The following is a 62,290-nucleotide window of genomic DNA, read 5'->3' as shown; positions in this document are numbered from 1 at the left end:
TCTGTTGGAAAAGCAGAGTTATAGAGAAAGGGAGATTTTCCATCTGCTGGTTCACTCCCCAAATGGCCACAACCGCCGGGCCTGGGATATCCTCTACTGCTTTCCCAAGTCATTAGGAAGCTGGATCAGAAGGAACACCTGGGACTTGAACAGGTGCCCATAAGGGATACCTGCCTAACTAGCTGCACCACAGCACAACCCCCAGTTCCAGGCTTCATGCCAGTGCCATGAGGCCTTTGAAAGGGAAGTTACCATAGAAAGGGCAAATGCTAGTGAAGGGGGAGGCAAAAGTAAGGGCTGGTGTCACACTACCACTACACAGGACCACAGGGAACACACTTGCACACCTCAGTGGCTGTCCTGCAAACCTCAGCTCCTTCAGGCAGGGCCTGAGTGGAGTGGGAAAGTCTGTGTGAGGCAGTTTCTATGACAAAAACTACATTGTTGCCCTATCCGGATCAGGGTGGGGCAATGAAGACAACGGGTGTGGACGCACCTTTCCCCTTCCCAGGCCTGGCAGTGAAGGCTGGTGCAACAGTGACCCCTAATGGTTGCCAAGGGACCTGCAGCTAAGGAAGCAAAGAGCCAGGGAGATGGCTCTCCCTCTCCTTGAGTTCTGGTCCCCAGAGTGCTCCAAGGGCCTGGAAGGGAGCAGATGCCACACAAAACCCTGGTTCTGAGACCTCACATGCACACAGAGAACGCAGGCACACCTGAACTTGCATGTGCCTTTTGGGCAGCAATGGGGTCACTCCAGAGTGGAGACAGACAAGCCTGAGAATTGCATGTACACCACCCACTTTGCTGTTACCCCATGGCCTTGCAACAGGTCCTCCACCTGGGCAAAGGAGTGCTGGAGCTCTGGGTTTCATGTTCTATCCCTTCTAAGCCCAAGGAACCAGTGAGATCCTTTTGTGCGGAGGGGAACCCAGAGAAAGACCCCAAGCCCCAGGGCAAGGGGTAGGGTCTGTACTAATTGAGTTCTTCCACCAAGCCAGGCCTTGGTGGAGGCAGGATGAGGAGGGACAGCCACAGCACCTCTTCCAAGAGACTGTGGTCCTGGAGCAGTGGGGCAGCTGAACTGGCTTCTGGGCATCACCTTTGGATGAAAGCATCAGGTAAAAGATTATGGCGAATTGACATCCTGCCCCTGCTCATGGCTGGGTCTCCTTTCTCACCCCATGACACTGTGCCATGCCCCCTCCATGCCCCAGGAAGCTTGGTTGGTGGGGCAGTAGATCTTAGATGCCCAGCCAGGGGGCGAATCCTGGAACAGACACTGCAGGCTGCCCTGACCTAGCGTCAGTATGCTGCAGGAGCTCTCTGGACCCAGGAACTGCTTAGCGACCCAAGGACCCGGATCACCTAAGCAAAGTCCCTGTTGCACAACACTGCTTACCCAACCTGGTGACACTGGCAGGTGGGGTGTTGAAACCCTCTGCCTAGAAGCCAGAACACCTGAGTCCTCTCCTGGTTACTTGTCATGACATCCAGCACATTTGGGTTACTCATCCTCTAGGGAGCTGACACTCAGGTGGTACTGTCCACCATGAGGGAGGGTTGGGGAAGTAGCATTGAATACAGGCCAGAGCAGGAATTCTGGCAGGAGGGACTGGAAATCAGTTTGGAGCAGAGGGTACCCAGCGAGCCCCAGGTGCACAGTGTAAGCTGAGGTGCCCAGGTACAGTGTTAAGGCTAAAATCACATCCTCACCTACACCCTGATGTCCAACTGCAGCCAAGTTCTTCAAAGCAGCCACATGGCTCACAGCTTTGATGTCCTAGCAAGAGGCAGGAAAGGCTCAGGCACTCAGAATGGGTGTGGCAGGAGCGAGTGACTCTGGACCTAGAATCGGGAACCCCTCACTCCAGTATATGTGCCCTATGTGAAAGCCAGGAGGTGCAGCTCCTGCCCAAAGTCATGGCTGAGCCAGAAGGTAGCTCTCATAGCCTCAGCCAGACGTGCACCTCATTCTTCCCCACGCTCTGGGGATGAATGCCTGGCCCAATAGGCTGGGAGTCGCTTCCACCATTGCAGAGAAGACTGTAGGGGCAGAAGGAAGATGCTCACCTGCACGACAAAGATAGGGACCCAAGTCCTAGAACCAATAGGGGCCCATGACCTTCCTTGCTACCTCCCCTCCCCAAGGTAGACAGCCCTGAAGCAGAGGAGTGAGGGGGACAGGGAGGGGCAGGACACGGAGCAACAGGGAGATCCAGATATGAGAGCCTCAGAAGCTTTGGAGATGCCCAACACTGCTCCTCACCCTGGGATGGGGATGGCTCTGGCCCCCCACTTCCTGCCTGTAAGCCACCACAGGGACACTCTGCTTGGTCATTTCTGTGGGGGGAGACAAAAGGCCCCATCCCAAATGAGTGTCCCACTTGGGACCCCAAGTTCTTGGTTAAGCCAAGCTAGATCTTGGTACAGATCCGGTTGGGAAGAGGAAGATGAGGGTAGTATGGGTTATGTAGAGAAGCCTGGGCAGCTGCAGGAAACAGACTGTGGAGCAGGGGTGGAGGGGCTCAGGAAAAGCAGATGAAGAGGACAGAGGTGGACAGCCTGATCAGGCTCAGGTGGAGCTGGAGGAGGGGCCCCACGGGCACTCACAGCCTGGGTGGACCTGGCCAGAGGCTGCTGAGGCACGAGGAGTAACAACACGGGGGGATTGGAGAGAGTTCTGGGGGAAGGGAGCTCGAGGGGGAAGTACAGGTGTAGAGCAGGCATGGTGGTCTCTTTTGGAAGCAGAGTTTCCCCAGGGAGAGAGACCTCCACTTGGGAAGGTCAAGGGCTGAAATAAGATAATGGATGCCAAGTGCACTACGCACATTATGGCTGCTGTTATCCAATTGTGCTATCATCGCCAAAAAGGCCGCAGCTGTGTGCTGAGTGGTCTGGGAAGGCGGCTGCGGGCAGTAGCCGAGGGCAAAAGGGGTGGGCTGCAGAGAGTGCTAAAGATGCCCTGCATCCCACGTCTGCCACGTGCAAACTCAGGAAAACCATCCAGGAGATGGGAGTGGTAATGATTTATAGCTTCTTTTTGCTTACCTGCACTCTGCATTTTTTTTTTTTTACAGAGCATACATGATTTACATAGTGAAAAACAAGCAGTTTGCTTTGAAAAGGACTGCTGTTCCTGTGTGTAGTACTGAGCTAAGATGCTCAAGATGGCTGAGGCCTGGCTGGCAGGGGCCCCTGCTTCTGCCAGTTCTTCCTGGGGTTTGTCCCCACCTCCACATTTATCTTGTGGCAGGGCAGGAGTTGGGGATTACCGAGTCCATTCTCTTGACTTGGGAGTTGGCATCCTGTGCTTGTAGGCCTCCCCCCCAGTGCTCTCCTGCCTGGGGGATACCACAGAGGAAGTCAGCAAGAGCACATACTCCCCAGAGACCCCTGAGCACTTAGGGCTCACCAAGGACACCCCCAGCTCAGTGAGGTGTGTGTGGTGACACCATCTCTTACCCAACTCTCCCACTACCCAGCCTGGTTTCCTTTCCCATCCTTCTCCATGCCCTCTGCCCAACCCTGCCCTCCAACCTGACAGTGGATCACCACCCCCGTGTAGGCACCCCTCAAATTCTTTGCCTGTAAGCTCCCACCTTCCTCTCTCTCCAGTTTGGAAACAACTCTTTGAGCCACTCCCTGTTCCTCAGAAGAGTCCCTCACGTCAGTACTCCCTGACAGGAGCTTTGCTGAAACTTCCAACTTCCAAACAGAAAGCAACCATCATTATCAACAACAAGAGTAATAATACCTGTTTCCAAGAGGATAGCATCCATAATCTGAGAGGCAAAATGACTTGCCAGAGCACATGAGGGTGCAACTCTCTCCCAGCAACACAGAGGGCAGTGTGGGCCTCCCTGTACCTTCAAGCTCTGGCTTTACCTCTCATTTGCCTCTTTCCTTCCCCTCAGACCCTGGCATTTCCCCCTCACTTCTGGCTGCATCTTCCTGTCCTGCCCCTGCCCAACACAAATCCCACAGTTCAACCAACCCTGACTCTCCCCTTATTGTCCATGGCCAGGCCAGGGTCTTAGGTCTTCTGGGACACACTCTCCTCCACACCCGTGTCCACCCCCTATCCCTCCTGATCTCTGTGCCTGTCTGCCAGGCACAGCCGTGATGTTGTCAGGAGCTCCTCCAAGAAACTACCAGGTATTTCTGCAAAGCAGACTTTCCATGTGTAGGCAGGTTGAGAAGCTGAATGAGAACACCAAGTAACCAAGAGACAAAAGCAGGAAGCAGCTGTGTGAGGTTGTAATCATTGGAATCCAGAGATTCATACTTCCATGAACCCAAGAGGTGGGACCCTGCAGGGGCTGGAGAAACACTGGTGCAAGCAAACTAGGGACTAGGTGAGCTTCCCCTCTCTGACACCTGGGTCTCCCTCTAGTGGCAGAGCCTGATGTGGAGAGGCCTGGGGAATGTAGCTTTCAGCCTCAACCAGCCAGGGCAGAGTACATACAGGAAGACCAAGAGCAGAGGGTTGGGAGCACCCACAGTGCTCAATCCTTGCTGCTATTTTATGTAACTTACCTTGACCTGGGGCTGCCAAGGTTGAGTCTACACTTGACATCTGCTTTAACACATGAAGCGCAATGGTGGATTTTCACACTGTTCCTGCCATTTCACAGGTGAGGAAAACAAGACTGAAGGTGATACAGAGACCCATAGCCAGGGAAGGGCAGAATTAGGATTCGCCATCAGGTCTAGCCACACTTTGTGTGCTGCATTGTGCTGCGGACACAGCGTCTCCTGTTGGGTCTGTCAGGCCCCAGCACCAAGCCGAGTCTAGCATGGGCTGCTGCACTGAAAGCCTCCCCTTCGGAGGTCCTGCAGCATGTGGCACAGTTGCCGTGATGGGCAGAGTCCTGCCAGCACTGTGGGACTCACTGACTGAGGTGCCTGCATTACATCAGAGCTGAGTGTGAGGAGCCCTGTGCGTGAAGGAGTGAGGGTAACAAAACTAAGATTCAACACTACTTTGCTGAAAACACTTCCAGGGCTCCCCAGAGGGCTGAAGATGAAGCTCGCAGGCAAGCAACCTCTTCCACCCCTCTCAAACCTCCTGCTCCTTCAAACCCACCCAGCACGCACCCCCTTCCCTGTGGACACCTTGGCAGCCCCAGGCCTCCACACCCTGGCTCACCTTCTGCTGCCACCCACAACCTCCTGTCTTTCCTCCCTTACCCTATGACACCTGCTCCCATTCCACACACCACCTTTTTTTTTTTTTTAGATTTATTTATTTTTATTACAAAGTCGGATATACAGAGAGGAGGAGAGAAAGAGGGGAAGATCTTCCGTCCAATGATTCACTCTCCATGTGACCGCAATGGCCGGTGCTGTGCCGATCCGAAGCCGGGAACCAGGAACCTCTTCCATGTCTCCCACACTGGTGAAGAGTCCCAATGCTTTGGGCCGTCCTCGACTGCTTTCCCAGGCCACAAGCAGGGAGCTGGATGGGAAGTGGAGCTGCCAGGACTAGAACCGGCGCCCATATGGGATCCAGGGGCATTCAAGGCGAGGACTTTAGCCGCTAGGCCACGCCGCCGGGCCCTCCACACACCATCTTTTAAAAAAAGGATTTTCTTATTTACTTATTTGAAAGGCAGAATGACACAGAGGGTAAGAGAGAGGGAAATAAAAGGGAAAAAAAGAGAAAGAGCTCTTCCATCCACTAGTTCATGCCCAGTGGCTACAATGGCCAGCACTGGGATAGGCTGAAGCCAGGAGCCAGGAGCTTCATCCAGGTCTCCCATATGTATGCAGGGACCCAAGCACTTGGGCCACTTTCGTTCCTCTCCTAGACATGTTAGCAAGGAGCTAGACTGGAAGTGGAGCAGCTAAGACTTGAAATAGCCCCATATAGGATGCCAGTGTCACAGGTGGTGGCTTAACACACTGTGCCACAATACTTACCCCCTCATTTGTCTTTGTATCCTTTGAAAATCACACATTCCAGCACATGACACACATTCCACAGCTGCTCAGCGAGTTAATAACAAACCAGCTAAAGACAGTGAGTGCAGAAAGGAGAAAACATCACTTTGTGCTGAACTAAGCAGGTGACTAACTTCTCCAATCCCCAACTGAACTCATCTGTGAAATGGGATGGTAGCCAGGCCTCTGGCAGCATAATGCCTGACACCGAACAGACAGCAGCAAGGCCACCAGACTTCTTTTTGGGGCTGGGAGAGGGTTGACCCTCAGACTCCCTCCCCTCCCCAGGGAGGACCTCATCTCCGAGACTGCAGCAGAAGGTGTGGCCACTGGGACTTCCCGGCCCTGGTTCATGCCTTGTAACTCCCTGGAGGTAAGAAAATGGGTACCCTTCACCCAGCTCCTGGCCCCATCCCCCGACCTATGACAACCTGAATCCTTCCCAAATCCTTGCCCTTTCCTGTCCCCCACCCCCAGCCGCTGAGTCCTTTTATACCCTCAGAGCCACAGGTTTCTTGGGGCATCCGGAGAATTTTGGAGGCTCCCAGGGTCCCTCCTTTTTCCAGGGTCCCTTAAGTGTCCAGGATCTTTGACTTTCTCAGTTAATCTCCCTTCCCCATCACTTTCCAGTAGTCCTGACTGAGGTCACCAAGAACCTTCCTCCCAGCCTCTCCCAGCCCCCAGGACCCCTCATTCTCTTTGCCGTCCCTTCCCCCCTCCAAGCACTGCCAGCTCCAGCCCTGGCACCATCTGGACACACAGCTGCCTGGCTCTGGGACTCTAGCTGCAGCAGAAATGCCCCCTGCCTGCTCCTGTCGCTGCCGCCTTCCCAGTTCTTTCTTCTGATGCTTTGCAATTTGCTGTAATAGCAAATTCAGCCCTGGCAGCAAAGTAGCCACAGTAGGGGAGAGGAGAGAAGTGAGGAGGATGAGCCAATCTGACCCCGTGTGCTCTGCCCACAGCTGCCCACTATCACTCTACTTCGAGTCACTGCCCAGGTCACTCCTACACCAGGACACCCTCTCTACTCTCTCTTTAAAAGCATTTTTACTGACTTTTTAAATTTGAAAGAACAAGAAAGAGAGAGAGAGAGAGAGTCCATCCACTGTTTCACTCCCCAGTCCTGCAACAGCCAGGACTGGATCCAACAAAGCCAGGAACCTGGAGCTCCATCTCTCATGGTCTCCCACCTGGGTGGCAGGGACCCAAATATTTGAGCCATCATTTGTCATCTCCCAAGATACACATTAGCTGGAAGCTAGAATTGGAAGCAGAGCCAGGACTCTTGATATATGAGACTCTGATGTCTCCATTTAGCCAAACTCCCAGCCCTTCCTGACTGATCTCCACGGTGCTGGGAGCTGGTGGGAAGGAAGGGGATCAAACACAGACTTCTCCCTCACAGCAGACACTTGGCCTCTGGCATCCAAGTGCAGCCACTTCTAAAGTTCTGTCCTGCCACACTTCCAGACAGACAGTGGGAGCTGGATTGCTCAGAGAAGTCACCCTGGTTCACCTGGGTATAGTGGGGGAGGAGATGGAGATGGAATAAGGTGAGAGCCACAGCCTCAGGGTGCCCTGCGTCTCCAAGTGCCATCTTTCGAGCAAGGATGCAGGTGCAAGCGGGGATTCCAGGAAGATTTTGGTTGGTGGAGCAGCATTCCTGGAGCAAGCTGTTGGCGGGAGACCAGGTTTCCGCGCTGAGGGAGGGAATGATTCCTTTTTAAAAGGTGAAAAAATGCTTCCATTTGCAATTATCACACAGGATTATCACACTGGGCACCCTTTCCAGAAGGGGGCTGTGCAAAGCCTCGTAGGAGCCACACAGAGGCAGAACCGACCGGGGCCCCTGGGGCTTATCAGATTGCTTTCTGGCACCCCCTCCTCATCCCACTCTCCTCCACATCTGTGTTTAACGGCAAGTTCTGGAGAACACGTCCATGAGGAATTTGAGGACTAGTGAGCCGACATGCTGTCTTCTTGTGGCTACTTTCAAATGGAGGAGAGACTGACCTAAAGGGGGGAAGGAAGAGGGGTGGATCCCTAAACTATGCTCCTGAGAGAGTTCCCTGAGCCCAGGCTGGAGGGCATGGAGCTTAGCTGCCATCCCTTGGGACCTCCTTGTCCAGAAGCCAAATCCTGAGCTAGGAGGTCCGGGAATCTGGAACTCTGCAAATTTCTGGGCTGGAGGGAACCCTAGACCCTCTCCTGCCCCTCCCTCTGTCTTCCCCAGCCCTGCTCTGCCTGCCCCCAGGCCTGGTCCAGCGCCAGGAAGCTGCAAGCAGACAATCTTCTGTGGCTGACTCAGACACACGGACACCTCTGAGAAACCCCTGGGCGTGACTTGCAGGCTGAGCTTTGCAGCTAGCCAGAGGGCAGGCAGTTGCTTTGGATGCTAGAAGAGGGGTCAGTGCAGGGAGCCTGTGACAGTGAGCTACTACACTCCAGGCAGTGATGCCCACCATTTCTTGGTTGGATGTTTCCTAAGACTGGTCATCTTCTCGCTTTCCAAAGGCAATACCTGTTCCAACTTCCTGAGCCACTGATCATCTCTGTACTTGTATCTTAACCAGAACTGGTATTCTTTTTCATTTATATTTCATTTTGTCTGAAAGGTAGATGCCAAGAGAGTCAAAGAAGGCTCACCCCCTCACTGGTCACTCCCCAGATCCAACAAATAGAACAGGACCAGGCCAAATCCAGGAGCTTGGTACTCTGGGTTCTTTTCATGGTTGGGAGAGTACCAGATTCTAGAACCATCATCTGCTGCCTCCAGGGAACTGAACTGGAAGGAGAGGCCACTTGAACTAAGCACTTGGGGATGTGGGCTCCAGGTGTTCCAAGCAGTGACCCAACCCTGCATCAAACACCTGGCCCTAAAATCATCTTTCTTCTCTGCTGGCGAGTCCTGTCTCCCCCTCCAGAGCCAAGGCTGCCCGGAGCCAGTGCTGTGCCCCTCCTGTTGGCTGCTGCTCCCCCAGGTCTCAGCACTGCCCCAGCCTGGGACGACTCAGCTCTCTCCAATGAGCCGATGATATGACCTCCATTTCTCTGACTCTGCAATAATCAATCTGATGATGACAATATCCAGCCTGAATGCAGCTGCCTTCCACAGTTGACAAAACGTTGTGCTGACTCATTGCCCACTACAATGACTTAGTCTGGGTTATTCTCATTTTATTCCTACAGGATTTACCCCAGGTCCCAGGGCCTTACTGGTTGGGGCACACAGGCTCCAACAGATCCTGATTCCTAATCTCTTTCCAGAGCCTCTAAGGCGTTTGGATGGTGGAGACAGGGCAGCCCCCTGCCTGTCACCCTCTTCTGTGCAGGTGTTTGTGCAGGCACAGGTGTGTGTGAGGAGTGGGGGTTAAGCCTCTGCCACAACAAAGAGGCTGTGAGGCACGAGTGTGAGCAGGTGCACATGCAAGGCACAAGAGGGCTGTGGGAGTCACTGCTGACCCTCCTCAGTGCAGAAAGGGGTTGCTATGCTCTAAAACCCCCTTGCCTTCTTTTCTTTTCATCTTCAAAATGTCAGGGTATAACTGCTGGGGCTAGCTCCTGAGCCAAGCAGTGGAAATTCAACATCAGTGAAAGTCTTTAGCTTTAACTGGAAAGAAATAGAGGGGAAAAAACTCAGGAACATTGCTTCTGCTGTTGATTGATGGTCTGTGCAAGCACAGCAGCTGATCTTTGAGACCCCATAATTAATTTAAAAATCAAGCAAGTAGGGGCCGGTATCATGGTGTACTAGGTTAAGCCTCTGCTCATGTTGTCATCATCCCATATGAGCTCCAGGTTCCTGGCATTGGACTAGCTCAGCTTCAGCCATTGCAGGCATTTGGGAAATGAACCAGTGGATGAAAGATTCTCTCTCTTTCTCTTTCTCTCTCTCTCTCTCTCTTTCTCTAACTATATATCTGGTATTGAAATAAAATAAATAAATCTTAAAAAAATAAATGATTTAGCTTATCAACATCAACATTAAATGATATTGACCCATGACCTTATAATTTTCCCCAAATGGATGGATGGATGCTTATACTCTAAATTATTTTATAAAGGAGTTCTTACTTATACCCTTATAAAAACAAGGGCTCATTTCTCGAGGCCTGGTTAATAGAAATTCATGCACGAATCCCATAATAAAGCTGTGATACAGAAACATAATCAGGCCCTGGCATGGGGGCCTAGTGGCTAAAGTCCTCACCTTGCATGTGCCAGGATCCCATATGGGTGCCGGTTCTAATCCCAGCAGTTACACTTCCCATCCTGCTCCTGCTTGTGGCCTGGGAAAACAGTCGAGGACGGCCCAAAGCCTTGGGACCCTGCACCCACGTGGGAGACCTGGAGGAGGTTCCTAGCTCCTGACTTCAGATTGGCACAACCCCTGCCGTTAATGTCACTTGGAGAGTGAATCATCAGACAGATCTTCCTCTCTGTTTCTCCTCTGTGTCTCTCCTCCTCTCTGTATGTCAGACTTTTCAATAAAAAGAAAGAAAGAAAGAAAGAAAGAAAGAAAGAAAGAAAGAAAGAAAGAAAGAAAGAAAGAAAGAAAGAAATATTTTAAAAAAAGGAAACACAACCAGACATGCACAGATTCAGAGGGGAAAGGAGCTACTGAAGTCCAGCCTGAGGGGCTGGAGTGATGGCTCAACTGGTTGATCATCTGCTTGCAAGCACCGACATCCCATATGGGTGCCAGTTCAAAACCCAACTGCTCCACTTCTGAACCAGCTCCCTGTTTATGATTTGGGAAAGCAGCGGAGGATGGTTCAAAAGCCTTGGGACCCTGCACCCATGTGGGAAACTTGGAAGAAGCTCCTGGCTCCTTGCTTTGGATTGGCTCAGTTCTGGCTATTGTAGCCACTTGGGCAATGATCCAGCAGATGGAAGATCTTACTCTCTCTGTCTCTCCTTCTCTCTGTAAACCTGCCTTTCCAATAAAAATAAACACACAAATCTTTTAAAAGAAAAAAATTGTAACTGCACCTCTGTAGAGGAAAGAAATGGTTTCTGGATGAGCCACCGAAAAGGCAGAAGTATTCCGTCTGGATGGTGGGCAAGACAGGGTCCCCTGACTTGGAAGTGAACTGAAACCAGGAGGTCTTAGTTGAGCTCACCTTTGCTACCTGACAGTTTTCAATAAGAAAGCAGGGGCATAGAAGCTTCAAGAGCCGTGGGTATACTGGATCTCTCTTTGCACCTTGGTGTGAGTTCTCAAAGGGGTAGGTTGTGAGGTCCCCATACCTGCACACCCCCTAGCATGGTTGCATGCCACAGGCACAGGGTCCCTGTGGAGTGAGCAGATGGAGAAGAGTCATTCTCCACGAACAAGAGCGAATGTCGGCCTGGCGCTGTGGCTTAGCACCTGAATTCCTCGCCTTGAACGCACCAGGATCCAATGTGGGTGCTGGTTCTAATTCTGGCGGCCCCACTTCCCATCCAGCTCCCTGCTTTTGGCTTGGAAAAGCAGTCAAGGACGGCCCAACACCTTGGGACCCTGCACCCACGTGGGAGACCTGGAGGAGGTTCCTGGCTCCTGACTTCGGATTGGCACAGCTCCAACCGTTGTGGTCACTTGGGGAGTAAACCATCAGATGGAAGATCTTCCTCTCCGTCTCTCCTCCTCTCCTCCTCTCTGTATATCTGACTTAATAAATAAATAAATCTTTTAAAATAAATGAATTAAATAAATAAATCTTAAAAAAAAAGAGTGAATGTCTAAAGCTGTTCAGAGAAGAGGTCTACGTGTATTCCACATGATCACACGTCTTCCGCCAGGGGGTATGTCATGGCTGTTTGCCACCAGCTCCCTTTTCTCCCGTGTCCACAAAGCACATTTAGACAGGTGGCTCCATGTGGAGATGCTGGGGCTCTGCCAGTTTGGGCCAGTGGTGAGAAAAGTGTCCTGAATTCTGATTTTCTTCTCTCTCTCTCTGTGATTTTTTTTTTTTTTTTTTGCGTGAAATGCAGAGTTACACAGAGAGGGATACAGAGACAGATCTTTCAACCACTGATCCATTCCCTCAGTGGCCACGATGCCTGAGGTTGGGTCAGGCCAAAACCAGGAGCCAAGAACTTCTTCTGGATCTTTCATATGGGTGTAGGGTCCCAAACACTTAGGCCATTTTCTGCTGCTTTCCCAAGCCCATTAATAGGGAATTGGATAGGAAGTGGAGCAACTGATACCCAAACTAAGGCCCATAGGGGATGCCAGCGCCGCAAGTGGTGGTTTAACTTACTATGTCACAGTTCTGTCCTGATTCTGGTTTTCATAAAAACTGACACTGGCCTTCCCAGGGAAAGTCACCCCGGACTCCAGTGATAGTGAAGGTTCTGGAAGCCTGTTAATGGAGTCCGATACAGAGGACAAGATGTTGCTCCCCATCATTCCTAGCATTAAGAAAGCAACATGTCATTTCGGAGGCAAAGAATGCTCACCTGAGAATAGCGCTTCACTTCATTTTCTGATGACCCAGAGGCTGCCCCTGTTAGTGAGTCTCAGAGCAGGAATCAGGTCCGGGCTGTACTGCAAGGTATTCTGCCCCCTGGGCTAGCACATCCGGTGATGCTAGAAATACCAGTGGTGGATCAGGGTGCAGTCTGGTTTTGTAAGCTCCAATGTGGTTGCAACATACACCCTAGGGATCCGGAACAAGGTCACAATCTCCCTGATGGAGATACACTCCGAAAAATAGCCACTGACGTGGAGGTGGACCCTAAAAGAGATTGAGTGTCTGACTGATGGGCACTAAGTGCCCTTCAGCCCAAGCTGCCTGGCAGAAGCTGGAAACCATCCGAGGCACCTAGTCCCAAAGTTGGACATGCAGAATGATGATTCCTTCTTGCTGGAAGTGATGCTTAGCAGTAGGCTGCCTCTGGCCCAACATAGAAGTTCACACGAGCAAGAGGTAGCACCTACCTCTGGTTCAGCCCTGCTTCTTACGTTCACATCCATGATCTCATGGCAGGGGGACTGTCCAAGCCATCAATGGGTGGATGTGCCGGTGGGGTATGCTGGCACCAGCAGCAGTATAGCCCCACTCAGGGGTGTCTGAAGGACAGTGACCCAGGCAAGTCTTACCAGGAATCATCCACCAGGTGACAGGAGTAAGATTAGGTGACAGTCCCGGCTGTGCTGGGACTATTGGGAAGTAGCAAGTGGTTGGCAAGTTGGTAAGGGCCATGAAAGGAATAAAATGCAAATGCTGGTGAAAAGAAGGCCTGGGAAGGAGCTCAACACATGACAGGCTTCGTCTGCCTGATCCAAGAATGGCATCTCCATAACATTAGTCCCCTGGGCACCTCACCTGCCTCACCTAATCCCAGCCCTGGCAGATAAAGCCATGCAAACATTGCCGATCCTTGGACCTCACATTGATGCCCATCACAAGCACTCATCACGAAGTGGGCAGTGAACAGCTGGTTGGTCAAGATGACTCACCCAGGGATATCAACCAGGTCCTGTGTTCAGCCAGCAGTAATCCCAGCGCTGGCACAACAAGCCGATACACGTGGTGGACTTGATGGCAAGATGCAGGCCTTGTATGGGCAGGAGGGCGTAGTCGTGTGCATGCTGAGGTGGAGAACTACTGTGGCCGTAAGCTGACCCACAGTCCTGCACTCAGACTACTCCTTAGTGAGGCCAGCACACACCCACCCTTATGGTGGCCAGGTGTAGTGCACCACAGACTCCTTTCTGTTCAAAGAGGTAGTGACCTGTTCCCCCCAGAGTCATTTCAGACCCCAGCAGGATGACCCTCACGCTTCCAGAACAACCAAAGGGGAACAAGGGACTTGTAACCCAGGACCAGTCAGCTTGATAGAATGAGAGGACTCAGGGTGTCCTGTGCAGGGAACAATCCTGTGTGGTGTGCAATCCCTGCCCCGCAGGAACACACACCTCCAACCAATGACGCCTGTGTGGCACTGCATCCCTTTCAACTAGGATACACAGATCTGGGTGCTGAGCCCTGGAATGAAGATAAGCCCCACTCACCATCACACCCAGTGATGTCTTCCCTGAGTGCACACTTCCCTGCATCCCAGCACTGGCATCTTCCAGACTGGAAGCCCTAGTAAGCAGTGGCTGACAAAGTAATAACTCCACTAAGCCATAACTGAGAGGATCGCCTGCCCACACAGGTAAAAGTAGAGGGAAGGCCCCACACTGGCAGAGATGGCTTACCCAGCAGGGACTGGGAGAAGAATGTCTTGTGCTCAGGGACCGTCTGGGGCACCTCTCAGTACCCTACTACCTCTGGATGACTGGTGACAGTCAAGGATGACTCGTCACCATAAACAGCATGGCTGCCGGGAGTCTGCAGCTTGAAGAACAGAGGTCTGCATCAGCCCATGATGGAAACGACCCAAGCCAGAGGAAGTCTACCTGACGGGGAGCACCTAGGGCCTTGTGCCTGCCTGAAAAACGACCTCGTTTGGAAGGGAGCAGCCAGCACTTGAACCTGCATCCATATGGGATACTGGTGCTGTAGGTGGAAACTTGGCTGATTATGTCACAGGGCCAGCCCCCTACTCTCTTGGCTCTTGACAAGAAGAGTGTATGGAGGCAGGCTTTGTGGCTTAAGCTGGCACTTGGGATGTGCATCCCATATTAGAATGCCAATTTGAGTCCAAGTGGTTTTGCTTCCATTCCAGCTTTCTGCTACTATGTCCAGGGAGACAGCAGGCGATGGCTCCAGTGGGCCCACAGCTACTATGTCCAGGGAGACAGCAGGCGATGGCTCCAGTGGCCCCACAGCTACTATGTCCAGGGAGACAGCAGGTGATGGCTCAAGTGGGCCCACAGCTACTATGTCCAGGGAGACAGCAGGTGATGGCTCAAGTGGGCCCACAGCTACTATGTCCAGGGAGACAGCAGGTGATGGCTCAAGTGGGCCCACAGCTACTATGTCCAGGGAGACAGCAGGTGATGGCTCAAGTGGGCCCACAGCTACTATGTCCAGGGAGACAGCAGGCGATGGCTCCAGTGGCCCCACAGCCCCTTCAGAGGGTGATCCAAGTTCCTGACTTCAGTCTAGGTAGGATCTGGCTGTTTGTATGGACAATCCAAATCTATCTGTCTGTCATTCTATCTATCTATTTATCATTATCTATCTCCATGTTTTTCAAGTAGATGAAAAAATGAATGCATAAACATTAAAAAAAGAGAAGGGCCAGCTTATTGGCTTATCCCATATGAACATTGGCTGAAGTTTAACCTGCTCCATTTCCAATACAGCTCTCTGCTAATGAGCTAGGAAAGTAGCTGAAAATGGCCCAAGCACTTGGGTCCCTGTCACCCACATGGGAGACCCAGATGGCTCTCTTCTGGCCTAGCCATTGCAACCATTTGGGGACTGAATTGTATTTCCATAACTTTGCCTTTCAAATAAAAATTATTATTAAGTCTTTTAAAAACAGAAAATAGTATGTGGGCCCTAGTTTTTGACCTAACTTATATGGGAAATTATTAGATTTATTTATGTATTTATTTACATTTTTTTTGTAAAAGCAGATTTACAGAGAGAAAGATCCTCCACCTGCTGACTCACTCCCCAAGTGGCTACAACAGCTGGAGCTGAGCCAATCTGAAACCAGGAGCCTCTTCCGCATCTCCCATGTGGGTGCAAGGTCCCAAACCTTTGGGCCATCCTCTACTGCTTTCCCAGGTCACATCCAGAGAGCTAGATTGGGAAGTGGAGCAGTCAAGACATGAACCAGCACCTGATGGGATACTGGTACTTGCAAAGTGAGCCCATCACGTTGGGCTCATATATGGGATATTATAAAAGGAAGCACAGCTTCTGTTCCCAGTTCTGCCACTGACTTCTGCAACACCAAAAGACCCTGACCAAGGTACTTAACTTTACCACATGTAAGTTTGCCTCTTGGGAAGTGGGAATGATGTTCCTGCTTCGCTCTCCAGTTTCTGAGGACAGATAAGAGACAAATTGGGTTGTCCTGTGGTGCAGCCGGGAGCATACAAGACCCCTGGAATTTTAAGACCAGAGACTGACCTAATCAACAACTGTGAGTGCTGCTGCTGCTGACATGACCTGCTGACTCCTCCAAGATCACCTGGTTTTGCCCTAATCCAGCACCATTATCTACCCAAGGAGGGAAGCCAAGCTTCCCCTTCTAGTTCTGGGGATGTGGCATAGTAGGTTAGATCTCTATTTGTGGTGCTGGCATCTCCTGTGGACACTGGTTTGAGTCCTGTTTGTTCCACTTCCACTTCAGCTTGCTGCTAACAGCCTAGAAAAGCAGCAGAAGATGGCCCAGGTCCTTGGAACCCTGCATCCATATGGGAGACACAGAAGAAGCTCCTGGCTCCTGGTTTTGGATCAGCCCAGTTCTGGCCATTGCCACCATTTGGGAAGTGAATCAGCAGATGGAAGATTTGTCTCTCTGTCTCTCCTTCTCTCTCTGTAGTTCTACCTTTCAAATAAAAATAAATAAGTTTTGGGCCCGGCAGCGTGGCCTAGCGGCTAAAGTCCTAGCCTTGAAAGCCCCGGGATCCCATATGGGCGCCGGTTCTAATCCCAGCAGCTCCACTTCCCATCTAGCTCCCTGCTTGTGGCCTGGGAAAGCAGCCGAGGACGGCCCAATGCTTTGAGACCCTGCAACCCGCATGGGAGACACAGAAGAGGTTCCTGGTTCCTGGCATCGGATCGGCGCGCATTGGCCCGTTGCGGCTCACTTGGGGAGTGAATCATCGGACGGAAGATCTTCCTCTCTGTCTCTCCTCCTCTCTGTATATCTGACTTTGTAATAAAAAATAAATAAATCTTTAAAAAAAAAAAGTCTTCTGATGCACATGCTGCAGGCCCTCTCTCCCCTGTCTCCCGGAAGCAAAGTCCTGAGCATCCCTCTCTGAGAAGCCCCTGGGGCACATGATGGCACAGGTAACATTCCCCATTCCCACTGCTTGGACCAGATCAAGAGCCGAGCTGAGAGCCGTCACAGGAAGAAAATTAGAAGTTGAGATGAAGAGAGAAAGAAAGGCAAAACAGCCCTCGTCTGGGCTGAGGGAGCCAGGGCAGAATGAGGAGGCGTGAAGCCCAACCTCCCCCGCCAGGACCTCCCAGCACGTCACCACCTAAGAGGTGACACACACAGCAGCCCCAGCAAGTCACCACACTACCCTCAGCAGCCCAGCTTCCGGGGGCGGGACACGTGTCTTTGGGCTTTCCGTGACGTGTGCCTTCTGCCAGGGCGCAGCCTGTGGGTGAGGCGACATTTCCTGTCCCGGGGGACGCGGGGTGGGGGCAGAGATGAGTTGCTGAGTATGCAACACCTCTGGCGAGCACAGACACAGGCCCTACTTGGGGGGCCCTTTGTAAGCTGACCCCATGGAGTTGCCCCTGGCCCAGATATGCCCCCCAGGTAAGTGTGAAGTTCAGGAATGGGGCTCACACGGGGCGGGTGAGGGGGGACATCAGCATCGCCATGGCCCTTGTTCTCTCTGCTTAGCCTGCACCCCCACCTCAGGGGGAAGGAAGCTTAGACAACAAGGAGGTAGAAGAGAACAGAACTCCAGTCTGGGCCAAGGGAACCAAGGCAGATCAAGAGGGGTGGGGGTTACAAGGATGTTCCCACTGGGCAGGTCCAGGCAAAGGCAGCAAGGTTTGCTGAATGCTTCTCAGATGCAAAAGGATGAGCTAGTAGACAAGGATACCAGGCCCACAGAGACTCCTTGCTGAGAAGGAGACTCCAGCCTTGTCCCCAGCCGCTCCCTCCAGGCACCCCACTTTCCCAGCGAACCCCTGTCAGTCCCTCAGGGCCCCCCTGGGTTTCTTACGCCTCATTGCTGAGAGAACCCCCTGCTGTCCCTCTTGCTTTTCTGCTGTCCCCACCCAGTCCCCGCCACTGTCCCTGTCCTCCAGACCCCTGGCTGGAGGTTGGTAGGGTTCCTCTGAGTGTGGGAGAGAGGTGTGGGAAGCAGGGAGAGAGACATAAGAGCCCCCCCCCTGTGCTCCATGTTCTCCCTGCTCTTTCCAAGCAGCTCCTTTTGTGTTCACAGAGCCTCATGAAAGTGCCCCTACCCCAGCATTCAGCACGTCCCAGACCATGGACTTGACCCACAGGAGCTGCCAGGGCCCGGGTTTGCTCCCCAGGCCCAGGCTCCAGGTTCCACTGGGTGAGGAAGTCCAGCCCAGCACCCCCAGAGTCCCAGCTATGCAGACAGAGGTGAGTGGGAACCTGCGGGTGGGCATGCAGCTCCCTCATCAGGCCCTACCCACCCACACTGAGCACTTGCAAACAGACAAGGTCACCTAGAGGGAAAGCTGGAGCAAAGCGTTGCTGCCAACAGGTAGAGAAAGAGAGGTAGTGCCCCCTTCCCCTGCCAGGCTGCCCTCTCAGCTCCTTGCTGCTTCTCTGCTTTCGGAGAAGCCTGGTCAAGCCCATGGGTGGCCCCATGCAGAGTCCTGGGTGGTTGGAGCAGGAGCGTGTGTTTCTGGATCAGCAGCCATCATGGCCAACATGGCCCTGAGGCCGCCGCAGCCCTGCCACCCACACAGTCCTTGGGACCCCTCCCTGCAATTAATAGGGTGTCCCTCCTTGTTGTAGTCCCTGGGATGACTTCCTGTTTTGAGTCCCTTGCTGCCTCTCACTCCTCTGGAGCTCACTGTTCCTAGTGCCCGGAGACACAGAGGGAAGGGAAGGGCGGGTGTCTGGGCAGAGGGCTGCTGCCGTGACGGGGGGTGGGGGGAGTAAGCTGATAGTCTCAGGGTGAGTGTGAGTGGGCTCCTGGACAATCACACATTCCACAATGCATGGTGGGGTAAGGGAGAGGGCAGCAGCTCGCTTGGGGGCAGGGAAGGTCCCTCCAGCATGGCTGTGTCTTCTCCTTGCTCCCTTCTGTCCAGGTATCGCCCCAGGCCCTGGGAGCTGCCTCCATGATGAGGCCAGCGGAGAGAGCCGAGGAGGTGCCTGGTGGGGAAGGAGGTCAGGCTCTGCAGGCTGAGATCCGGGCTTGGTTCCAGCGGACCCAGGCACCCTGGCTCCTGGAGGACGGGGTCGCCCCCGCCTGGTTCCACGGCTTCATCACGCGAAGGTGAGTCACAGAGAAGGAAACCCGCCCCAGAGAGGTACAGGCGCTGAACAGAGGCCCTGTTGGAGTCCTGTGACCAGGCATGGGTAAACTGAGGCTACCAACCCCTGGCTCTGGCTCTTGGGGTCTCCCAGCCTTCCACGGAGGCCTCTGTCCTGGGGAGATTACTGGAGAGGCTCAAGCCCAACCTTCTCCATGCCTCAGTTCCCACTTTCTAGGATCCATCATTCCCTATCTCTCCAGGCTGCCTTTGGAACATAAGGCCCCTGGTGGCTGCAGGGCAGGGAGACCCGGCCCCTACCCAGGCCCAGCAGTCCACATTGTCTTCCCTCCATCTGCACTTTCATTCCTTGCCTAGTGGTTTGTGTCTAGGACTTCTCGGAGGAGGGCCGGGGAGTGGAGGCACGAAGGCCTGTGAGTCACAGCAGGGTTCCACCCCCTCTCTCCCTCTCTGACACCCTCAGGGAGGCCGAGAGGCTGCTGGAGCCCAAGCCTCAAGGATGCTACCTGGTGCGCTTCAGCGAGAGCGCGGTGACCTTCGTGTTGACCTACAGGTGCTGAGGGCATGGAGGAGGGGGAGTGGACCCAGGCCTCATCCCTGGAAGGGGACGGAGCGAGGCGGTCAGAAACCCTAGCACTAGGCAGGGAGGTGCCAAAACTGAGAGGCACAAGGTCTGATCCCGAATGGCACCCCCCAGGAGCCGGACCTGCTGCCGTCACTTCCTGCTGGCCCAGCTCAGGGACGGGCGTCACGTGGTCCTGGGCGAGAACAGCGCTCACGCGCGGCTGCAGGACCTGCTACGGCACTACACGATCTGCCCACTCAGCCCCTATGGGGAGACCATCACCAAGCCCCTCGCCCGCCAGGTGCGCCCCCTCCTCTTCCTCCTGACCCAACACCCTGGGACCCAGACCTGAGAAAGTCTCCCTTCCCAGGGCCCAGGCTGCAGGCTCCAACCGTGCTTCCTCTCCCACCCTACACCTCCCCCACCGCCCTGGGAAGCCCTTGGAGAAAGCAGAACGCTGAGGAAGAGAGCTGGAGAGACCAGCCTGGCCACACAGGCAGGAGGGCTAGCGAGGGGTGGGCCAGCCTGGCACAGCACACACGATTTTTTAGGATCTGTTCCTTGAGTGTGGAGATGATGTCAGGTGCAGGTAGGCCCTGGGAGTAACAGTTTTCAAAAGCATAAAGCTTCCTCTCGGGAAGCAAAGTTATGATAGGTACCAAGTGTGAGGTGGGCCACCAGGGGTACCCTGAAGCCTGGCGGGGAGTGCCTCCTGAGACAAGTTCAGATGGCTACCATGTGCCCTGTATTGTTCTGGATTCCAGAAAGACAGCAGTGAGCAAGCAAAACTGACCAAAATATTCTTGTCTTCCAGTAGCTTCTCTTGGAGGAGACAGCGACAAAGCAGATACTCAATAGTACTCAGTGAGTGCAGTGGGGAGCCGAGAAGAGGGGGGTCAAGGTCCAGGCTGCTTCACACAGGTCTATCAAGGAGGGTCACTCCCAAGGGAACATCTGAACAGAGGCTTGAGTAGAGTGAGAGGAGCCATGGTGAGAACTGGAGGAACCACACTGTAGGTGGCAGTAAGAGCAGGTATACTGGCCCTGAGGTAGCAGGCGGCCTGATGTGCATGGAGAGTCACTAGCTGGGGAGGAACAGAAAAGCTGAGGGATTGCGAGATGGGAGACAGAGAGAGAACGGGAGGAGGCCCAGAGACTCGCATGGATTTGCAATGTGATGCCAAGCTAGAGAAGGTTCTGGAGAGTCGCAGGCTGAGGAGCAGCATGGGAGAGGCAAGGAGGAGACTGCTAGACGAGGGGCCAGAGTGCTGCAGTTCTGCCTCGCACATGGAGTTACCAGGACACTGGTAGGACTACATGGGGAGTGTGCAAAGACAGAGCTGTGGTTGGTAGAGCTGAGCAAAGCTGGAGAAGAGTGCCCCATAGGTGGCCAGTGGCTGGCAGCTAGCGGCCAGGAGGCTGGAGATAAATGCTGGACAGTTGTCAGCAGTGGGTAGACAGAGCCTCCAGGGCTGGGGTGCAAGCCCACTGAAATCAGTATTGATGGAGAAGAGAGGAAGACTCAACATCCAGAGCTCCCAGGAGGGAGAGGAACGTGCAGAGAGCCGAGGAAAGGGAGGAGGGAGAGACAGGAGGAAAATCAGGAGAGTGAACTGAGGGTGGGGTGGGGGGGTGGCGGTGAGGAGCTAGGCAGTCCAGCCTGAGAGAGGCGTGGAGCAAGAGCCAGTAGCAGGGTCTTCAGATTGGACCTGGCATCTAAAAGGGAAGGCCCAAAGGAATGAGTGGTTCCATGCAGCTTGACTGGAGCCAACTCAGGCAGAGTCTTTGATGGTGAAGAGTGGGTATAGAGAAGAACATCAGGTGGGGAAGGCAATGTAGGTCCAGGAAGGAACCAGACAGGTGTGGGATTGGAGGTGCAGGAGGTGGGTGGAGGGGCTGCTTTCCTCCCAGAAGGAATGGCTTGCAGGGGCAGGGAGGGAGTAGCAGAAGAGGAAAAGTTGATTTGGACTCATGGGCCCGCAGTACACCTCCCGATGGAGGCTGCTGGTTTGCAGGAGCCTGAGAACAGCCTTGTGGCTTCAGCTTACCAAGAAGCACCATGTCTGGGGCTAAGGCTGAGCACAACTCCTGGGGGAAGATGGGGGAAGCTCCTATTAATCCACATGCATTCTGCTCACATCTTCAGAAATAAACATGAGCTCAGCAGGCAGAAAGCTCAGTTCCCATGCTGATCATTTTTGAGAATAACAGCTGAGGCTGGGATAGACTGAAGCCGGAAACCAGAAGCTTCATCTGGGTCTCCCATGCAGGTGGCAAGTGGCCCAAGCACTTGGGCCATCTTCTGCTGCTTTCCCAGGTGCATTAGCAGGAAGCTGGATGCAAAGTGGAGCAGGCAGAATCGAAATTGGGCCCAATAGGGGATGCCAACCAGACCTTAACCTGCTACAAACCAACACCTGCCCCCTCTTATTGCTTCTTTTTTGTTAAGATTTTATTATTTATATTGGAAAGGCAGATTTATAGAAGGATCTTCCATCTACTGGTTCACTCCCCAGGTGGCCACAATGATCAGAGCTGAGCCAAACTGAAGCCAGGGACCTCTTCCAGGTCTCCCACGTGGTTGCAGGGTCCTAAGGCTTTGGGCTGTCCTCGACTGCTTTCCTAGGCCACAAGCAGGGAGCTGGATGGGATGTGGAGCAGCCAGGATACAAACTGGCATTCATATGGGATCTTGGCATGTGCAAGGCAAGGATTTTAGCCACTAAGGCATCATGCTGGGCCCTCTTATTGCATTTTTACAACCTCAAGCACAAGTGCAGACTGGGCTGGCCCCATGCTCCAGAAGAAATTTAATGACAGTTGTGGCTTGTGCCCAGAGTCTGCCCCTCCATGCAGCCCCTTTGCCTCTCCTATCACCTCCCCCAGGGAACCCAACTGAGGCCAAATTTTTGTATCCATTTCACTCTCCTCCATCCTCCACAAAGACGACCTTATGCTGCCCTCCTGGGTCACCTACCTGCCCTCCAGCTCACCACTGCTTCTGGCACCCTCCTTCCTCCCCAGCAGACTCCTGTGCCAATGGGGCTTTGCCTGAGGACTGAAGAGACAGACTGCACAAGCAAAAACCAGGATACAAACCCCCAGTATACCCCAATCATCAGACACGCACAGACCCCTGCCCCAACACTGAAGGAGGGGGCCCGGGAGCCGAAGGAGGTACTGGGAAAGGAACCAGGGTTTGGGGTGGGGCAAGAGGGAGGAGGCAGAGCCTGAGCTGGGAGGGATGAGCTCCACCTCAGTTATGTCACCAGGCACTCTCTTCTAGCCCTGCCAGTTGCCCAGGCCCAAGCCTCCCATTCCCGCCAAACCCCAGCCACCCTCAGAAGTCTACACAAGTCCGGCTCCACGCTCTCGTCCAGTCCTACCCCCAAGGCCCACAAATCCCATCTACCACGAGCCTGATGAACCCATAGCCTTCTACGCCATGGGCCAGGGCAGCCCTAGGAAGGCCTCCAGCAATATCTATGAGGAGGTGGAATTGCCGGCTGCCCTGGCTACTGGACATCCTGCGCTCCGGAAGTGCTGGTCCAGGCCTATCCCTGGAAGTCAGGTGAGTGGGGATACAGGGGAAGGACTTCTGATCAGCTAGGTCTTGAGCCTTGGTCTGAGGACCAAATGAGCTATGCTGTCAGCAACCTGTTCCAGCCCAGGGGTGGCACCCTCCCCTTGCCCTGTTAGCAGCCCTCTGGTCTCACAGAGGAGAGGCCCTGGGTAAGGTCCCTCATGCCTTCCCTTGCTGAAGCCTGCCTTTGGATCTGTGATCATTTTATCCCTCAGACACTCTGGTAGCACCTAGGGCTCGCCCTCTGCCTTAAGGGTCCTGCCATCCTGGAGAAGAGCACTGGGGACCCTGTGTCATCTAAGCTCAGAGAAGGGTGCATCTGCATCTCCACCCTCCATCCCCACACCCCTCACTGATAGGTCCAAGTGGTATCATACAATGTGCTGAAGCCACTGGATACTTCTAGACCCTTTCTCTACACCTGTCCCCCTCAGGCCCTCTACACCCTCCCCCTCTGCTGCTGCACCCCAGGCATGACTCAGCCCTTGTGCCTGCTCACATTCACCCACGCCTGCTGTCCCCAGTCCGTGTTTTCATCCAGGCTCCTCCACAAGCTCTTGATCCCCTCTCTGGGCCCATGCAGTCCCTCAAACCCGACTCAGCCAGCTCTGTTCTCCCCTGACTCCAACCACTCCCTCTCATATTCTATGTCCTCACTGCTGTTTCTGCAGTCCCCAGCTAAGCCTGAATCCTGGGGCTTGCTCACTAACCCAAACATCATACCCCCAACCTCCCCACATTCCACTGCTTCCTGCTGGGTTCCTTTTAAATAGCAGCTCTTCCTTCTCCTCCCTTCCTGGACCCCAGAAGCTACTCCCTATACTTTTTGCACACCTGCCCTAACACTGATCACCTAGGACACACACTACCTCTCCCCATCCACTCTCCAGGACAGGTGTTTAGAAAACGATTATTGAGTGAATGAAATGAGAGGAGTTGGACCCTGACTTAGGAGGTTGAAGCCTGTTAAGACCACGCATTTTAGGCCTTGAGCAGCATGCATGTGGGCCCCGGAGACAGAAGGTAGAGACCTCCTACTGTCCTTTTCTCTGCAGAATCCAAGCAGCGGTGTTGGGCAGCAGCAATCTGAGAGCTCTGAGGCTGGACAAGGCCCTCCCCCATCCCAGCAGCCCCCACTGCCCTGGAGACATACCCTCCCCCACAACCTTTCTAGGCAGGCGCTTCAGGACCGAGGACCCCTTGGACCTCCTCAGTAGGCGGTGAGTCTGAACGGGGGGAAAGACAACTCAGGATGTAGTTTGCACACCTGCCTGAATGCCTGTCTCAGGAAATGTGGCTGGCATAAAGCAGGGGCGGGTGAAGCTGGAAAAGACCTCACCCTCATCTATCGCGAGGGTGGCAAAGAGGTGTCAGCTCGCATGCCAACTCCAATCCATTGGTCGTGGCTGCCTAGAGCGCTTGCCTTGGAAAGTATATTAAGGTCATGTCTGAACTCAGCAGAAAAGAGCATCATGATTGATTAGTGATGTCTGTCCTGGAAGAGAGAGGGAGGGAGGAGGAGCAGTAGCACTTCATTTACCCTCAGTGAGATCAAGTGAGACTACCTTTGAGGGCAGATTAGGAAACAAAAACAGATAGGGATAGGTTGGTGATGTGCCCAAGGTCAAGGACTGGAACCCAGGTCTCCTGATCACCCCCTTGAGTGCTCTGTTCTTACCCCATATCCACCAACTCTCCTCAACAGGGAACGTCAGAGATTTTCCCAGGCAGGTAATCCAGCTGCTTTGTAGAATGTTGTTGCACCGAGGCCTGGGTGTTGAGTCCCCCTCCTCTGAGGAACCAATCTATCCCACCCCACCTCCAAAGAAGCCTGGATGTTGGAGAAGCAGCTAAGGGGTCTGCTTCCTCCTAGAACACTGACTCTCCTCTCCCCCGAGAGTCCCCAAGAACCCAGCGGCTCAGCGCTCAGCCATCCTCTGAGGCGGCCAGGAAGTGTGTTAGGAGAGCTTTGCTGGCTCCCACAGCCCCATTTCTCCTCCTGGAGTCTTATTTCCTTGGCCCCTCTGAGCTTTTGAGTCTGGGCTCTGGTCCAATGCTGCTGTTGTCTGAGGAATGGTTTGGTGAGAACAGATGTTGGAACTTGTTTGTTGATTCTTGTCTGGCTAATAAATCATCGCCAACAACCTCCGCCCACAGGGAGCCAAGGCCTCCCAGCTCCTTCTGTCTCAGTCTCTGCCTCTCTTCTCTTTTTCTCATCCCCTGGAAAGCAAATGCTTGAACCACCACGGCAGTGAGGACAGAGGATCTGGGGATAGAGAGGTCACAAGTTCTGTTGGCGGGGTTCTAGGCCATTCCAAAGCAAGAGACACAGACCTTTCTCTGTCAAAAAGTCTGCCCAGCTGGGCTGAGCCTGAGGCCTGGGCCAGGGGTAGCTGCACCAGCTGAGGGCGCTGGTGAAGAAAGTGGAGCTGGGAGGGAACAGTCAAGGCTGTCTTCCCCTTCCCCTCCTCCCAAACCCTCTGCCAAGTGCAAGGCTGGGGAACAGACAGCGTGGGAAGCCTCTTGGAGTGCGGGAGTCCCTCCACAGCACCCCCTTTCCTACTCCCATACCTTTGTAATACCTCCATCCTTCTCTGCCCATGCCCACCCCCAGGCCAGCTCCCGTTCCAGCTCCAACCCCCTATAAGCATCTGCCCTGGTTGGGACGGAGGGACAGGGGCTTTCCAAGGCAGTAGGGTGGGGTCTGCCCCTGGATGGTCCCAAGGGCTGGGTGGAGCCCACCCCAAAAACTACTCAGGCCTGGTCATGGTGGGCCCCATCTGGGCAGCTTTTCCCGTAGACATCCCCACAGGCCAGGGGTCCTATGCCTCCGAGAGGCCTGAAAACCTTCCAGACCCTTCCCTCCAGCCACACTGGACCCTGGACCTGGCTGGCTCTCACATGCACCCCACCCAGGCAGCCTAGGACAGCTAGGTGACAACCAGATTCCCTCCTTTCTGCTCCAGTGCTCATTGACTGGAGGAGCAACATGTCTGCTGAATCAAGAGTTGTGGGTTCCACTTCCTTTGTCCATCGGTCCAGAAGCCCCCAGGAGGGCAGGGGGAAGCAGATGGCCTTGCTGAGATGGGGAGGACACAGAATGTGTTAAGAAAGGTCTCTGCACAGGGAGTCACCTAATGGCACATTCTTCCCAGCAGGGAAGACAAGGTTAAGAGGTGCTTCTTGGTGGCACAAATGATGGGAACGGGAACTGACTTGGGCGAGTGTGGGGAGGGGGCCAGAAGTGTCCTGGCAGCCACTTGCTCTTTGTGGACAGCAAGGCCCAGGCTGGGGCCAAGCTCCTCTGTCCACCCTGTTCTTCAGCTTGGGCTGGACACACCAAAGCCACAATAGACAACAGGATGCCATCAAGAGCTGTGGACACTTCCACCAGGGGACTCTCCTTTCTGTGCCACTGCACCCAGCGTTCTGTATCAAAGGGAGCTCAGACCTCTTTATCTGCACGGGAGGCCATGCAAAGAGCTTAGGGCTACTGGGCTAGAAAGGACGTGGAGACACTCTGTAACAGACCTTAGGGTCAACTCAGGAGGCAATCAGTCTAGAGACAGAAGGTGACAGGAAGCTGGAGGTGGAATTTATTTATTTGAAAGGCAGTTAATCTTCCAACTAAAATAGATCTTTTTATAATGGGGGGTGGGTTGGGCCCAGTGCAATGACCTAGTGGCTAAATCTTCACCTTGCAAACATTGGGATCCCATATGGGCACCAATTCGTATCCTGGCCGCTCCACTTCCCATCCAGCGCCGTGCTTATGACCTGAGAGAGAGCAAAGGATGGCCCAAAACCTTGGGACCCTGCACCCGCATGGGAGACCCAGAAGAAGCTCCTGGCTCCTGACTTTGGATCGGCTCAGCTCCAGCTGTTGCAGCCATCTGGGGAGTAAACTAGTGGATGGAAGCTATTTCTGTCTCTCCTCTCTGTAAATCTGCCTTTCCAATGAAAAGTAAATCTATCTTTTTTAAAAATTGAGTGACTGAGATGGGGAGAGACTTCCTTCCATCCATCTGTTCACTCCCCAAATGCCTTCAACAGTCAGGACTGGGCCAGACTGAAGCCAGGAGCCAGGAACTGCATCCAGGTCTCTCACGTGGCCCATCCCCTGCTGCTTCCCAGGCATGTCAGGAAGAAACTGGACTGGCAGTGTGCAGCATCCAGGACTCTTAAGATACTCCAGTATGGGAGGTGGGCATCCCAAGTGCTAGCATAACCTGCTGCACCCCAATGTCTTCCCTAAGGACCTGATCTTGCCATCCCAGCCCAGGGTTCCTCCTGACACATGGGAAAAGGATGAAATCCCAGTGCTGCCAAGGGTTCCAGCTGCCGTCCAACCCTGAAGACCTCGGGGTTGGAAATTCCCTTCCCCTCCCAACCTAGGGCACCCCGCCCTGGGCGGCTGCCCTCAATCCCATGTAGAGGCCAGGACATACAGGCAGACCTCAGAAGGGAGGACAAATTCAGCAACTTGTACTGGGAAAAGGCACTGGGCAATTATGCTGAACAGGGCTCCCCTACCTCCAGCCAGCCTCCACCCCTGCCAGGATGTGGAGGGCACTTCCTAGCTAACAGCTCTCCCATGGGGTCTCCACCCCTCCAAACAGGGCCTCTGTGGCTCATCCCACCTGGAGACCTGCAACAGGAGTCTTAACCGTACCCTTTAGACACCATGTGACAGACCTGTGAACAGGAAGCACAGCCTAAGATACTCCACAAAGCCTCTCAGGAGAGCTACGGGCCGGTCCTCCCGTCAGAGCTGACCCTGGAGGGAGGAGTGAAACCCACCCTGATCACCCCGCATCTTCTCATTTCCCCTGTGCCTCTGAACCTCCTCCAGATACCAGTATTTAGGTCCGCAGTCCAGCTGGGCTGCAGCACCAGGCCAGCCCTCCCTGGGGGCTGGCAGCATTGGGGGAAGTCACAGGAACGCCCTCAGGACAGCAACTCTGCCATCTGCTTGCCATCAGCTCCTCCCCCTGCAGTCCTGGCCAAGGCCATACTGCACGCTGGCCTATCCCTAGCCCCACCTGTCTCCCACAACCACGCCTCAACCTCTAAGACAGGCCTTCGCACCTTTCAGCCCCTTGGCTGTTGCTGCCAGCCACATTTTGCCTCCCTCATCCCTGTCTCGTCTTTCCTCCTGTTCATTCCTGTTCCCTCCAGGAAGTCCTCCCAAACCAAGGCTGTTCATCTTCCGTTACTGTTGTCTCCTGGCGACCAGGAGGCCCCATTCATCAACTAAATTACCAGATTTTAGAAGTAAAAAGTGGTTTTCAAAGGGGAGGGAGCAGAAGGCAGGGAGCAATTTAAGACTAACTGGGGAGAACTTGAGAACCAAAGGCAGTGGGAAGCACAAGGAACCCTGGTGACATCACCCGCTCCCGAGTTCTGCCCATTTCCAAGACATTGAGACTCAGCCTGCCAACCAGCTCTTGCCTCCCAGGGCTCCAAATATGAGAATGCAGAACTGGTGAACCCCAGAGCATGGCAACTCGGGTGGGAGGGGACACACCAGCTGCACTGCACAGTAAGGCATGTGGTTGATTCAACATCTCTGAACTCCAGGGCCCTGTTGAGACAACCAAGCCCCTTCCTCCCCCTCCCCGGGGGTTGGGGGGCAGGTATGAGTCCCAGCCTCAGTGGATGGGGTTCATCTCCTGGCTGAGGGCTGGCTGCTGCACGGACTTGGACAACTGCAGCCCAAGTGTCCCTGTGGGATGCAGGAGCCCTGTCTGGCTGCAGCCTGAAGTAGGTCAGATTTCAGATAAGCGGGTGGTTTTCCTGTAAGCGATGAAACCCTCCTCTGTACTTAATGAGAAACAGACTCCTCAACTTACCCCAGCTCACTGATGCGGAAGCACGGTGAGCTCCTCACTCTACCCCTTCCTTCCCACGGCAGGTCCCCACCACACCCCTGCTCAAACCACCCTCCACGCCTCCATCACCAGAACTACCCATCACAATTCCCTCCCATGTCTCCTTCAACCAGACTTGGGTCTCTCCATCTGGTCAACACCTCCTCTAGTTGAGACCCAACGGCTCTCCTGCAGAAACCACAGAAGCTGCTCTGTACCTCCTGCCCACCCCTGCTGGAGCCTGGTATCCTCAGAAATACCTCAGGGATGACCTGCCTGCTGGTCTTTGTGACCAGCCCTACCGAGCCCTGCCCTTACAGGAAGCATTAAGCCATACATCACAGTGCCCTGCAGCTCACTGGAACAATGGCTTCGGATCCCAGAAGCCTCAATGGCTTTCTGTCGAGCCCTTGAGCTCTATGCCCATGACCACCAGGCTACATACATATGAGTTGACTCTGGGTACAACCATGTTCATTAATACTTCCTGCCCCTTCAGGTGCAGGGTTAGGCCTCGGAAGGATCTCCTGGCTTCCGCCAGTCTCTGGAGCTGATTACAGCAATGCTTCCCACACAGAGAGTCACAGGTCTCTCTGAAAGTCATCCTGGTCCGTACTCAATGGTGCCCCTCTTCTCCAGGCTCACCAGAGGCCACGAAGCCAGGCTAGATGGTGAGCAGAGGGAGCAAAGCCACGAGGTGCACAGCCCCAGGCGGCTCAGAGAGTGATCTACAAACACGGTCAACCCAGCGATCTGGGCACAGGGCAGCCAGTGTCCGTCAGACTCAAGATTTTATTTTAACAGACATCCCTGGTTTAAAAAAAAAAAAAAAAAAAAGGTAGGGAGGAAGGGTCACCATCTCACCACACCCGTCAAGGGGCAGAACTCCCACCCGAGACCCCAGTGCCTTCCCCGAGGCGTGGCTTGAGCCTTTGCCAACTCCAGGACAGAAAGGAGCTGAATTTTCTAACTTGTGGTAAGAAAAATCTATCAAATATGTTCATTATCGCCGAGGCGAGGGCTGGGTCCTCAGGGAAGGATCCTGGGCTTGGAGCAGCTGGGGTCCCAGAGGTTAGGCTGGGGGCCTGGCCAGCTGGGCTGGCAGGAGGTCCGGGAGCAAGCAGCTCTGGAGCCCTCAGAATCCGTATTTGGCTTGGGTCTGCCGGCGGCTGAGCTTGTTCTCTGACCAGGTGTTCTTCAGCTCCAGCTCCCGCTCCTTCGCCTGCACAAGAAGAAGGGGATGTGAGAGATACTTCCATCCTGCCCTCCTGGCTCAAAGCCTTCTCCTACCCTAACAGTTCTCAGGAAGACAGCAAATCTCTTGCAAAAGACTTGATTTCTCTTGTCCACCAAGAAGGGTAAGAACACAGGAAAGCAACGAAAAATCACCTCTTGGGGAAGTTAATGAGGTTTAAGCAAAAAAAAGTCTGAGAAACCTGAGGGCATCTGCTGGTAAAATTAAAACTGAAATACTATGGTGGCCAACAGACAAATGAGGTCTAGGACTTGGCGTCTGGAAGCGGAACAGCAGGGAGGGCAAGGACATCCCCATGGCCAAGCTGCTGCACTGAGCAGAGGGGCTGAGGGACCCAGGACATCCAGGTCATCCTGAAGGAAGGAAGAAGCAGTGAAAATCTGGGTGACACTCTAATGACAACTTTAATCCTCCATCTTAGTGGCTCCTGGCTCTGCACTATATCCTGGTATATAGATACCACCCTAGAAAGGGAGTTCCCTAAGTCCCCAAAGTTATCTGCCATCGGCTCACCTGCCCTGGAATTGAAAAAGATCCTGCCTGAAATCACACCCCAGGGAAGTGTTCCAAGAGGTTCCTGTAGAGGACAGAGTCCATGCTGCAGGATGTGGAAGCGAGGCCTGCAGCCACACCCCAAACCCCAAAACCTGCTACCCGGGCAGGGGCTAGGAAAGATCTCATCCAAGTCTGTGACCCTGGCTGCGTCTGGCTCTGCAGGCCTCAAAAGGATGCTGCTGAATGACGAGACAAGAAAATGAAGGCTGCCCCGTTATGCCAAGTAAAAACCAAGGACATACTATTAATCTGAAGAGACCTCTTTTTAGATTATTTGTACTTCCCCATCAAATGTGCTCATGTTCTCCACAAAAGTGGAAAATACAAAAGCAACTTCCTCCTGAGCAAATGTTTTTGCTAAATTGGCTAACCAATCTTTTTAGCCTTTTAAGTTACTGGGGGTGGACGGAGGAGGGAACTGCTGTTTAAAAGAACCCTACAATCGGGCCCGGCAGCGTGGCCTAGCAGCTAAAGTCCTTGCCTTGAACACACCAGGATCCCATATGGGCGCCGGTTCTAATCCCGGCAGTTCCACTTCCTATCCAGCTCCCTGCTTGTGGCCTGGGAAAGCAGTCAAGGACGGCCCAAAGCCTTGGGACTCTGCACCCGTTTGGGAGACCTGGAAGAAGTTCCTGGATCCTGGCTTTGGATCGGCATAGCATCGGCCGTTGCACTTACTTGGGGAGTGAATCATTGGACGGAAGATTTTTCTCACTGTCTCTCCTCCTCTCTGTATATCTGACTTTCTAATAAAAATAAAAAAATAAATCTTCAAAAAAAAAAAAATAGAACCCTACAATCAACCATGTCCTCCTGAAATCCCATTGTAGTTATCTGAATTCCCACTCCCAGAGTTCATTCCTGCCCTGGTCCCCCAGCCTCTGCAGCAACACAGAGTTCTGCATAGCAACATCCTGCGGGATACATCTCCCCCTAGTGGCCACACTGAGAACAAGGTTGGATGCCAGACAGCGGGTCCCCCCCCCACCGCAGAATGGGTAGCACTTCAGAGCCCAGCCTGCATTTTCAGCCTCTCACCTGATGAATCAGATATGTAATCTGGTGTTTCCGCCGCTGCTGGCCTGTAGGCTGCTCACCTTTCTTCTGCAAAGGAGAAAAACAGTGATTTACCTACAGCAAGAAAGGCAGATTTGCTTATGTCAGCCAGCCAGTGTAGCTGGTGATTAAGAAATCAACCTCAGCCCAAATCCTAGGGGAGAAGCGTCAACCTAGGGCTGTTTCTATGTCTCTATATTCACAAAAGTTATTTTTATTGAAGGTATTATGTAAAACTCCAAGCTCAGAATACCTGCCTTAAATAGCCTACTGATGTCCCCATCACACTGCAAATACTCGAGGTCAGGGCCAGCGTATTTCAGCCGCACCCCATCACAGTCCTGGTTCTGTCCACAGCAGACCCGACACAGGGTGCTACTGCCTGCAGTGTGTCCAAGGCAGCATAAGTACCAGGTACAGGGGTCCTCCTCTTCACTTTAGGTCCTCTCACTCCTGCACCACACCCCTCTCAGACCCTCTTCATCTGTCTGTCCTCTCTCCCCCAGGAAGGCCAGATGTCTCACCCGTCGCCTACCTACTGGTCACCCAACTCTCTCCCATCAGTCTCCTGTGGCTGAAATTCGGAGCTCCCCGCTCCATTTCTTGTACCAGCAGCCCCTGTGCTCAGCAACCTCACGTCACAACACTCATCTCCCATCTGTCCGCCCCACCCATAACTGCACTGAAGCCCTGACCAAACTTGGACACCAATGATTTATAGCCGAAAGCTATACTGCTCTGGGCGTCCACTCTGTGGTTTATCCTCCGCCAGAGCCCTTTCAGATTCGCAGCTTTCCAATCAGTTCCACCCCACTCCCAAAACCCCCTCCAGAGCCACCCTGGCTCTTAGGTAATCATTTGTGCTATCCTCAGGCCTCCACTCTCGCGCAGCAGGGGTCACAGCTGCTTCTCAAACACTCAGGTCCACACAGATGGCAAGAAGGAAATGTGGAGCTGGGCACATAGCAAATTCATGTCCCCCACTGCCGTGTTATTCCATGTGGCAGCTACAGACAACATATGTAAGGCACTCAGCTCCTCTCCTGGCTGGCGAGCACAGACAACAGCCATTGCTGTGTACCACTGCTCTCAATCCATGGCTAATCTGCCATGCTCGCCTGAGTGGTTTTTCCAGTAAGCAGATCTGGATCTGCGCTGACCTAACCACAATGCTGTCCCTGATGACCACCAGCATTCAGTTAAAACAAACGGCTGGGGTTCCAACAGACATCTGTGACCACAGAAAAAGTGAAGCAAAAGAGGGTGCAGGGAGAATGGAATCAAATCCATGACCTTGGCCTTGCCAGTGCTGGGCATGCATCCAGGGCTTCCCCACGTCCTCCCCGCTATGGCAGGCACATCAGGGACCGTGTCTGCTGTACCCAGTACTGAGTGCTCAGCGCTCACCACACTGAGAACTGAGAAGGTGGGAGGGGGCATGGAGTATGGGGCGGGGAGTGTGAGGGAGGAATGCCCTGAAAAGATGGCAACTGGCTTCAAGGACAAAGGAGGGAAAGGAGAGCAGTGGCAAGCTCAGAGCTGCAGAGGCCCTACTGCACCACACTCCAAACCCGTTCCAAGCCACGCCCACATGCCTCAGATGGGAGAGGGCCTGTGCTGGAGAGAGGGCAAAGTGGTGGGTTCTGACCAGTGGGGCAAGAGCCACCAGAGATCTCCCAGCTACTCGTCTCCATATTGGACTCTTCCTTCCAGCTGGAAGGAAGCTCAAAAGCAGCCGAGTTCTAGAAGGCAGCCCTCTGAGAGGCTTAGTGCAGACATAGGTAGTAGGGGTACCCTATGTGGTGCAGTGCCCCTAACAATGGGGTATGGGAACAGGACAGGGAGGAAAGCAAATTTTGTTCTGGGACTTCCCAGCTGGCCTCCCTGTATCCCTTCCTCCCAGCGTACTTTGCTGAAGGACTTCATGGTCTTCTCCTCAGTCAGTGATTTGGTCATCCACTGCTGGGCACCACTGAGCTGGTCATCACCTTTGATCTCCACAAAGTTGATTTCTTCCCTCCCCCGGTTCCTCTTGCCCTGTAGCCGCTTAAACTGGAAAAGAAAGGAAAACACAGCAGTCAAAAACCTGAGGCAGGGGATCAGGAAATGTTGCCAAGGACCCAGAGTTCATGGAAGAAGTTTCTGACAGCAACCCAAAGGCCCCTTGATTCCCCTTTGCACAATGCGTCCTGTCACCTGCCCCAACTATACTCCCTGGATGCCCTGCACTCCCTGGATGCCCTGCACTCCCTGGATGCCCTGCACTCCCTGGATGCACGGCAGGAGGCTGTTTCTCAGCAGGTCTCTGGGACTTAGCAGCAGGAAGGCCAGCAGGTCTTCCCAAACACAAGTGAGTGCAGAGTCAGGAGTATGAACTGTTTTCAAATGACACAAAAAGTCTAACTGCCTAAACGGATTGCACACAATTTGCAGATTATGAATTGAGGGCAAAAACAAACAAACAAAAAAAGGGTATCTCCTCTAAAAATTGGTTTTTCATCTCCAATTTGTTCTGTATCACCAAATCAGCAAACTCCATACCAGAGCAGAAGTCAGAGAGACAGAATATGGCTGAGAGCTCGGGATGCATGTGTACACACATGTGTATATGCATGCATGCATGCCCAACATATTGTCTAAGAGACAGCTATTTTCCCCACTCCTTAAAAAAAGAAAAAAAAAAAAACCACTTAGATCATACTGCATGTCAGCCCAAGATATGCCTGGGAGGGAGTGTGGGGGAAAGGAATAAACCTGGAAAACAGAAAATTAAGGAGCAGACGTTATAGTGCATAGAGTTCAGCTGCCACATACAATGTGAGCATCCCATGCTAAAGAGCTGGTTTAAATCCCAACTGCTCCACTTCTGATCCGGCTTCCTGTTAATACATCTGGGAAGGCAGCAGATGATAGCCCAAGTACATGGGTTCCTGGTACCTGGTCTCTGGTCCCTGGTACCTGTCTGGGAGACCCAGACAGAGATTTAGGCTCCTGGCTTTGACCTGGCGCAACCATAGCTATTGTGGACATTTGGGGAATGAGTCCATGAATGAAAGATCTCTCTATCGCTTCCTCTCTTTGTCACACAGCTCCCACTCTGGCCTCTGCCCTCCCCAGTGGGAACCCCATCCCAGCCAGGGTGTCCCCATTAGCTCCCCAACCAGGCCTGTTCCTAGCCATAGATCATGTGCATGCCAGTGGTTACTCTGACCCAGCTTGGCATAGCCCCTCATCTTGGCCTTTGCCTTAGATGCTGCAGCTTGGCATCCATGGCTCATGCAAACTAGTAGATATAAGAGCCTAGCTTGGCATGACCTGTGCTCCAGCCTGATTTCTGTTCTTGCTGGTGAGCTAAGGTTTGCCTGCTCCTGCCCAGTCTGCCCCTTCCATACCCAAAACACACATTAGCCAACGGTTGAAGCTACTTTGCCCAGCTTGCCTGACCCCTAGAACATGTGATCAACAGAGAGTTATGACCCACTAGGGGAGTTTCCCAAGTGCCTCCACTTGACCAGAGACCCAGATCTCATACATGCCTGTGGGTGTTAGGCCAGTGCCCGTCATAGCCTGCTCCTTCATCTTGGCCTTGTATGAGTTGGTGAACGTTGCGGCCCAGCCCACCCCACACCGTTTTAGGATGCACATGCATGTGTTGCTGCCTGGATCTGCCCAGTCTGTTCTCGGTCCCTGTACCTGTGAGTGATGGCAGGTTCTGTGGTCACACCTAGCTCAGCCCATTACCACCCCAACTCTTGAGCTAACCAGTAGGACTTGTGATTCCATAGGATTTGGCCCATACATCACCCATAGAATCTACCCCCAGACCTGGTTCTCTCACATGCTGGTTAGTGTCATGGTTCTGCCTAATGTGATCTGTCCCCTGTTCTGTCAGTCCGGAAATGGCTGCAGTGTCGGCACAAGTGTGGACTAGTCTAGACTCCAGCACCAATTAGTGCTCTGGAGGAACAGGGTAGGTGCAGGATGGGCTAGGCAATGTGTGAGCTGTGTCTGGGTGTGGATCAGGCTTGGCTAGGTTGAAACATCCAAAAGTAAGAACCGGAATGGGTTGAAGGCCAGTTAGGAAAGGCCACTGTTCCTGCTAGGACAGGAGATGGACTAAGCAGGGCTGGTCCATGGACCCACCAATGTGCGTGAGATCTGACATTGGAAGAAGTTCTGATGGAGGAGCTTGGGAAACTCCTCTGTCAGGACACAGTCCCTGCAGGTGAGCGCAAGAACTACGATAAGGAGCAGCCCAGACCAGGCCAGGGAATGGTACCCACTAGCATGCATTGGGCACAGGTCAGGGGCAGACCAGACGGAACCAGTTCACATTACTAGCTGGCAAATCTGAGCACTGGAATTGAGTATGGGTCAGGCTGGGTTCAGTAGCAAAACATACCAGTACACATTATGGCTTGGACTGGGTGCCGACTGGGCTAGGCTAGGCTGTAACCCCACCAATGGGAACTGGAATTGGGGGTTTTCTTGGGCCAGGCCACACTACAGTACCCACTAGGAAAGGCTGAGGCAAGGCGGGCTATGCCAGACTGGGCCACGACCCAATCAGCACATGTGAGAAGCAGGAGGGAAAGGGGCAAAGCTGGTATGGAAATGTGGAGGGTTCTCCTGCTGGCTCACAACTCCCACTGGAGAGCATGAGTTGGGATGAAGACAGACCAGATTGGACAGTGCTACAACACCTGTGGGCCTCATGTGAGTTAGATCAGGGAAAAGCCAGGCTGGGCTGACTGTTCCTACTGGTGCAAGCATAAATCAGAATGGGTGAGGGTTGGTTGGGCTTTGCCACGGCATCAGCTAGCAGAACTGGCACTGGGGGCTAGTTCTGTAAAGTTAAACTGTAGAACCACCTGGAGAGTACATGATCCAGGAGTGGGACTGGGCCCAGTAGGGACATACTGGGCACCTCCCTCTTGGGTTACCACTCCCACTGGAGAGTATGAAAACCAGGCAAGGACTGAAGCAGGCGTGGCTGGACAGAAATGCACCCACCAGCATGTGTGTGGGCTGGATAGTGGGGCTGGTTGGGTTGAACTAGACTTCAGTGCTCACTGATATGTAGGAGAGCTGAATGTGATGTGGAAGATTGGACAAGTCTGCTATACATACTGGCACGCACGGGAACCAGGGCAGGAGGCAGGATTGGTGAGAGTAATTGTAGGTTGCTCTGACTAGGCTGCAGCTCCCACTGGTTTGCCAGAAGGCCGAGTGTGTGCTGGTTAGGATCAGACTGGATTGCAACACCCACTGGTTTGTGTGAAAGACAAGGCTGGGGCCCGTCAGCGTGGCCTAGCAGCTAAAGTCCTTGCCTTGAACACACCAGGATCCCACACGGGCGCCAGTTCTAATCCTGGCAGCTCCACTTCCCATCCAGCTCCCTGCTTGTGGCCTGGGAAAGCAGTCGAGGACGGCCCAAAGCCTTGAGACCCTGCACCCACAAGGGAGACCTGGAAGAGGTTCCTGGCTCCTGGCTTCGGACCAGCTCAGCACCAGTCGTTGCACTCAGTTGGGGAGTGAATCATCGGACGGAAGATCTTCCTTTCTGTCTCTCCTCCTCTCTGTATATCTGACTTTGTAATGAAAATAAAATAAATCTTAAAAAAAAAAAAAAAAAAAAAAAAGACAAGGCTGGAAACAGAACTGACCCAGCAATTGCAACCACCAGCTGATTGAGGGTGATGGACTGTGCCGGGCCCTGTACTAGCATGCACACATAAGAATCTGTTCTGGGATCACCTCAGACAAAGTTTCTTTGAGGATTCCTCCAACTGAACTGCTGATCTCAGAGCCCTAACCATGAAAAGAAGTGCAGGTTCCATGGTCTAACCATGGAGTGCAAGTGTCAAAGCTGAGCCTCCTCAGAGGCTGACAGAGCAGTAGACAGCATATCCAGGTGCACGTGGAGGATATGGCCTTCCATCGGAACCTGTAGAAGACCCCTGGTACCACAACAGAGAACAGAGGACAGAACAAATCAACCAACTACCCCAACCATGTGTTGGCAGTGAAAATCTGGGCAAACAGACTCTAGGGTGGACTATGTCAGCCAGTGGATTCTAGAGAGATTTCATTGTGCTTGGAATCATGAGATTGGCAGCAATTTAGAACTACTGAACTATCAAAACCATTTGAGCAGTGCCCTCGTAGTATGTCCCACATCGGGGACCCTGGAATGGGTGGAAGGCTGAATGGGGCTTCTCCCTTTATCTCCCCCTTTATCCCAGATACAGAAAAAAAAAGAGCAATAATGTGCAAACAATGGTCTTCCCCACTTTCCTGTAACTCCTGACCCTTTGTGCCCTAATCAACTATGTAAAGATTATCAATATAAAATAATAATTAAAAAAAGAAAAAGAAACTCCTGTGCTGTCCCTGTCCTGGTCTGAACATTCATGAGGTCCCCTTAGGCTCACTGCACCTACAAGAAACTGGCCAGTGAGCAAGTTCTCAGCTGTCTTCTGGGCTTAGGTCAGAGAGATCCTACCCATGGAACTTGCCACACAGGTTATCCAGAGGAGTGGCCAAGCACAGCACCAGGCCCAGGCCCAGGTATAGAGAGGGATGGACACCACTGTGGGCAATGGTAAGTGGAGTATTCTTTTCTGACCACTCTGTGCAGAGACAGCACTCTGGCTGTGACACCCAGCGGTCCTCACACAGCCTGAGCACGGGGGCACATGGCTCATGTTGGGTCCCTCCTGTGCAGGTCTCCAGAGTCATGGGAAACACAGCTGCCAGGGATCTCCCAAATCCCTTTCTCCACAAGATTCTAGCTAGGTATGCTATCACTCAATAAAAAGCCCCTATTTCCCAAGTCCCCCACAACCAGCTATGGTCATGCAAACAGACTCTAGTCAGCAAGCTCCAAGTGGCTGTGTTCACAGGAAGCTTCAGAAAGTCTCCTGCAAAGGAAGGAAAGGCATCCTTCCCCCTTTTGCACCTCCAAACCTGATGGCTGGAGCTTTGGCTGCTCTTCTAAGTGTAAAGGCCACAGCCCAGGGCAAAGCTATGATCACAAAGGGACTGATCCCTGACAAGGCTGTCACCTCCCATGGCATTTGTCACCCACCATCCCTGCCTAGCTCCAGTCTTCTCTTACGAAGAAATAAAATAAAACCTTAGAACACCACTATCACATAGTTTCTAAGTTCCCGCTGCACAATCGGATCCCAGCTGACAGAGCTTATACAAAGATTTGAAACCTGGTGACCATGTATGAGGGTGGACTTACTGCTTCATCATCAATGAAGGAGGCATCAGGGGCGATTTCCTGGGGAGGCACCAGGGCCGGGTCCTGTGCAGGATAGTAGGCCCCACTGTAGTAATCCTGTAGCCAACAAGAAAGCAAGCACAGCAACTGAGGGCACAACACAGAAGAAATAAGGATGGCCAAAACCAGTGCCCACACCACCATCCCTGCCAACAGATAAGCCAGGCCCAGATCCACACAACCTGCCCTGTACCCCAAGAAAAGACCTGCAGCCTTCTTGATCTACACTACCCAGAGATGGGTATTTCTCGGCAAAGGGTGACAAGGAATAGATATTTGCTCCTTCTTCAGTCCCCCCCAACTCCCTCGGCTGCTTCCCAAGAGCGACTCTCTCTCTCTCACACACATACACATACACAGCCTAGCCCTCAGCTCCTGCTCATAAGCCTCCAGTGCAGTGAACCCTGAGCAGGGATGGGAAGGTGTGAGGCCAATCCTGTCCTGCACACTAGCCTCCATGCACAAGGATACCCTGGGTAGGGAGTGGTGAGCTTCAGATCTCTGGCACAAAATACACTATGCTGAAGAAGCAGAGGGTTTATGAAGCTGAGAACAGCCAAGGTGATGATGCTGGATTTTCAGCTGAGGAATCTGAAGGTTTCCCTCAGAGACGAGCTGCTCAATCATGGCCGTGGACTCCAGAGGAGGAAGTGCGAGAGCAAGGGCAAGGTCCCTGTGGCAGCCAGGCCAGGCAGCCCTGGTGCTGTCTTCTCCCTGCCTGTGCTTCCTCCCTGCTTCTTCCATCTTCTCCCCAAATGCCAACAGACACCCCTCCAAGAACATTCATTTCATAGGTTGAACAAGAAATAGGCTTGGAGCTGGTACTGTGGTATAGAGGGTAAAGCTGCCACTGACTCTGGTACCAGTTCAAGTTCCATCTGTTCCACTTCTGACCCAGCTCCAAGATAATGCACCTGGGAGAGAGGCAGAGGAGGGCCAAAGTGCTTGGGCCTTTGCCACCCACGCAGGAGACCTGAAAGAAGCTCCTGGCTCCAGGCTTCAGATCAGCCCAGCTCTGGCCATTGCGGACATGTCAGAAGTGACCCAGTGGATGGAAGATCTCTCTGTCTCTCCCTCTTTTTCTCTGTAGCTCTGCTTTTCAAATAAATAAAATAAATCTTAAAAAAACAAACAAAAATGGGAAATACATTTAATAGTCACTGCATAAAAATTAACTTAGGGGCTGGTATGGTGGCCTTGTGGCTGAAGTTCTCACCTTGAATTTGCCAAGATCCCATATGGGCGCTGGTTCTAATCCTGGCAGCCCCACTTTCCATCTAGCTTCCTGCCTGTGGCCTGGGAAAGCAGTCAAGGACAGCCCAAAGCCTTGGGACCCTGTACCCAGATGGGAGACCTGCAGGAAGATCCTGGCTCCTGCTTCGGTTTGGCACAGCACAGGCCGTTGCAGTCACTTGGGGAGTGAACCACTGGACGGAAGATCTTCCTCTCTGTCTCCCCTCCTCTCTGTATATCTGACTTTGCAATAATAAAAAAAAAAAATCTAACAACAACAACAAAAAAAAGTAACTTAAAAATCCCTACCAATTGGGCCTGGCGGCGTGGCCTAGCAGCTAAAGTCCTCGCCTTGAAAGCCCCGGGATCCCATATGGGCGCCAGTTCTAATCCCAGCAGCTCCGCTTCCCATCCAGCTCCCTGCTTGTGGCCTGGGAAAGCAGCCGAGGACGGCCCAATGCATTGGGACCCTGCACCTGCGTGGGAGACCCGGAAGAGGTTCCTGGTTCCCGGCATCGGATCGGCGCGCACCGGCCCGTTGCGGCTCACTTGGGGAGTGAATCATTGGACGGAAGATCTTCCTCTCTGTCTCTCCTCCTCTCTGTATATCTGACTTTGTAATAAAAATAAATAAATATTTTTTAAAAAATCCCTACCGATTAGAGAACACTGATTTTCTACAACAATTTTCAACGGATATATTTAGATTCAGAGTCAGGGCAGATATTTGCCACTTGGGAAACCCACATTCCCATATTGGAGTGCCTGGGTTTGAGTCTCGGTTCCTCTTCTGATTCCAGCTCCTGGCTAACACGCACCCTGCAAGGTAACAGGCCCGAGTACTTGAATCTCCACTAGTCACAGGGCAGACCCAGGTTGAGTTCCAGGCTCCAAGCTTGACCTGGCCCAGCACTGCATGCTGAATGTTCTTGTAGAGTGAACTTACAAGGAAGATATCTTTCTCTGTGCCTTTCAAATATTTCAAACCTTTCTAAATGACAACATGTCAGGGTTCCCTATCATACTTAAAGTGTTTTATTTTGCACAGGCTACCTCAAAGAGTTTATAATTATACACAGAACTTCAATGTAGGCTCCAATCATTACAGCCACTAACAGTGAACCAAAGGATGGAAGATGAATCTCTGTCTCTCTGTAACTCTGCCTTTCAAATAAATAAGTCTTCAAAACAAAACAAAAACACTGATATGTTCTCACTTGCTGGATGCCAACCAGTGGCTTCTCATGCTTTTAACAGCATCAATTTTGGCTAAAGAAGCCCAAACTGTCTTTCTAGTTTCCACCCTCCTCCAACTGTTAACAACCTCAACGGAATTCCGTCTTGGAATAACCTACAGGATACAACAAGGCTTAACAACAAAGATTTAGGAAACAAAATTATTTTCAGAATCTTTGGTCAAAACAGGGCCTCCTCAAAGCCTTCCCTCCCTCCGCCTTCATCTAGATGGAAAGTAAGATCAACACCAAACAGAACTTCGCAATCACAAGGCCTCAGGCTGTCCAACGCAGCTCCTGGTCTGCGTGCCGAGTCCCCCACCTCTGAGAACCCTCCCCAGCTAAGCAGGCTCTGACTACGAGGAAGTTCTTTCTTAAATTCACCCACAAGCTGGCATCCCACACTCTCTCTGAGGCCACACAAAACAAACCTAAATACATCTTCCAGGTAACACTTGAATATAGCATATGTCTAGAGATAGTTATAATAACCATTTATTGAGCATTCACTATGTTGCAGGCACTACATAAACTTATGCAATTCTTCCAGCAACCCAATGAGGTTATCATATCCCATTTTGTAGCTGAGGTCTCGGACTTGGTAAGGCAGATGGATAATCTGCCCAAATGCACAGAGCTTGAGATTCAGAACCCAAATTGCCTTCAGGATGTCCTCCATGTATCTTTTCTTCCAGGGTACCTGCGTTGAGCCCACCCAGCCTCCCTCTCCATCAAGGCTTCTCAGTGGTGCCCTCTGCCAGTAACCCCACAGGTTTCCCCCAACCCTCTCAGTTCGCCTCTCTCTTCACACTTTCTCAGTACTCCCTCCTCCACAGACTCTTCTGAGACTAATACTAGCAAGAACTGAGGCCACAGTCCACTTGTCCACACCTGAGTGTGTCCAGCATCTCTGGGCTCAGCATCCACTCCTCTCTCTTCTCTCTACATCTTACAGCAGCTCTCACATGGGGCTGCGATTTCAGAGCAAGTGTTAGCTCTGAGGTTCAACCTAGACTTTAAGACCTGGGCAGCTGAGACCCATAGGGTTTGAAATACATACGGTACACTTTGAGGTATGATGATTTCAAGGGAGAACAAGACACTAGGTTAGTCCCACATAGGTGACAGTACAGAGGCTGCCGTCACTGCCCTCCGTGTCCCTACTCACCTGATAATAAGCACCAGCAGCATTGGCATCGCCGTATGTGGAAAACTGATTGTAGCTGTAGTCGTCTCCAGGCTTAGGCACCCAAGGGGCCCCACTCGAGCCTGCTGCCATCTTGAATTCGAGGGGGGCATTGGCTGCATCGTCCTGGAAAGCAGGCTCCGGCTCCGTGCCTGGGGGCAGCTCTTCGGGGACAGTAGGGAGAGGGTAAGCGTATGGCTCGACTCCCGGTGGCTCTGCCTTGTCAGGGAGGGAGAAAAAGTTCTCGGGGGCTACTTCCTCATCACTGTCATCCTCCTCCTGCGTGATCTGCTTTGTCACCTGCAGGGCAGCACTCTTGGCAGCAGCCTTGATGGCAGAGGGTGACGGAGTGGTGGTTGTAGTGCCCACGACAGGGGCAAGTGGAGAAGGCTTGGTCTTGGGAGCCGGTCTGGAGGGCTTGGTCTCAGAGGAGCCCTCTGAAGGTTTCCGGGAGAAGGCGTGGGGTAGAAGCAACCTGTTAGTCTCTTTCACAGTCAAGTTTTTAGGTTGAGGAAGCAAGGCAGACAACCCAGTCCCCTCGCCGGATCCCTGAGAAGCCCAGGTGTGGACAGGAGGGAAAAAAGATGACAAGGGGAATTTTACATTAGGGACCAGTGACACAGCAAACAGGAATTACAGGTACACATTCCAGTCTAAAATCTCACCAGCCCTTGTTCTAGTCATCTAATCTACACCTGACTGCCCTGACCTCGGGCCCTACTGTAGGCTCCATCTCCCGTGGCGAGCTACCACTCCCTTCCTCCGGCTTGTTCCCAGCCCAGCTCCACTGCACTCGGCAGCAGTGCCTTCCCTAACTCTGGGTCTTCAGCAAACCCCATGACCTTCATCTGGTATCATTCCCTTCTCCCCTAGAGCCCAGGTCTGTCTCCAGCCTATTTTTTTCACCATGCCCAGAGGGGCATCCTAATGTGAGAAGTCAGTCATCCTTTGACTGCCATCTGAAGTCAAGAACAAAGTGTCCAAAAGAAACATTCATGTCAGGTGCCAGAAGGCCTCTCCCTGCCCGAGGAAAGCCGTGCGGATGTGGGACATGAGCTTGTTGGTGCCAGTCACTCAACTTACTGAGATCTAAGCTAACTGGCCTAGCCATCCAGAACCCCCACTATCTGCAAGAACCTCTCAGACTCCACTCTCTGCATGTTCAAAGGCCAGCCTGATCTAACCAGAGGGTGAAGGGGTGACAAGTGGCACCTGGTGTCACTGTCCTAGAGGAACAGTGTGCCTCAGTCCTCAGGCAAGAAGTGCCCTGAATGATTAGAGCAAGCCACAGAGTCAAGCAAAAGGCAAGAGGACTGACAAAGGTGAACAGTGGGTTCCTCTGCTGCTAGCTGTGTGCGTGTGTCTGGGTCACTGGAGCCTGTGAGGCACAGAATACATCCTCAGGCAATCCCTGAAGCATTCAACCTCCCTCTGCAGGGCAGGGTCCCCTGGGTGCTTTACCTGCCTATGCTGCTGCCTCTACCCCTTCACATCTCCCTGTGCTCTGTAAACCTGCTCTTGTCACAGAGGGTGCCTTCTGAGCCAGGACACCCCCTCCAGAAGGCTGTCCTTGCAACAGGAGAATTGATAGGCCTTGTTGGGTCTCAGCTTGGCAGCTTCTGCCGTGACTCCTTCATCACCCTCACTGTCACCAGGGATCCCACATCACTCACCCTTGCCAGTTGTTTCTAACTCCCAAGCAAGTGCGCCCATTTGAGACCTCTGCCTTGGTAGCTAGGGGAAGGGGCAGTTTCAGCAACGCAGGTTCAAACCTTGGGACAACCACCTTATTTGCTTTTCCTTCTCCACATGAGGTCAGAGTTACCAAGTTTAGGCACAACAGAGAGAGAAACTTCTGGGGGCCTGAATCAAAGATCCTGGGACGAGGGAAAACACAAGCCAGCAGCAAGACCATCACCCATGGCATTACTCAGGGGGATGGGGCACCCCATCTTGATCACAGAGCAGCAGCCAAGAGGGACAGGGCACAGCTCAAGTGCAGCGGAAAACGCTTCCTGAGGAGTCTGACTCCCAACTCCGGTCTTCTCAGTGGCCTGAGCTCACGGTTTTGTTCATGTGGAAAACAGGAATAAAAATAATACTACATGGGCACTACTGCTAAAGCACTGAGAACAGTGCCTGGTAACACTAAGTGCTATTTAAGAATGTATTTCCCTGGGCTCGGCAGCGTGGCCTAGTGGCTAAGGCCCTCGCCTTGATCCCATATGGCCGCTGGTTCTAATCCCGGCGGCTCCACTTCCTCCCTATCTCTCCTCCTCTCAGTATATCTGACTTTGTAATAAAAATAAAATAAATCTTAAAAAAAAAAAAAAAAAGAATGTATTTCCCAAGGCAAAAGTGAAACAAGGGAAAAGTGGACAATACTGGTGCTAGTGAAATATGGATGCTTCCTGACAGCATTTCCATCTAGCCATTTCCCTTCTGTCCCTAAATAATCCTTCCGCCAAAATGCCATGAACTGAACTGAGTCCTGATCCATCTCCCTGCCACTGCCTGTCTTCTGGTAGAGCTGACACCATTACGTCAAAGCCACAACACTGAGAAGAGACACGCAAGAAACACCAAACCAGACCCACTCGGCTCTCAAATACTTGCTCTCGGGCTGATGCAAGAACTGCTGGGTGCTCCAAGTCCTGTCTTCAGCAAACAATGTGGGGAAGACAAGATCTGGCTGCAGTTATGTCACAAAGCTTACCTGAAGGACAACTTTCTTCTTTGTGGGTTCATCTTCCTCAGAATCTGACTAAGAGAAAGAGAAATGGAATAAGGACTCACCGTTTTAAGACAGCAGGAGAAACACATGCAATGAACCACACAAACGTAAAGGGGCTATCCGTGCAGCCACCCTGTGCAGAGAAGCGCCCACTCTGGGCCCAGCCAAATAGTGGGGCCTCTTTCCTGGTCACCAACCCTGCTGAGAACAGTGCCCAGCTCCCTGTCCCACAGTCACGCACTCCCATTCCCCAGACTCAGTACATAGTCTGTTTGGCGTCAATTTCTAATCTGTTAAATTAAGACTATTTCCGCCCATTTGGTCCTTGGTGGGAAGAAAAGGCTATACCCATTTTTCTTCCTATAAATCTGTCCACTAGAAGATTAATGGTATTTGGCCCACAATCTCACCCAATCTCGGCTTCACTTTTAAAACCACTTATACAGACTGCATAACCACAGGGCTGGGGCGCTCCGGTGGGATTAAGTGGTGTGTTAACTACTCTTCTATGAGGCATTAAAGGTCAAAGCCTTTGGAGAGATCCATTCCCTCTGCAAGAATGATCTATTGTCTGCCAGACAGAGCTGCTCACCGTCAGGTAGGCGGGCAAATGACAACGGAGAGGATTTGGGGCGAGACAGGAGGTCACAGTGTTGTCCTTCTGATACAACAGGGTTGTTTCAAAGTCATCAAGCTGGAAACTGTCTAAACTTTAAACTCAATACAATTCCTCAGTGTTGTGGCATAACAGGTAAAGCAGCCACCTGTAATAGTAGCATCCCTCAGCAACACCAGCTCATGTTCCAGCTGTTACACTTCAGATCCAGCTCCCTGATAATAGCCTGAGAGAGCAGAAGATGGCCCAAGTGGCTGGGCCCCGGCTACCCACATGGGGGACATTATGGAGCTTCTGGATTCAATCAGGCTCAATCCTGGCTTTTGTAGCTATCTGAAGAGTGAACCAGAACATGGAAGCAAACAAAGGCTCTTCAAGTTTTCCATTTGTCCACTTCCTAAGAGCTGGGCTGAAGCCAAAACTCTGGAGCTTCATCCGAGTCTCTCACATGGGTGGCAGGAACCGAAGCACTTAGGCCATTTTCTGTTGCTTCCTCAGACATATTAACAGGGAGCTAGATCAAACTGAAACCACCCTTTTTTTTTTTTTAAAGATTTATTCATTTTATTACAGCCAGATATACACAGAGGAGGAGAGACAGAGAGGAAGATCTTCCCTCCGATGATTCACTCCCCAAGTGAGCCGCAACGGGCCGGTGAGCGCCGATCCGAAGCCAGGAACCAGGAACCTCTTCCAGGTCTCCCACGCGGGTGCAGGGTCCCAATGCATTGGGCCGTTCTCGACTGCTTTCCCAGGCCACAAGCAGGGAGCTGGATGGGAAGTGGAGCTGCCGGGATTAGAACCGGGGCCCATATGGGATCCCGGGGCTTTCAAGGCGAGGACTTTAGCCGCTAGGCCACGCCACCGGGCCCAGAAACCACCCTTTTAACAAAAGCCTATGCCAGCTTTAACCATCTGTGCCACAATGGTCCCCCACCCCCTGGCCAAGTCCTGATAGAGGTGATCATGCATCTAACAACCTGATCACCTAGATTCTTTTTTTTTTTTTAAAGATTTATTTATTTTTATTACAAAGTCAGATATACAGAGAGAAGGAGAGACAGAGAGGAAGATCTTCCGTCCAATGATTCACTCCCCAAGTGACCGCAACGGCCGGTGCTGCACCGATCCGAAGCTGGGAACCAGGAACTTCTTCCAGGTCTCCCACGCAGGTGCAGGGTCCCAATGCACTGGGCCGTCCTCGACCGCTTTCCCAGGCCACGAACAGGGAGCTGGATGGGAAGTGGAGCTGCCGGGACTAGAACCGGCGCCCATATGGGATCCCGGGGCGTTCAAGGCGAGGACTTTAGCTGCTAGGCCACGCCGCCGGGCCTGATCACCTAGATTCTTAAGAACTCAAATCTTGTCTTGAAACTGATGCTCATATATCATATTTTCAATTCCGATTAGTCTCTGCAATAATACCACAATCATAACTAAGAGAACCTACTGCATGCAAGATCATTCCAGGTCTTATAATGACAATGTTACATCCCATAGTTTCCCAGTGTCCCAGGCAGGGCTTGAAGCAGCTAGAGTCCTGGGCCACAGTCTCCAGAGATACAAACTGCACCCTTTATACCCCAGTGTGCTTCAAAATGTTCTCTGGGTGTCATGGTCTGTCACCAAAGAATGTCCAATCTCCGAGGAAGAATGACAAGCATCCAAACAGTTGTGACAAAAGGCAGGCAAGGACAAGAGCAACAGGTTCCAACAAACATCAGTTGGTACAGTCAGTGTGGAAAACTACAACAGGGCCCAGTGCATTAGTCCAGTGGTTAAAGTCCTCGCCTTGAATCCAAGGGGATCCCATATGTGCGCTAGTTCTAATTCTGACTGCCCCACTTCCCATCCAGCTCCCTGCTTGTGGTCTGGGAAAGCAGTCAAGGACAGCCTCAAAGCCTTGGGACCCTGAAACGCGTGGAAGAGGCTCCTGGCTCCTAATCAGCACAACTTCAGCAGTTGCAACTACTTGGACAGTGAATCACAGGATGGAAGATCTTTCTCTTTGTATCTCTTTCTCTCTGTAAATCTGACTTTCCAACTAAAAAAGAAAGAAAGAAAAAAGAAAAGCAAACTACAACAGAGAGCTACCATCTGCCTGAGCAAGCCCAGCACTGAGGATTTACCCAGAAGACGTGAACTCGGCACGCTGTGGGATGGCTGTACTCCCATGCTCGCCGAAGCACCGCTCACCACAAACAGAACACAGCTAACCTAAGAACCCACTGCCAGGTGAATGAATAAAGAAAATAAGACCTGCAGGCCTAGCATGACGGCCTAGTGACTAAAGTCCTTGCCCTGAACACGCTGAGATCCCATACAGGCGCCGGTTCTAATCCCGGCAGCTCCACTTCCCATCCAGCTCCCTGCTTGTGGCCTGGGAATGCAGTTGAGGACGGCCCAAAGCTTTGGGACCCTGCACCCGCATGGGAGACCTGGAAGAGGTTCCTGGCTCCTGGCTTTGGTTCGGTGCAGCACCGGCCGTTGCGGTCACTTGGGGAGTGAATCATTGGACGAAAAATCTTCCTCTCTGTCACTCCTCCTCTCTGTATATCTGCCTTTCCAATAAAAATAAATAAATCAAAAAGAAAAAACAAAAAAGAAAATATGACCTGAGCCTGGTACAACAGCCTAGTAGCACCAGGATCCCATATGGGTGCCAGTTCATGTCCCAGCTGAACCACTTCCCTTCCAGTTCATGGCTTGTGGCCTAGCAAGGAAGCAGAGCATGGCCCAAAGCCTTGGGACAGCTTTATATACCCATGTGGGAGACCCGGAAGAAGTTCCTGGCTCTTGGCTTCAGATTAGCTCAGCTCTGACTGTTGTGGCCACTTGGGGAGTGAATCAGCAGATGGAAGATCATTCTCTCTGTAAATCTGGCTTCCCAATTAAAAAAAAAAAATCTTTATAAAAAATAAAGAAAGAAGAAAATGTGACCCGCACACACTCCCACCCCCAGCAACATTCAGTCTGAAAAAAGAAGGAAATATTGTCAATTGTGATATGAATGGGATTGGAAACATTATGCTAAATGGAATAATCCAGGCATACAAAGACGAGCATTGCCTATTCTCATCCCGAAGTCCCAAACAAGGCAACTCATAGAAGCAGAGAGAATGAGGCTAGCTGGGCTGGAGGGGGAGATGACAGTCACAGGTCCACAGGGCAGTCTCGGCCAGGCAGGAGGAGTCTGTCTTGTGACAGTCACTGCACGATACTTCATTCCCCATATTTAGGTACCCAGACTGCCTGCCCTTATCGGCTTCTAGATGTATACTTGGCAGCAGTTAGGAATGAAAAACACTGCCCCCCGACCACGGACTGGCAGCATTCCACTGCAAGGAACAGTTCTTGCTGTCACAGTAAAGGCAGAAGTACACATGTGATGAACCTAGCAGTTACACAACAGGCACAAATGAGTCAGAATTAGTAGGACATCATCCACCAAAGATGGGTGATGTTGGGACATCAGGTTGGAAAAGGGCATGTTTAAATTTCAACAGGTTCAGTCCAACACGATGGCTCAATAGTTAAATCCTCACCTTATAAATGCCAGCATCACATACAGGCACCAGTTCATGTCTCAGCTGGCCCACTTCTATTCCAGCTCCCTGCTTACAGCCTAGAAAGGCAGTAGAGGATGGCCAATGGCCTTGGGACCCTACACCTGCATGCAATACCCGGAAAAAGCTCCTGACTTCAGATCGGCTCAGCTCCAGTTGTTACGGCCATTCAGGGAGTGAACCAGAAGATGGAAGGTCTTTCTCTCTGTCTCTCTTTTTCTACATAATTCTACCTTTCCAATAAAAATAAATCGTTAAATTTCCACACATTACAGAATGGGTGTTGTGACATGGTGGGGTTGAGTTGTCCCATCTAACATCCCATATCGGAGTGGCAGTTCCAGTCTTGGCTGCTCCATTTCCAATTTACCTCTCTGCTAACATGCCTGGGAAGGCAGCAGATGATGATTCAGATTCAAGTAATTGTATTCCTGCTACCCATGTGGGAGACATGGATGGAGGTTTTGCCTCCTGTCTTCACTCTGACCCACTCTGACTGTTGTGGTTATTTGCGGAATGAACTAGCAGATGTTAAGATCTATGTAGCTGTGCCCTTCATTGTAAAGTGAAAGTGGTCACAACAGCCAGAACTGAGCCGATTCAAAGCCAGGAGCAGGAGCCTCTTCTGAGCTCCCATGTGGGTGCAGTGGAGAAGTAAGGCCATCTTCCACTGTTCTCTCAGGCCACAGGCATGGAGCTGGACAAGAAGTGGAGCAGCCGGGACATGAACAGACACCCATATGGGATCTCGGCACTGCAAGGCAAAGATTTAGCAACTGAACCATCATGCTGGCCGTAAAAAAACAAAATTTAACAAGTTAGATGACAGGTCCAACAGCAGCAATCTGGTAATAAGTTTTATTCAAAGTTGAATAAATCTCTATAAAATTGTACATGTTTATCTTTCAGCTGTCATATCCTGTGACAAACAAAAAGCAGGACTGTGTGGTGTGGCAAATTGTCCTATGGCTAATTGGATTGAAGACCAGATCAACCGGGGGAAGAAAATTCAATTTTTCTGTAAATGTCACAGGCAAAGACTATTTCCATTATACCAACAATCTGAGTTTGAGAGTAGGAGAAGAAAATCTGTAGGAAGACTCTGAACACCCTATTATTTCTGGATTCAGAGGATTGCCATGACAACTCACAAGTCTCCTTTCTTGGTGCATTTTATACTAAACGTCTACTGAACCACATTTTAAGCCATGGCATAACCCAACTAAGTATGAAGGGCCTCTTAAAACAAATGCTAAAGGAATTCAGAAATGTGCTGGGCTCGAAGTCATTGCTACTCATCTCTAAGAGAGGAGCAAGAGCAAGTCCTTACTTCTCCAAGCTAAGGAGCAGGGTTCTAAAATACCCAATAATCTACTTGTGGCCAGAGGAAGCCAGAGGGCGGAGGAGAGTAGGCAAACAGGAGGACATGCCCCTTGCATTAACTTCAACCAGCTGCATCACCCACTCAAAATGCTTCTGGGCACCTTTCCAACAAAAATAAATACATCTTAAAAAAAAAAAAAAGCAGGGGAGCAGAGTGCATGGGCTCGACTGACTAATTCTCTGCCTACAAGTGCCAGCATCCATATGGGCATCAGTTTGTGCTCCAGCTGTTCCACTTCCAATCTAGCTCCCTGCTTACGTCCTGGGAAAGCAGCAGAGGATGGCCCATAGTCTTTGGACCCTGCATCCATGAGGGAGATCAGAAGTTCTAGCTCCTGGGCCCAGCGCAACAGCGTAGTGGTTAAAAGTCCTCGCCTTGCACGTGCCGGGATGCCATATGGTCACCGGTTCTAATCCCAGCAGCTTCACTTCCCATCCAGCTCCCTGCTTGTGGCCTGGGAAAGCAGTTGAGGATGGCCCAAAGCCTTGAGAACCTGCACCTGCGTGGGAGACCTGGAAGAGCTCCTGGCTCCTGGCTTCAGATTGGCTCAGTTGCAGACGTTGCGCTCACTTGGGGAATGAACCATCGGACAGAAGATCTTCCTCTCCGTCTCTCCTCCTCTCTGTATATCTGCCTTTCCAATAAAAATAAATAAATCTTTAAAAAAAAAAAGTAGTTCTAGCTCCTGATCAGCTCAGCTCAGTTCAACTCAGCTCTGGCTATTGTAGCCATTTGGGGAGTGAACTACAAGACAAAAGATCTGTCTCCTTCTCTCTATAAATCTGCTTGCAATGCATCTGCTTGCAATCCCATACTGAAGCATCAGTTCAAATCCCTGCTGCTCCGTGCAGTGGCTGGCATGTGCAGATGCACAAAGGAGACAAGACAGATCACAGAGGCCTGCAGAGGACACCTAGTACCATGGGAGGCAGAACACACTGGACAACTCTCCTGGTCAAATGTTGACAGCAACTGAAGACGCTAAAGTGGACTACATCAGCCAATGGACATTTCTTCAATTTTGGAGCAGCAAAATCATCAACACCTCAGAACTACTGAAACCACGTAACAGTACCCTCAGAATATGCTCTATATCAGGGACCCTGGAAAGACATTGGGTAGCCATCCCCCATCCCTGGGTACTGATGCAGTAGCAGCCCTCTCCTCTTCTCTCCTCCCTTCCTCCAGATGTAGGAAAAAAAAATTGAAATAACAATTGTCTCATCCACAAGCCCCCATTCCTCAATTCCTCAATTCTTCCCACCCTTATCAGCAGTCCACATGGGCATCGGTCCTTATCAACTACGTAAACATCAAAAATTAAAGAAAGAAATAAGTAAATAAATAAGTAGAATCCCCACCGCCTCAATTTCTGGCCCAGCCCTAACTATTGTGGCCATGTTGTGGAATGAACCAGCTCCTCTTAAAATCTGCCTTTCACATAATTTTTTCTTTGCTTTTCTTTCTCTTTCCTCCAATATCTCTCTCTCCCTCTTCCTCTCTTTTATAATAAACAACTGAGCTAGAGGGACCAAATTTAGAGAAAGCACAAAGTATACAACTGAAGGGGAATTTCCTATATGAGTTCTTTAGCATGGTAAAATCATATATATCAAGGAGCAGGTGTGGTGGTATGGTGAGCTAATCATCCTGCAGTGCTGGCATCCCATATTGGTGTTAGTTCAAATCCTGGGTACTCCATTTCAGATCCAACTCCCTGCTGATAGCCTGAGAAGTCAGTGGAGAATGGCCAAAGGTCTTCGGCCACTGCATCTACAGGGGAGACCTGAGATCTAGAAAAAGTCCCTCGCTCACAGCTTTGGACAGGCCCAGCTCTGGACATTATAGGCATTTTGAGATGAAGCAGAAGATCAAAGATCTCTCTTTCTCTCTCTGCCTCTCCCTCTTTCTATTTATTTATCTATTTATCTATTTATTTATTTATTTTTATTGGAAAGGCAGATATACAGAGAGGAGGAGAGACAGAGAGGAAGATCTTCAGTCCAATGATTTATTCCCCAGGCGGCTGCAACGACCGGTGCTGAGCTAATCCAAAGCTAGGAGCCAGGAACCTCTTCCAGGTCTCCCACATGGGTGCAGGGTCCCAAGGCTTTGGGCTGTCCTCGACTGCATTCGCAAGACACAGGCAGGGAGCTGGATGGGAAGTGGGGCCACCGGGATTAGAACCGACACCCATATGGGATCTTGGCACGTTTAAGGCAAGGACATTAATCGCCATGCTGTTGCGCTGGACCCATGACTCTCCCTCTTTCTCTTTGCAGCAAAATAAATAAATCCTAAAAACAAACAAACAAACAAACAAAAATCATGGGTCTGGTGCAATAGCTAAGGTCTTCGCCTTGTACGCACCAGGATCCCATATGAGCCCTGGTTTGTGTCCCAAATGTTCCACTTCCCATTCAGCTCCCTGCTTGTGGCCTAGAAGAGCAGTCAAAGACGGCCCAAAGAGGCTTCTGGCTCGAGATCAGCTCAGCTCTGGCCATGGTGGCCACCTGGAGAGTGAATCAGCAGACAGAAAATCTTCCTCTCTGTCTCTCTTTTCTACATATCTGACTTTGCAATAAAAATAAATAAATGGGGCCTGGTGTGCCCTAGCAGCTAAAGTCCTCGCCTTGAACGCCCCGGGATACCATATGGGCGCCGGTTCTAATCCCGGCAGCTCCACTTCCCATCTAGCTCCCTGCTTGTGGCCTGGGAAAGCAGTCGAGAACAGCCCAAAGCTTTGGGACCCTGCATCCGTGTGGGAGACCCGGAAGAAGTTCCTGGTTCCTGGCTTCGGATCGGCACAGCACCGGCCGTTGCGCTCACTTGGGGAGTGAATCATTGGATGGAATATCTTCCTCTCTGTCTCTCCTCCTCTCTGTATATCTGACTTTGTAATAAAAAATAAACAAAATCTTCAAAAAAAAAAAAAGGAAGGAAACAGAAAAATCTTCCCTCCACTGGTTCATTCCCCAAATGGCTACAACAGCCACAGCTGACCCAATCCAAAGCCAGGAACTTCTTTAGGGTCTCTCACATGAGTGCAGGGTCCCAAACACTTTGGTAATCCTCTGCTGCTTTTTCAGGCCACAAGAAGGCAGCTGGATGGGAAGTAGAGCAGCCGGAACACAAACTGGCGCCCACATGGCATCCTAGTGCTTGCAAAGGGAGGATTTAGCCAAGTGAGCCATCATATCAGCCCCCTCCTTTTTTCAAGATGCATATTCTATTTATTTGAAAGATAAACTTGGGCCCATTGTGATGGCCCATTGTGATGGCTCAATTAGCTAAATCCTCCCCTTGCAAGTTCCAGAATGCCATATGAGCACTGGTTTGTGTTCCAGCTGCTCCACTTCCCATCCAGCTCCCTGGGAGGGCAGCAGAGGATGGACGCCCCAAGTCCTTAGTACCCAGCACACTCACATGGGATACCTGGAAGAGGCTCCTGGCTCCTGGATTCAGTCTGGCTCAGCTCCACTTGTTGTGGCCACCTGGGGAGTGAACCAGTGGATGGAAGACGACCTTTCTGTCTGTAAATCTTCCTTTCTAATAAAAATAAATAAATCTTAAAATAAATAAGCAAAAGGCAGAGCTAGAGAGAGAGAGAGAGAGGTGGGTCTTCTCTTTACTGGTTTACACCCCAAGTGACCACAACGGATGGTGCTGGGCCAGGCAGAACACAGGAACCAGGAAACAGATACTTCTTCCAAAGACCAGGGATGGAGCAAGCCGAAGCCTGGGTCCAGAGGCCCAAGCACTCTGGCCATCTTCCACTGCTCTCCCAGCCCAGATTCAGTAAAGGACTAGATCAGAAGTGGAGCTGCCAGGACTGGAACTGATGCCAATATGGGATGCTGGCATTGCAGGCAGCAGCTTTACCCACAATACCACAGCACTGGACCTGAGTGCTAACTTCTTGAGAAACCACCAAGCGTTTTACACTTGGGAGCATAGTAAATGGAAGATGCGGAGTCAAACCTTGGGGTGTACTGAAGGCCAGCAGATGGCAATCGGAGTGGGTCTGTCCAACCAGACCGAGTGCTATGCCTAGAGCATCAGAGCACCCATGGGTGAGGGTACTTAGCCAGACACATGCATACATGTGCAAGCACATACACACACTCACTCTCTCTCCTCTTGGCACTGGCTGAGATGTCTCTAAAGAAGAAAGCACTGTGTTTCTTTTTGGCCTCGATGGCCACTGCTGTCTTCTCTGTGCCAGCTGCCAGAAGTGACAAGACACATACACCTGAGGCTGCTGAGCAAGAACAGAAGCAGACATTTCCCATTAAGCTGGGACCCGCAGGGTCTGCTCATCTACCAGAGCCTCGTCCGCAGCGGCTGCTTCCCTCTTATCTCCTCAGGCTCTGGCGCTCGCCCTCTCCAAGAAGCACTCACTGCCAAGGCCAGCAGCCAAGGAGGAAAGAAGGGCCCAGCCAGACTCCTGGCCCCCAGGGCTCCACGCCCTGCCCACTACCACCCAGGGCCCTGCAACTTAGATTCACTGATCCCCAGTACCTTCTGCTTACATATATCCATCAGAAAGGATTTTTTTCCTCCCTCCAATTTTTGTGCTCCTTGTTTATATCGCTTTCTAAATTTTGCTTGCCTCTGGCTCCTTTTGCTAACTTTCCGAAATTTATTTATTTATTTAATTGATGTGTTTGAAAGGCAGAGGGAAAAGGGAGAGACAGAGACAGACAAATACTGTTCATTTGCTGGTTTACCTTCCAAATACCTACAAGAGACAGGCCCAAAGCAGGCTGAAGCCCAGAAGTTACAACTCTACCCAAGTCTCCCACACAGGTGGCAGCGGCCCAAGCGGGCCATCATCAACCTTCCTAGACACATTAACAGGAAGCTGGATGGCAAGCTGAGAAGCTGGGACTCAAAACTGGCACTGATAAATTTAATCCTCTGCAAACATCAGATTAATTTTCTGTGCCACAACTAGCCCCACTCTATCTCTTCTCAGAAGGCATGAAGACAGAACAAAACAGCACCTCTGCAACTTCCGTCATGTGGCTTTAGGTCACTCACCCCCATTCTCTAAGCTTCTGCTTCCTTCCAGGGGTAAGCGACCAGCACAGAGTCACACTCTAAGCAGATCACTCATGAACACCACCCTACACCCCCTGCCCTATGAGCCAGGTACAACCTCATGTGAATCTACCACAGACACCTCTAGTATTTGGTTACTAGAAATGACAAAAATTAATGGAATCATAGCCTCAGAGCTCCGAGTTTTATGCCAGTTAAGTGAACAATCTGAGGGCAGTAGTGAGCCTGGCATAGTAGCAGCCCTGGTGGCTAAAATCCTCGTCTTGCATGCTCCAGGATACCAGATGGGCACCGGTTCGTATCCTGGCTGTTTCACTTCCCGTCCATCTCCCTGCTTGTGGCCTGGGAAAGAGGTAGAGGATGGCCCAAAGCCTTGGGACCCTGCACCCACATGGGAGATCCAGAACAAGCTCCTAGTTCCTGGCTTGGGATCAGCCCAGCTCCAGCTGTTGTGGCCACTAGGGAAGTGAACCAGCAGGTGGAAGATCTCTCTCCTCTCTGTAAATCTGGCTTTCCAATAAAAATAAATAAATCTTAAAAACAAAACAAAACAAAAGCCTAAATCTTAAGGCCATGAATCAGCCAATATGGCTTGGGTCACAGCAAGAAAAGCAAAGGGGAAAAAGAGCGCGAGGATCCCTCCTCATTCCCCGCACCCAGGAGCGTCAGCTGCAAGGGGATTCTGCTGGAAGGCACCTGCGTGGAGAATTTGACACTATCCTGACTGCAGCTGACTGGATGGCCTGACTGAGACCCAAACACTCCAATGCTCTTTCACAGAAAATCAGAACTGGCTCCAGCACTGAAGTTCCATCTGGGCTGATCTCTAACAAAAACAAACCCAAGAAGGTGTGAGTGGGTGGCTCCCTCTCACCTTCAACAAAGGCCAAAGAGCAGCTGAGCCTCCACCAGCTCTCTAACCAGCACACAGGCTATGTGGACCACACCCTAACATTTAGGTTAACATGGGTGGCTTCTGACCCTGCAACCAATGAAGGCTAACTCATTCCGGATCAGCTCTGCCTCTAACAGTCCCTCAGTGAATGGCAGCACCACACCACCTTCCTGCGCCTTAAGAGCAGACAGTCAGCTTACATGCTCTTCAACCAACCCTCACGCTTCTACCACCCAAACAGACCTCGACCCTCTGGTCCCTACCCCCCTCTAACCTTCTGCCGAGCAACTCTCCCACTGCATCTCAGCCAGGCTCGCTCCCTCCGAGACTCTTAGAGTCAGCCCAAGGGCTCGCAAGCAGCCCAGAATGAAGCGCGAAGGCCGCAGCCTAGCATCCTGCTGTCCCAGGGCCTCTGCCTCTGTCCTCAGCCCCATCTCACCACTGTAATGGGCCCACACCATGCACCAGCCACTGGGCCTCTCTCACTCAAGAGACTCTCATTTTCCCTGTCACCTCCCAGAGTTCATAGTTGGCTGCCTCTGTCCCATGTAGTCTCCACTCTAGCGTCTCCTGCTTCCTCCTACTCACCTGTTTCAGCTTCATTTAGATACCTCCCCCTTCTAGGAGCCTTCCTAACCTCATCAGACTGGATAAGGACCTTGGTGGTATACTCCCCTGGCACAGGCTGTACCGTGGTTCTTCTCTGACTTGACTAAAATCAATTTCCCTATTTATTTCTCCAAGCTGCTCCCGGGGGCAGAGTCCATCATGTTCACTGACACACTCGAATCAGGCACAAAGCAACACCTCGACACTGAATGAACAAATGAATGGCAACAGCTGAGTTAGGAACAGGGGCTGTGGCCACAGCCAGGTAGGCTACCACCAGTGATACCAGCATCCCGTATCAGGGCACCCGTTTGAGTCCTGATGCTCTCCCTGCTAACAAGCCTAGGAGAGCAACAGAGCATGGCCACAGTGTGTAGGCCCCTGACAACCTATATGGGAGAGACAGATGGAGTTCTGGGCTCATGGCATAGACCAGGGCATCCCTGGCTGTTGTGACTATCTGGGGAGTAAAGCAGAGGATGGAAGATATATCTCTTTCTCATTTTGTCTCTTTCTGTGTCAGTCTGCTTTTCAAGTAAATCAATCTAAAAGAAAAAAAAATAATTCAGAATTAATTACTGGGGCCAGAGCAGTGGCATAGCAGGCTATTCCTTTGCCTACAACATGAGCATTCCATATCAGTGTCCATTCATATTCCGGCTGCTCCACTTCCCATCCAGCGCTTGTGGCCTGGGAAAGCAGTCAAGGATGGCCCAAAGCTTTTGCCACCTGGCACCCATGTGGGAGATCCAGAAGAAGCTTCTGGCTCCTAGCTTCAGATCAGCTCAGCTCCAGCCACTGCGGCCGCTTGGGGAATGAGCCAGCAGAGGAAAACTCTTTCTCTCTGAGTCTCTTCTCTCTGTAAACCTGCCTTTCCAATAAAAATAAATAAATTTGTAAAACAAATAAATAAACAAAGGAGGGGGTGAGGGAGGTGGGCCGGGAGCACACTTTTGGCCCACAGTCACCAGGTCCATAGCCCATACCGGGAGTACCTGGTTAGACACCCAGCTGCGCTTGCCAGCTCCAGCTTCCTGCTAATGCACACTCCTGAGAGGCAGCAGTGATGGCTCAAACACATGGGCTCCTGCCCTTCACCTGGGACATCTGCACTGAGTCCTGGGATCCACTCTTCAGCACAGCCCAGTCCTAGCCTTTGCGAGCAGCTGGTGAGTGAGCCTGTGCACGTGGCTCTCTCTCTTTGTCTCTTGGATTAAAACAAAACAAAAAACCAAAAACTGCTACCTTCACAGAGTTTGCACACCACAGTAGCTATATATATGTGTGTATATGTGTATGTGTGTATGGGATGTGAGATGGTGTAAGTGCTATGCAACAGGTAACAAGAGGTTGCACTTGGGCCCGGTGGCGTGGCCTAGTGGCTAAAGTCCTCGCCTTGAACGCCCCGGGATCCCATATGGGCGCCGGTTCTAATCCCGGCAGCTCCACTTCCCATCCAGCTCCCTGCTTGTGGCCTTGCGAAAGCAGTTGAGGACGGCCCAAAGCTTTGGGACCCTGCACCTGCATGGGAGACCCAGAAGAGGTTCCTGGTTCCCGGCTTCGGACTGACTCAGCACCAGCCGTTGAGCTCACTTGGGGAGTGAATCATTGGATGGAAGATCTTCCTCTCTCTCTCTCCTCCTCTCTGTATATCTGACTTTGTAATAAAAATAAATAAATCTTTAAAAAAATTAAAAAAAAAAAAGAGGTTGCACTTAACTAAGTAGGGGATGAGGCCAGCACGGTGCCACAGCAGGCTCCTGGCTTCCACCTGGCCCAGCCCTGGCAGCTGTGAAAATCTGAGGAACAAATGAAGGGATGGAAGATCTCGATCTCTCTCCTCCCCCTATCTTATAAAAAAATTAAAATACATGAAAATTGTAAACAGGGCCCGGCGGCGTGGCCTAGCGGCTAAAGTCCTCGCCTTGAACGCCCCGGGATCCCATATGGGCGCCGGTTCTAATCCCGGCAGCTCCACTTCCCATCCAGCTCCCTGCTTGTGGCCTGGGAAAGCAGTTGAGGACGGCCCAAAGCTTTGGGACACTGCACCCGTGTGGGAGACCCAGAAGAGGTTCCTGGTTCCCGGCATCGGATTGGCGCAGCACCGGCCCGTTGCGGCTCACTTGGGGAGTGAACCATCGGATGGAAGATCTTCCCCTCTGTCTCTCCTCCTCTCTGTATATCCGGCTTTCCAATAATAATAAAATCTTTAAAAAAAAAAAAAAAAAAAAAAAAAGAAAATTGTAAACAGACACTAATCTAAAGGTAATAACAAATACATAAACAGGTAAGACTTGGAAAAGTTTGCACTGAGAATGATCCTTTTTAACCCACAACTGACTGAGGAGAGGGAGGGAACCTTAACATTATCTGGAGCAAGAATCAACAGCAACAGCCAGTGTAAAGGAAAAAAAAAAAAAAGCCACTAGCAGAGTGGGGAGAACAAGGCAAAGCAGGGGCAAGAAACTTCTCACTGTCCAAAGCTGAGCTGGGATCCCCCAACTGACTTCTCCCAGGAAGGTGATCTGCCTCCTCTGTCCCACACCCTTACCAAGAGGCCTTGTAGTACTTTTCCACTGCAACCCATCAACACCACCTCAGCTAGCCTGCCTCTTCTAGAGACAGTGTGCACCACCTCCACGGTGAACCGGACACGTCAGGGCCGAGGGTCAAGCCGACCCCCTCTCCAAACTTCACTGACCACCCCATAGCAGCCCAGCTTCTGAAAACAGCATGGTTATCGCTCAGGATTCTCTGCCAACATCTGGCAGATGCTCAATATCTTGTCTAACTACCCCCCCACCGCCAAACACAGAATCCACTTCCTTCGACATTCAGCAGCCCCACTGCCTGTCATTTCTTCAAGTGCCCAGGAGAGGAGGAGGGCGAAGACTTGACCACGGCAGGCCTGGCCCAGTCAGTGTCCCCCGGAAGGATGCCATGTGTCCCGAGCCTGCATCCTAATTCCCTAGCAAGTTGACCAACTTCACCTCCAGTCAGTGGACGCGTTTACGGGAGCCTATCTTTCCACCTCCTCAAGTCCATCCCAAAGCCAAACTCTAACTCCACGGACAGTATTGGGAGAGAGGGGGAATCTGATACTCACATCCCCCTTATGTAGCTCCGGCGCCGCGATCTTCACGGGCTCAGTCCTCTTCTTTGGCTTGGGAAGCCCCAGGGTGGGCCCGGCACCGCCGACAGGAGGGGGCAGGCTGAGGCCAGGGCCTCGGGGAGAGGGCAGCCCCAATCCCAACCCCTCCCCAACTCCCGCCGCCTCAGCAGGGCTCACCCCCGGAGGTGGGGGGAAGCCGCCCAGGCCGAAGGGCAACGGGGGAGGAGGCTGGAGCCTGGGGTCTCCGGTAGGTGGGGGCAGCAGGAGCGGTGGGGGGAAGGCTGGGGGCAGCATCTGAGGGGGCGGGGGCAGCAAGGCCGGACCCTTAGGTGCAGGAAGAGAAGCAAACAAGCCCCCTAAAGTGGGCCCAGATGTAGGGGCCTCTGCCTCCCCTTCCTCCGGCTCCGGCTCAGCCTCATCCGGCTCACTCTCATCGCTGCTGGCGTAAGCAACCAGCGACATGTTGCCTCCCGCCTTTGAGGCGCCCTTGCCGGCAGACGAGGCCTACTTGACACCGGGGATGCCCGGAGGCCTAGTAGGCCCCGCTATTCAAAAGGGCGGGGAACCAAAAAGCTTGTTTGTTCTGTACTCTTAGGTCTAGCCCCGGCAAGAGCCCAAGGCCATGGTTGAGTTCCACCGAGTAAAGCCTTCCCTCTTCACTTAAGCTCCTAGTCCCGGACAACTACACACAGCTAATGGCCGCCGAGTCACTCCGCCTCCTCCTCGGCGCACCAACATAAGAACTACCACTCCCAGAGAACACTTTGAAAACAGCCCCGTTCTCCACCACAGGGATCTCTGCACAAGGCAGGGCGGGAATTGGAGTCCGAGGACGGATTAAGTGGCGCGCAGAAAGACTGGAGAGAAGCCCGCCTCTGTCGCAAGGTCTTGTGGGTGCAGTAGTTTTGTTAACGTGATACGGCCTAAAATGACTACAAGCCCCATCAGCCACCGCGGTAGACACCGAGATGGGTAGGAGAGCATTTTGGTACTTGAAGTTCGCTAGGACGCGTTTAGCGTCCCTAGGGCGCTAAGATTTATGGGAAATGTGGTGCACTTAAAAATGCCGAGTGCCTTGCTAAAGAGAGGGAGTCTGGGAAGGTGGAGGATTGTCTCGGGGACGCGGAGAGCTGGCGGGGGGCGGTGTAAATAGCTTAAAGAGAACGTGATCTGTAAATGAACTGATGCAGCTGTGAGTCGGCTGAGCCTGGGGAAAAGGCTCTTTTACGCCGGGTATAAGAGCCGAGAAATCTGTACGAAACGAAGCTGCAAGACTCCAGAAAGAAAGCGAGGCTACAGGCCTAATAATAAACATTTAAAATAGCTGAAACAATGTGGCGAGCTCCTTAGCCATGACCAGGATGCACACCCAGGAGTACACCACGCCCTATGGCCTCGGCCACACTCTTCGGATCGCTGGGAGCCAGGAGCCTGTTCCAAACTCCTCGGCTCAACACAGCCAAGCGACGGGCTCGGG

General features: G+C 52.1%; 2 protein-coding genes across 3 annotated transcripts; one reads left to right on the top strand and one right to left on the bottom strand.

The window, feature by feature from the left end:
• Window positions 1-17,176: 17,176 nt before the first annotated feature.
• On the top strand, window positions 17,177-25,301 carry SH2D2A (SH2 domain containing 2A). 2 transcript variants are annotated; one of them, XM_058660449.1, is made up of 9 exons: window positions 17,177-17,334; window positions 17,972-18,138; window positions 18,819-19,006; window positions 19,468-19,557; window positions 19,702-19,870; window positions 22,594-22,746; window positions 22,856-23,140; window positions 24,208-24,372; window positions 24,858-25,301. In XM_058660449.1, the coding sequence occupies exons 1-8, from the start codon at window positions 17,301-17,303 to the stop codon at window positions 24,367-24,369; spliced, it is 1,248 nt and encodes a 415-aa protein (XP_058516432.1). In that variant the 5' UTR covers window positions 17,177-17,300; the 3' UTR covers window positions 24,370-24,372; window positions 24,858-25,301. The 2 variants fall into 2 exon arrangements, with proteins under 2 accessions (XP_058516432.1, XP_058516433.1); XM_058660450.1 differs by having other exon boundaries at window positions 17,178-17,334; window positions 22,597-22,746.
• A 4,487-nt stretch (window positions 25,302-29,788) lies between these two features.
• PRCC (proline rich mitotic checkpoint control factor) lies at window positions 29,789-61,666 on the bottom strand. The gene is made up of 7 exons (XM_058660444.1): window positions 60,808-61,666; window positions 45,550-45,597; window positions 42,816-43,382; window positions 39,141-39,236; window positions 33,797-33,940; window positions 31,871-31,936; window positions 29,789-30,244 (listed from the first exon to the last, which is right to left on the bottom strand). The coding sequence occupies exons 1-7, from the start codon at window positions 61,273-61,275 to the stop codon at window positions 30,158-30,160; spliced, it is 1,476 nt and encodes a 491-aa protein (XP_058516427.1). The 5' UTR covers window positions 61,276-61,666; the 3' UTR covers window positions 29,789-30,157.
• Between the last annotated feature and the right edge of the window lie 624 nt (window positions 61,667-62,290).

Source organism: Ochotona princeps, chromosome 2 (genome assembly GCF_030435755.1).
Source record: "Ochotona princeps isolate mOchPri1 chromosome 2, mOchPri1.hap1, whole genome shotgun sequence".
In the NCBI taxonomy this organism is placed as follows: Eukaryota; Metazoa; Chordata; class Mammalia; order Lagomorpha; family Ochotonidae; genus Ochotona; species Ochotona princeps.
This window is presented reverse-complemented; position numbering and strand designations above follow the sequence as displayed.

Coding starts and splice junctions, on each gene's coding strand:
- SH2D2A (XM_058660449.1), top strand. CDS start 17,301: ATGGAGTTGCCCCTGGCCCAGATATGCCCCCCAG. Junction 19,558..19,701: donor ACCTTCGTGTTGACCTACAG/GTGCTGAGGGCA, acceptor GGCACCCCCCAG/GAGCCGGACCTGCTGCCGTC. Junction 19,871..22,593: donor CCAAGCCCCTCGCCCGCCAG/GTGCGCCCCCTC, acceptor CTTCCTCCCCAG/CAGACTCCTGTGCCAATGGG.
- PRCC (XM_058660444.1), bottom strand. CDS start 61,275: ATGTCGCTGGTTGCTTACGCCAGCAGCGATGAGAGTGAGCCGGATGAG. Junction 33,941..39,140: donor CCTTCATTGATGATGAAGCA/GTAAGTCCACCC, acceptor TTTCTTTTCCAG/TTTAAGCGGCTACAGGGCAA. Junction 31,937..33,796: donor CCATGAAGTCCTTCAGCAAA/GTACGCTGGGAG, acceptor TCTCCTTTGCAG/AAGAAAGGTGAGCAGCCTAC.